This window comes from Symphalangus syndactylus, chromosome 3 (genome assembly GCF_028878055.3).
Source record: "Symphalangus syndactylus isolate Jambi chromosome 3, NHGRI_mSymSyn1-v2.1_pri, whole genome shotgun sequence".
Lineage (NCBI taxonomy): Eukaryota > Metazoa > Chordata > Mammalia > Primates > Hylobatidae > Symphalangus > Symphalangus syndactylus.
Genome location: NC_072425.2, coordinates 2,094,972 through 2,167,060, shown reverse-complemented (window position 1 = coordinate 2,167,060; position 72,089 = coordinate 2,094,972).

The following is a 72,089-nucleotide window of genomic DNA, read 5'->3' as shown; positions in this document are numbered from 1 at the left end:
ATTTCTGATCTGTAAATTCAGTTAACAGAGATAAAACATATTTTTGATTGAGCAGTTATGAAACACTCTTTTTGTAGAAAATGCAAGTGGAGATTCGGAGCGCTAAGAGGGTAATAGTGGAAAAAGGAATGTCTTCAAATATAAACTACACAGAATCATTCGGTGAAACTTCTTTCTGATCTGTGCATTCAGCTAACAGTGTTAAACCATACTTTTGATTGAGCAGATCTGAACACTCTTTCTGTTGAAAATGCAACTGGACATTTGGAGCGCTAAGAGCGTAGTAGTGTAAAAAGGAATATATTCAAATATAAACTACACAGAAGCATTCTGTGAAACTTCTTTCTGATCTGAGCATTCAGCTAACAGAGTTAAACCATACTTTTGATTGAGCAGTTTTGAAACACTCTGTCTGTAGAAAATGCAACTGGACATTCGTAGCGCTAAGTGGGTAACAGTGGAAAAAAGAATATGTTCAAATATAAACTACACAGAAGCATTGTATGAAACTTCTTTCTGTTCTGTGCATTCAACTAAGAGAGTTGAACCTTACTTTTGATTGAGCCTTTCTGAAACACTCTTTCTGTAGAAACAGCAATTGGACATTCTGAGCGCTAAGAGGCCTATATTGGGAAAAATAATATCTTCAAATAAAAACTACACAGAAGCATTGTGTGAAACTTATTTCTGATATGTTCATTAAGCTAACAGAGTTAAACCATACTTTTGATTGCGCAGTTCTGAACCCTCTTTCTGTAGAAAATGCAAGTGGACATTCGGAGCGCTAAGAGGGTAATAGTGGAAAAAGGAATATATTCAAATATAAACTACACAGTAGCATTCTGTGAAAATTCTTTCTGTTCTGTGCATTCAACTAACAGAGTTGAACCTTACTTTTGATTGAGCCGTTCTGAAACACTCTTTCTGTAGAAACTGCAATTGGACATGCTAAGCGCTAAGAGGCCTACATTGGGAAAAAGGATATCTTCAAATAAAAACTACACAGATGCATTCTGTGAAACTTATTTCTGATCTGTAAATTCAGTTAACAGAGATAAAACATATTTTTGATTGAGCAGTTATGAAACACTCTTTTTGTAGAAAATGCAAGTGGAGATTCGGAGCGCTAAGAGGGTAATAGTGGAAAAAGGAATGTCTTCAAATATAAACTACACAGAATCATTCGGTGAAACTTCTTTCTGATCTGTGCATTCAGCTAACAGAGTTAAACCATACTTTTGATTGAGCAGATCTGAACACTCTTTCTGTAGAAAATGCAACTGGACATTTGGAGCGCTAAGAGCATAGTAGTGGAAAAAGGAATATATTCAAATATAAACTACACAGAAGCATTCTGTGAAACTACTTTCTGATCTGAGCATTCAGCTAACAGAGTTAAACCATACTTTTGATTGAGCAGTTTTGAAACACTCTGTCTGTAGAAAATGCAACTGGACATTCGTAGCGCTAAGTGGGTAATAGTGGAAAAAAGAATATGTTCAAATATAAACTACACAGAAGCATTGTATGAAACTTCTTTCTGTTCTGTGCATTCAACTAACAGAGTTGAACCTTACTTTTGATTGAGCCGTTCTGAAACACTCTTTCTGTAGAAACTGCAATTGGACATTCTGAGCGCTAAGAAGCCTCTATTGGGAAAAATAATATCTTCAAATAAAAACTACACAGAAGCATTGTGTGAAACTTATTTCTGATATGTTCATTAAGCTAACAGAGTTAAACCGTACTTTTGATTGCGCAGTTCTGAACACTCTTTCTGTAGAAAATGCAAGTGGACATTCGGAGCGCTAAGAGGGTAATAGTGGAAAAAGGAATGTCTCCATATATAAACTACACAGAATCATTCGGTGAAACTTCTTTCTTATCTGTGCATTCAGCTAACAGAGTTAAACCATACTTTTGATTTAGCAGATCTGAACACTCTTTCTGTTGAATATGCAACTGGACATTTGGAGCGCTAAGAGCGTAGTAGTGGAAAAAGGAATATATTCAAATATAAACTACACAGAAGCATTCTGTGAAACTTCTTTCTGATCTGAGCATACAGCTAACAGAGTTAAACCATACTTTTGATTGAGCAGTTTTGAAACACTCTGTCTGTAGAAAATGCAACTGGACATTCGTAGCGCTAAGTGGGTAATAGTGGAAAAGAGAATATGTTCAAATATAAACTACACAGAAGAATTGTATGAAACTTCTTTCTGTTCTGTGCATTCAACTAACAGAGTTGAACCTTACTTTTGATTGAGCCGTTCTGAAACACTCTTTCTGTAGAAACTGCAATTGGACATTCTGAGCGCTAAGAGGCCTATATTGGGAAAAAGAATGTCTACAAATAAAAACTACACAGAAGAATTGTGTGAAACTTCTTTCTGTTCTGTTTGTTCAACTAAAAGAGTTGAACCTTAATTTTGATTGAGCCGTTCTGAAACAATCTTTCTGTAGAAACTGCAATTGGACATTCTGAGCGCTAAGAGGCCTATATTGGGAAAAATATTATCTTCAAATAAAAACTACACAGAAGCATTGTGTGAAACTTATTTCTGATATGTTCATTAAGCTAACAGAGTTAAACCATACTTTTGATTGCGCAGTTCTGAACACTCTTTCTGTAGAAAATGCAAGTGGACATTCGGAGCGCTAAGAGGGTAATAGTGGAAAAAGGAATATATTCAAATATAAACTACACAGTAGCATTCTGTGAAAATTCTTTCTGTTCTGTGCATTCAACTAACAGAGTTGAACCTTACTTTTGATTGAGCCGTTCTGAAACACTCTTTCTGTAGAAACTGCAATTGGACATTCTGAGCGCTAAGAGGCCTATATTGGGAAAAAGAATGTCTACAAATAAAAACTACACAGAAGAATTGTGTGAAACTTCTTTCTGTTCTGTTTGTTCATCTAAAAGAGTTGAACCTTAGTTTTGATTGAGCCGTTCTGAAACACACTTTCTGTAGAAAATGCAAGTGGAGATTCGGAGCGCTAAGAGGGTAATAGTGGAAGAAGGAATGTCTACAAATATAAACTACACAGAATCATTCTGTGAAACTTCTTTCTGATCTGTGCATTCAGCTAACAGAGTTAAACCATACTTTTGATTGAGCAGATCTGAACACTCTTTCTGTAGAAAATGCAACTGGACATTTGGAGCGCTAAGAGAGTAGTAGTGGAAAAAGGAATATATTCAAATATAAACTACACAGAAGCATTCTGTGAAACTTCTTTCTGATCTGAGCATTCAGCTAAAAGATTTAAACCATACTTTTGATTGAGCAGTTTTGAAACACTCTGTCTGTAGAAAATGCAACTGGACATTCGTAGCGCTAAGTGGGTAATAGTGGAAAAAAGAATATGTTCAAATATAAACTACACAGAAGCATTGTATGAAACTTCTTTCTGTTCTGTGCATTCAACTAACAGAGTTGAACCTTACTTTTGATTGAGCCTTTCTGAAACACTCTTTCTGTAGAAACTGCAATTGGACATTCTGAGCGCTAAGAGGCCTCTATTGGGAAAAATAATATCTTCAAATAAAAATTACACAGAAGCATTGTGTGAAACTTATTTCTGATATGTTCATTAATCTAACAGACTTAAACCATAGTTTTGATTGCGCAGTTCTGAACACTCTTTCTGTAGAAAATGCAAGTGGACATTCGGAGCGCTAAGAGGGTAATAGTGGAAAAAGGAATATATTCAAATATAAACTACACAGTAGCATTCTGTTAAAATTTTTTCTGTTCTGTGCATTCAACTAACAGAGTTGAACCTTACTTTTGATTGAGCCGTTCTGAAACACTCTTCCTGTAGTAACTGCAATTGGACATGCTAAGCGCTAAGAGGCCTACATTGGGAAAAAGAATATCTTCAAATAAAAACTACACAGATGCATTCTGTGAAACTTATTTCTGATCTGTAAATTCAGTTAACAGATATAAAACATATTTTTGATTGAGCAGTTATGAAACACTCTTTTTGTAGAAAATGCAAGTGGAGATTCGGAGCGCTAAGTGGGTAACAGTGGAAAAAGGAATGTCTTCAAATATAAACTACACAGAATCATTCGGTGAAACTTCTTTCTGATCTGTGCATTCAGCTAACAGAGTTAAACCATACTTTTGATTGAGCAGATCTGAACACTCTTTCTGTAGAAAATGCAACTGGACATTTGGAGTGCTAAGAGCGTAGTAGTGGAAAAAGGAATATATTCAAATATAAATTACACAGAAGCATTCTGTGAAACTTCTTTCTGATCTGAGCATTCAGCTAACAGAATTAAACCATACTTTTGATTGAGCAGTTTTGAAACACTCTGTCTGTAGAAAATGCAACTGGACATTCGTAGCGCTAAGTGGGTAATAGTGGAAAAAAGAATATGTTCAAATATAAACTACACAGAAGCATTGTATGAAACTTCTTTCTGTTCTGTGCATTCAACTAACAGAGTTGAACCTTACTTTTGATTGAGCCGTTCTGAAACACTCTTTCTGTAGAAACTGCAATTGGACATTCTGAGCGCTAAGAGGCCTATATTGGGAAAAAGAATGTCTACAAATAAAAACTACACAGAAGAATTGTGTGAAACTTCTTTCTGTTCTGTTTGTTCAACTAAAAGAGTTGAACCTTAGTTTTGATTGAGCCGTTCTGAAACACTCTTTCTGTAGAAAATGCAAGTGGAGATTCGGAGCGCTAAGAGGGTAATAGTGGAAAAAGGAATGTATCCAAATATAAACTACACAGAATCATTCTGTGAAACTTCTTTCTGATCTGTGCATTCAGCTAACAGAGTTAAACCATACTTTTGATTGAGCAGATCTGAACACTCTTTCTGTAGATAATGCAACTGGACATTTGGAGCGCTAAGAGAGTAGTAGTGGAAAAAGGAATATATTCAAATATAAACTACACAGAAGCATTCTGTGAAACTTCTTTCTGATCTGAGCATTCAGCTAACAGAGTTAAACCATACTTTTGATTGAGCAGTTTTGAAACACTCTGTCTGTAGAAAATGCAACTGGACATTCGTAGCGCTAAGTGGGTAATAGTGGAAAAAAGAATATGTTCAAATATAAACTACACAGAAGCATTGTATGAAACTTCTTTCTGTTCTGTGCATTCAACTAACAGAGTTGAACCTTACTTTTGATTGAGCCTTTCTGAAACACTCTTTCTGTAGAAACTGCAATTGGACATTCTGAGTGCTAAGAGGCCTCTATTGGGAAAAATAATATCTTCAAATAAAAACTACACAGAAGCATTGTGTGAAACTTATTTCTGATATGTTCATTAAGCTAACAGAGTTAAACCATACTTTTGATTGCACAATTCTGAACACTCTTTCTGTAGAAAATGCAAGTGGACATTCGGAGCGCTAAGAGGGTAATAGTGGAAAAAGGAATATATTCAAATATAAACTACACAGTAGCATTCTGTGAAAATTCTTTCTGTTCTGTGCATTCAACTAACAGAGTTGAACCTTACTTTTGATTGAGCCGTTCTGAAACACTCTTTCTGTAGAAACTGCAATTGGACATGCTAAGCGCTAAGAGGCCTACATTGGGAAAAAGAATATCTTCAAATAAAAACTACACAGATGCATTCTGTGAAACTTATTTCTGATCTGTAAATTCAGTTAACAGAGATAAAACATATTTTTGATTGAGCAGTTATGAAACACTCTTTTTGTAGAAAATGCAAGTGGAGATTCGGAGCGCTAAGAGGGTAATAGTGGAAAAAGGAATGTCTTCAAATATAAACTACACAGAATCATTCGGTGAAACTTCTTTCTGATCTGTGCATTCAGCTAACAGAGTTAAACCATACTTTTGATTGAGCAGATCTGAACACTCTTTCTGTAGAAAATGCAACTGGACATTTGGAGCGCTAAGAGCATAGTAGTGGAAAAAGGAATATATTCAAATATAAACTACACAGAAGCATTCTGTGAAACTTCTTTCTGATCTGAGCATTCAGCTAACACAGTTAAACCATACTTTTGATTGAGCAGTTTTGAAACACTCTGTCTGTAGAAAATGCAACTGGACATTCGTAGCGCTAAGTGGGTAATAGTGGAAAAAAGAATATGTTCAAATATAAACTACACAGAAGCATTGTATGAAACTTCTTTCTGTTCTGTGCATTCAACTAACAGAGTTGAACCTTACTTTTGATTGAGCCGTTCTGAAACACTCTTTCTGTAGAAACTGCAATTGGACATTCTGAGCGCTAAGAAGCCTCTATTGGGAAAAATAATATCTTCAAATAAAAACTACACAGAAGCATTTTGTGAAACTTATTTCTGATATGTTCATTAAGCTAACAGAGTTAAACCATACTTTTGATTGCGCAGTTCTGAACACTCTTTCTGTAGAAAATGCAAGTGGACATTCGGAGCGCTAAGAGGGTAATAGTGGAAAAAGGAATGTCTCCATATATAAACTACACAGAATAATTCGGTGAAACTTCTTTCTTATCTGTGCATTCAGCTAACAGAGTTTAACCATACTTTTGATTGAGCAGATCTGAACACTCTTTCTGTTGAAAATGCAACTGGACATTTGGAGCGCTAAGAGCGTAGTAGTGGAAAAAGGAATATATTCAAATATAAACTACACAGAAGCATTCTGTGAAACTTCTTTCTGATCTGAGCATACAGCTAACAGAGTTAAACCATACTTTTGATTGAGCAGTTTTGAAACACTCTGTCTGTAGAAAATGCAACTGGACATTCGTAGCGCTAAGTGGGTAATAGTGGAAAAGAGAATATGTTCAAATATAAACTACACAGAAGAATTGTATGAAACTTCTTTCTGTTCTGTGCATTCAACTAACAGAGTTGAACCTTACTTTTGATTGAGCCGTTCTGAAACACTCTTTCTGTAGAAACTGCAATTGGACATTCTGAGCGCTAAGAGGCCTATATTGGGAAAAAGAATGTCTACAAATAAAAACTACACAGAAGAATTGTGTGAAACTTCTTTCTGTTCTGTTTGTTCAACTAAAAGAATTGAACCTTAATTTTGATTGAGCCGTTCTGAAACACTCTTTCTGTAGAAAATGCAAGTGGAGATTCGGAGCGCTAAGAGGGTAATAGTGGAAAAAGGAATGTCTCCATATATAAACTACACAGAATCATTCTGTGAAACTTCTTTCTGATCTGTGGGTTCAGCTAACAGAGTTAAACCATACTTTTGATTGAGCAGATCTGAACACTCTTTCTGTAGAAAATGCAACTGGACATTTGGAGCGCTAAGAGAGTAGTAGTGGAAAAAGGAATATATTCAAATATAAACTACACAGAAGCATTCTGTGAAACTTCTTTCTGATCTGAGCATTCAGCTAACAGAGTTAAACCATACTTTTGATTGCGCAGTTCTGAACACTCTTTCTGTAGAAAATGCAAGTGGACATTCGGAGCGCTAAGAGGGTAATAGTGGAAAAAGGAATATATTCAAATATAAACTACACAGTAGCATTCTGTGAAAATTCTTTCTGTTCTGTGCATTCAACTAACAGAGTTGAACCTTACTTTTGATTGAGCCGTTCTGAAACACTCTTTCTGTAGAAACTGCAATTGGACAGGCTAAGCGCTAAGAGGCCTACATTGGGAAAAAGAATATCTTCAAATAAAAACTACACAGATGCATTCTGTGAAACTTATTTCTGATCTGTAAATTCAGTTAACAGAGATAAAACATATTTTTGATTGAGCAGTTATGAAACACTCTTTTTGTAGAAAATGCAAGTGGAGATTCGGAGCGCTAAGAGGGTAATAGTGGAAAAAGGAATGTCTTCAAATATAAACTACACAGAATCATTCGGTGAAACTTCTTTCTGATCTGTGCATTCAGCTAACAGTGTTAAACCATACTTTTGATTGAGCAGATCTGAACACTCTTTCTGTTGAAAATGCAACTGGACATTTGGAGCGCTAAGAGCGTAGTAGTGTAAAAAGGAATATATTCAAATATAAACTACACAGAAGCATTCTGTGAAACTCCTTTCTGATCTGAGCATTCAGCTAACAGAGTTAAACCATACTTTTGATTGAGCAGTTTTGAAACACTCTGTCTGTAGAAAATGCAACTGGACATTCGTAGCGCTAAGTGGGTAATAGTGGAAAAAAGAATATGTTCAAATATAAACTACACAGAAACATTGTATGAAACTTCTTTCTGTTCTGTGCATTCAACTAACAGAGTTGAACCTTACTTTTGATTGAGCCTTTCTGAAACACTCTTTCTGTAGAAACAGCAATTGGACATTCTGAGCGCTAAGAGGCCTATATTGGGAAAAATAATATCTTCAAATAAAAACTACACAGAAGCATTGTGTGAAACTTATTTCTGATATGTTCATTAAGCTAACAGAGTTAAACCATACTTCTGATTGCGCAGTTCTGAACCCTCTTTCTGTAGAAAATGCAAGTGGACATTCGGAGCGCTAAGAGGGTAATAGTGGAAAAAGGAATATATTCAAATATAAACTACACAGTAGCATTCTGTGAAAATTCTTTCTGTTCTGTGCATTCAACTAACAGAGTTGAACCTTACTTTTGATTGAGCCGTTCTGAAACACTCTTTCTGTAGAAACTGCAATTGGACATGCTAAGCGCTAAGAGGCCTACATTGGGAAAAAGAATATCTTCAAATAAAAACTACACAGATGCATTCTGTGAAACTTATTTCTGATCTGTAAATTCAGTTAACAGAGATAAAACATATTTTTGATTGAGCAGTTATGAAACACTCTTTTTGTAGAAAATGCAAGTGGAGATTCGGAGCGCTAAGAGGGTAATAGTGGAAAAAGGAATGTCTTCAAATATAAACTACACAGAATCATTCGGTGAAACTTCTTTCTGATCTGTGCATTCAGCTAACAGAGTTAAACCATACTTTTGATTGAGCAGATCTGAACACTCTTTCTGTAGAAAATGCAACTGGACATTTGGAGCGCTAAGAGCATAGTAGTGGAAAAAGGAATATATTCAAATATAAACTACACAGAAGCATTCTGTGAAACTACTTTCTGATCTGAGCATTCAGCTAACAGAGTTAAACCATACTTTTGATTGAGCAGTTTTGAAACACTCTGTCTGTAGAAAATGCAACTGGACATTCGTAGCGCTAAGTGGGTAATAGTGGAAAAAAGAATATGTTCAAATATAAACTACACAGAAGCATTGTATGAAACTTCTTTCTGTTCTGTGCATTCAACTAACAGAGTTGAACCTTACTTTTGATTGAGCCGTTCTGAAACACTCTTTCTGTAGAAACTGCAATTGGACATTCTGAGCGCTAAGAAGCCTCTATTGGGAAAAATAATATCTTCAAATAAAAACTACACAGAAGCATTGTGTGAAACTTATTTCTGATATGTTCATTAAGCTAACAGAGTTAAACGGTACTTTTGATTGCGCAGTTCTGAACACTCTTTCTGTAGAAAATGCAAGTGGACATTCGGAGCGCTAAGAGGGTAATAGTGGAAAAAGGAATGTCTCCATATATAAACTACACAGAATCATACGGTGAAACTTCTTTCTTATCTGTGCATTCAGCTAACAGAGTTAAACCATACTTTTGATTGAGCAGATCTGAACACTCTTTCTGTTGAATATGCAACTGGACATTTGGAGCGCTAAGAGCGTAGTAGTGGAAAAAGGAATATATTCAAATATAAACTACACAGAAGCATTCTGTGAAACTTCTTTCTGATCTGAGCATACAGCTAACAGAGTTAAACAATACTTTTGATTGAGCAGTTTTGAAACACTCTGTCTGTAGAAAATGCAACTGGACATTCGTAGCGCTAAGTGGGTAATAGTGGAAAAGAGAATATGTTCAAATATAAACTACACAGAAGAATTGTATGAAACTTCTTTCTGTTCTGTGCATTCAACTAACAGAGTTGAACCTTACTTTTGATTGAGCCGTTCTGAAACACTCTTTCTGTAGAAACTGCAAGTGGACATTCTGAGCGCTAAGAGGCCTATATTGGGAAAAAGAATGTCTACAAATAAAAACTACACAGAAAAATTGTGTGAAACTTCTTTCTGTTCTGTTTGTTCAACTAAAAGAGTTGAACCTTAATTTTGATTGAGCCGTTCTGAAACACTCTTTCTGTAGAAACTGCAATTGGACATTCTGAGCGCTAAGAGGCCTATATTGGGAAAAATATTATCTTCAAATAAAAACTACACAGAAGCATTGTGTGAAACTTATTTCTGATATGTTCATTAAGCTAACAGAGTTAAACCATACTTTTGATTGCGCAGTTCTGAACACTCTTTCTGTAGAAAATGCAAGTGGACATTCGGAGCGCTAAGAGGGTAATAGTGGAAAAAGGAATATATTCAAATATAAACTACACAGTAGCATTCTGTGAAAATTCTTTCTGTTCTGTGCATTCAACTAACAGAGTTGAACCTTACTTTTGATTGAGCCGTTCTGAAACACTCTTTCTGTAGAAACTGCAATTGGACATGCTAAGCGCTAAGAGGCCTACATTGGGAAAAAGAATATCTTCAAATAAAAACTACACAGATGCATTCTGTGAAACTTATTTCTGATCTGTAAATTCAGTTAAAAGAGATAAAACATATTTTTGATTGAGCAGTTATGAAACACTCTTTTTGTAGAAAATGCAAGTGGAGATTCGGATCGCTAAGAGGGTAATAGTGGAAAAAGGAATGTCTTCAAATATAAACTACACAGAATCATTCGGTGAAACTTCTTTCCGATCTGTGCATTCAGCTAACAGAGTTAAACCATACTTTTGATTGAGCAGATCTGAACACTCTTTCTGTTGAAAATGCAACTGGACATTTGGAGCGCTAAGAGCGTAGTAGTGGAAAAAGGAATATATTCAAATATAAACTACACAGAAGCATTCTGTGAAACTTCTTTCTGATCTGAGCATACAGCTAACAGAGTTAAACCATACTTTTGATTGAGCAGTTTTGAAACACTCTGTCTGTAGAAAATGCAACTGGACATTCGTAGCGCTAAGTGGGTAATAGTGGAAAAGAGAATATGTTCAAATATAAACTACACAGAAGCATTGTATGAAACTTCTTTCTGTTCTGTGCATTCAACTAACAGAGTTGAACCTTACTTTTGATTGAGCCGTTCTGAAACACTCTTTCTGTAGAAACTGCAATTGGACATTCTGAGCGCTAAGTGGCCTATATTGGGAAAAGAATGTCTACAAATAAAAACTACACAGAAGAATTGTGTGAAACTTCTTTCTGTTCTGTTTGTTCAACTAAAATAGTTGAACCTTAATGTTGATTGAGCCGTTCTGAAACACTCTTTCTGTAGAAAATGCAAGTGGAGATTCGGAGCGCTAAGAGGGTAATAGTGGAAAAAGGAATGTCTCCATATATAAACTACACTGAATCATTCTGTGAAACTTCTTTCTGATCTGTGCATTCAGCTAACAGAGTTAAACCATACTTTTGATTGAGCAGATCTGAACACTCTTTCTGTAGAAAATGCAACTGGACATTTGGAGCGCTAAGAGAGTAGTAGTGGAAAAAGGAGTATATTCAAATATAAACTACACAGAAGCATTCTGTGAAACTTCTTTCTGATCTGAGCATTCAGCTAACAGAGTTAAACCATACTTTTGATTGAGCAGATTTGAAACACTCTGTCTGTAGAAAATGCAACTGGACATTCGTAGCGCTAAGTGGGTAATAGTGGAAAAAAGAATATATTCAAATATAAACTACACAGAAGCATTGTATGAAACTTCTTGCTGTTCTGTGCATTCAACTAACAGAGTTGAACCTTACATTTGATTGAGCCTTTCTGAAACACTCTTTCTGTAGAAACTGCAATTGGACATTCTGAGCGCTAAGAGGCCTATATTGGGAAAAATAATATCTTCAAATAAAAACTACACAGAAGCATTGTGTGAAACTTATTTCTGATATGTTCATTAAGCTAACAGAGTTAAACCATACTTTTGATTGCGCAGTTCTCAACACTCTTTCTGTAGAAAATGCAAGTGGACATTCGGAGCGCTAAGAGGGTAATAGTGGAAAAAGGAATATATTCAAATATAAACTACACAGTAGCATTCTGTGAAAATTCTTTCTGTTCTGTGCATTCAACTAACAGAGTTGAACCTTACTTTTGATTGAGCCATTCTGAAACACTCTTTCTGTAGAAACTGCAATTGGACATGCTAAGCGCTAAGAGGCCTACATTGGGAAAAAGAATATCTTCAAATAAAAACTACACAGATGCATTCTGTGAAACTTATTTCTGATCTGTAAATTCAGTTAACAGAGATAAAACATATTTTTGATTGAGCAGTTATGAAACACTCTTTTTGTAGAAAATGCAAGTGGAGATTCGGAGCGCTAAGAGGGTAATAGTGGAAAAAGGAATGTCTTCAAATATAAACTACACAGAATCATTCGGTGAAACTTCTTTCTGATCTGTGCATTCAGCTAACAGAGTTAAACCATACTTTTGATTGAGCAGATCTGAACACTCTTTCTGTAGAAAATGCAACTGGACATTTGGAGCGCTAAGAGCGTAGTAGTGGAAAAAGGAATATATTCAAATATAAACTACACAGAAGCATTCTGTGAAACTTCTTTCTGATCTGAGCATTCAGCTAACAGAGTTAAACCATACTTTTGATTGAGCAGTTTTGAAACACTCTGTCTGTAGAAAATGCAACTGGACATTCGTAGCGCTAAGTGGGTAATAGTGGAAAAAAGAATATGTTCAAATATAAACTACACAGAAGCATTGTATGAAACTTCTTTCTGTTCTGTGCATTCAACTAACAGAGTTGAACCTTACTTTTGATTGAGCCGTTCTGAAACACTCTTTCTGTAGAAACTGCAATTGGACATTCTGAGCGCTAAGAGGCCTATACTGGGAAAAAGAATGTCTACAAATAAAAACTACACAGAAGAATTGTGTGAAACTTCTTTCTGTTCTGTTTGTTCAACTAAAAGAGTTGAACCTTAGTTTTGATTGAGCCGTTCTGAAACACTCTTTCTGTAGAAAATGCAAGTGGAGATTCGGAGCGCTAAGAGGGTAATAGTGGAAAAAGGAATGTCTCCAAATATAAACTACACAGAATCATTCTGTGAAACTTCTTTCTGATCTGTGCATTCAGCTAACAGAGTTAAACCATACTTTTGATTGAGCAGATCTGAACACTCTTTCTGTAGAAAATGCAACTGGACATTTGGAGCGCTAAGAGAGTAGTAGTGGAAAAAGTAATATATTCAAATATAAACTACACAGAAGCATTCTGTGAAACTTCTTTCTGATCTGAGCATTCAGCTAACAGAGTTAAACCATACTTTTGATTGAGCAGTTTTGAAACACTCTGTCTGTAGAAAATGCAACTGGACATTCGTAGCGCTAAGTGGGTAATAGTGGAAAAAAGAATATGTTCAAATATAAACTACACAGAAGCATTGTATGAAACTTCTTTCTGTTCTGTGCATTCAACTAACAGAGTTGAACCTTACATTTGATTGAGCCTTTCTGAAACACTCTTTCTGTAGAATCTGCAATTGGACATTCTGAGCGCTAAGAGGCCAATATTGGGAAAAATAATATCTTCAAATAAAAACTACACAGAAGCATTGTGTGAAACTTATTTCTGATATGTTCATTAAGCTAACAGAGTTAAACCATACTTTTGATTGCGCAGTTCTGAACACTCTTTCTGTAGAAAATGCAAGTGGACATTCGGAGCGCTAAGAGGGTAATAGTGGAAAAAGGAATATATTCAAATATAAACTACACAGTAGCATTCTGTGAAAATACTTTCTGTTCTGTGCATTCAACTAACAGAGTTGAACCTTACTTTTGATTGAGCCGTTCTGAAACACTCTTTCTGTAGAAACTGCAATTGGACATGCTAAGCGCTAAGAGGCCTACATTGGGTAAAAGAATATCTTCAAATAAAAACTACACAGATGCATTCTGTGAAACTTATTTCTGATCTGTAAATTCAGTTAACAGAGATAAAACATATTTTTGATTGAGCAGTTATGAAACACTCTTTTTGTAGAAAATGCAAGTGGAGATTCGGAGCGCTAAGAGGGTAATAGTGGAAAAAGGAATGTCTTCAAATATAAACTACACAGAATCATTCGGTGAAACTTCTTTCTGATCTGTGCATTCAGCTAACAGAGTTAAACCATACTTTTGATTGAGCAGATCTGAACACTCTTTCTGTTGAAAATGCAACTGGACATTTGGAGCGCTAAGAGCATAGTAGTGGAAAAAGGAATATATTCAAATATAAACTACACAGAAGCATTCTGTGAAACTTCTTTCTGATCTGAGCATTCAGCTAACAGAGTTAAACCATACTTTTGATTGAGCAGTTTTGAAACACTCTGTCTGTAGAAAATGCAACTGGACATTCGTAGCGCTAAGTGGGTAATAGTGGAAAAAAGAATATGTTCAAATATAAACTACACAGAAGCATTGTATGAAACTTCTTTCTGTTCTGTGCATTCAACTAACAGAGTTGAACCTTACTTTTGATTGAGCCGTTCTGAAACACTCTTTCTGTAGAAACTGCAATTAGACATTCTGAGCGCTAAGAGGCCTATATTGGGAAAAAGAATGTCTACAAATAAAAACTACACAGAAGAATTGTGTGAAACTACTTTCTGTTCTGATTGTTCAACTAAAAGAGTTGAACCTTAGTTTTGATTGAGCCGTTCTGAAACACTCTTTCTGTAGAAAATGCAAGTGGGGATTCGGAGCGCTAAGAAGGTAATAGTGGAAAAAGGAATGTCTCCAAATATAAACTACACAGAATCATTCTGTGAAACTTCTTTCTGATCTGTGCATTCAGCTAACAGAGTTTAACCATACTTTTGATTGAGCAGATCTGAACACTCTTTCTGTAGAAAATGCAACTGGACATTTGGAGCGCTAAGAGAGTAGCAGTGGAAAAAGGAATATATTCAAATATTAACTACACAGAAGCATTCTGTGAAACTTCTTTCTGATCTGAGCATTCAGCTAACAGAGTTAAACCATACATTTGATTGAGCAGTTTTGAAACACTCTGTCTGTAGAAAATGCAACTGGACATTCTTAGCGCTTAGTGGGTAATAGGGGAAAAAAGAATATGTTCAAATATAAACTACACAGAAGCATTGTATGAAACTTCTTTCTGTTCTGCGCATTCAACTAACAGAGTTGAACCTTACTTTTGACTGAGCCTTTCTGAAACACTCTTTCTGTAGAAACTGCAATTGGACATTCTGAGCGCTAAGAGGCCTATATTGGGAAAAATGATATCTTCAAATAAAAACTACACAGAAGCATTGCGTGAAACTTATTTCTGATATGTTCATTAAGCTAACAGAGTTAAACCATACTTTTGATTGCGCAGTTCTGAACACTCTTTCTGTAGAAAATGCAAGTGGACATTCGGAGCGCTAAGAGGGTAATAGTGGAAAAAGGAATATATTAAAATATAAACTACACAGTAGCATTCTGTGAAACTTCTTTCTGTTCTGTGCATTCAACTAACAGAGTTGAACCTTACTTTTGATTGAGCCGTTCTGAAACACTCTTTCTGTAGAAACTGCAATTGGACATGCTAAGCGCTAAGAGGCCTACATTGGGAAAAAGAATATCTTCAAATAAAAACTACACAGATGCATTCTGTGAAACTTATTTCTGATCTGTAAATTCAGTTAACAGAGATAAAACATATTTTTGATTGAGCAGTTATGAAACACTCTTTTTGTAGAAAATGCAAGTGGAGATTCGGAGCGCTAAGAGGGTAATAGTGGAAAAAAGAATATGTTCAAATAAAAACTACACAGAAGCATTGTATGAAACTTATTTCTGTTCTGTGCATTCAACTAACAGAATTGAACCTTACTTTTGATTGAGCCGTTCTGAAACACTCTTTCTGTAGAAACTGCAATTGGACATTCTGAGCGCTAAGAGGCCTATATTGGGAAAAAGAATGTCTACAAATAAAAACTACACAGAAGAATTGTGTGAAGCTACTTTCTGTTCTGATTGTTCAACTAAAAGAGTTGAACCTTAGTTTTGATTGAGCCGTTCTGAAACACACTTTCTGTAGAAATTGCAAGTGGAGATTCGGAGCGCTAAGAAGGTAATAGTGGAAAAAGGAATGTCTCCAAATATAAACTACACAGAATCATTCTGTGAAACTTCTTTCTGATCTGTGCATTCAGCTAACAGTGTTAAACCATACTTTTGATTGAGCAGATCTGAACACTCTTTCTGTAGAAAATGCAACTGGACATTTGGAGCGCTAAGAGAGTAGTAGTGGAAAAAGGAATATATTCAAATATAAACTACACAGAAGCATTCTGTGAAACTTCTTTCTGATGTGAGCATTCAGGTAACAGAGTTAAACCATACTTTTGATTGAGCAGTTTTCAAACACTCTGTCTGTAGAAAATGCAACTGGACATTCGTAGCGCTAAGTGGGTAATAGGGGAAAAAAGAATATGTTCAAATATAAACTACACAGAAGCATTGTATGAAACTTCTTTCTGTTCTGTGCATTCAACTAACAGAGTTGAACCTTACTTTTGACTGAGCCTTTCTGAAACAATCTTTCTGTAGAAACTGCAATTGGACATTCTGAGCGCTAAGAGGCCTATATTGGGAAAAATGATATCTTCAAATAAAAACTACACAGAAGCATTGTGTGAAACTTATTTCTGATATGTTCATTAAGCTAACAGAGTTAAACCATACTTTTGATTGCGCAGTTCTGAACACTCTTTCTGTAGAAAATGCAAGTGGACATTCGGAGCGCTAAGAGGGTAATAGTGGAAAAAGGAATATATTAAAATATAAACTACACAGTAGCATTCTGTGAAAATTCTTTCTGTTCTGTGCATTCAACTAACAGAGTTGAACCTTACTTTTGATTGAGCCGTTCTGAAACACTCTTTCTGTAGAAACTGCAATTGGACATCCTAAGCGCTAAGAGGCCTACATTGGGAAAAAGAATATCTTCAAATAAAAACTACACAGATGCATTCTGTGAAACATATTTCTGATCTCTAAATTCAGTTAACAGATATAAAACATATTTTTGATTGAGCAGTTATGAAACACTCTTTTTGTAGAAAATGCAAGTGGAGATTCGGAGCGCTAAGAGGGTAACAGTGGAAAAAGGAATGTCTTCAAATATAAACTACACAGAATCATTCGGTGAAACTTCTTTCTGATCTGTGCATTCAGCTAACAGAGTTAAACCATACTTTTGATTAAGCAGATCTGAACACTCTTTCTGTAGACAATGCAACTGGACATTTGGAGCGCTAAGAGCGTAGTAGTGGAAAAAGGAATATATTCAAATATAAACTACACAGAAGCATTCTGTGAAACTTCTTTCTGATCTGAGCATTCAGCTAACAGAGTTAAACCATACTTTTGATTGAGCAGTTTTGAAACACTCTGTCTGTAGAAAATGCAACTGGACATTCGTAGCGCTAAGTGGGTAATAGTGGAAAAAAGAATATGTTCAAATATAAACTACACAGAAGCATTGTATGAAACTTCTTTCTGTTCTGTGCATTCAACTAACAGAATTGAACCTTACTTTTGATTGAGCCGTTCTGAAACACTCTTTCTGTAGAAACTGCAATTGGACATTCTGAGCGCTAAGAGGCCTATATTGGGAAAAAGAATGTCTACAAATAAAAACTACACAGAAGAATTGTGTGAAACTACTTTCTGTTCTGATTGTTCAACTAAAAGAGTTGAACCTTAGTTTTGATTGAGCCGTTCTGAAACACACTTTCTGTAGAAATTGCAAGTGGAGATTCGGAGCGCTAAGAAGGTAATAGTGGAAAAAGGAATGTCTCCAAATATAAACTACACAGAATCATTCTGTGAAACTTCTTTCTGATCTGTGCATTCAGCTAACCGAGTTAAACCATACTTTTGATTGAGCAGATCTGAACACTCTTTCTGTAGAAAATGCAACTGGACATTTGGAGCGCTAAGAGTGTAGTAGTGGAAAAAGGAATATATTCAAATATAAACTACACAGAAGCATTCTGTGAAACTTCTTTCTGATGTGAGCATTCAGGTAACAGAGTTAAACCATACTTTTGATTGAGCAGTTTTCAAACACTCTGTCTGTAGAAAATGCAACTGGACATTCGTAGCGCTAAGTGGGTAATAGGGGAAAAAAGAATATGTTCAAATATAAACTACACAGAAGCATTGTATGAAACTTCTTTCTCTTCTGTGCATTCAACTAACAGAGTTGAACCTTACTTTTGACTGAGCCTTTATGAAACACTCTTTCTGTAGAAACTGCAATTGGACATTCTGAGCGCTAAGAGGCCTATATTGGGAAAAATAATATCTTCAAATAAAAACTACACAGAAGCATTGTGTGAAACTTATTTCTGATATGTTCATTAAGCTAACAGAGTTAAACCATACTTTTGATTGCGCAGTTCTGAACACTCTTTCTGTAGAAAATGCAAGTGGACATTCGGAGCGCTAAGAGGGTAATAGTGGAAAAAGGAATATATTCAAATATAAACTACACAGTAGCATTCTGTGAAAATTCTTTCTGTTCTGTGCATTCAACTAACAGAGTTGAACCTTACTTTTGATTGAGCCGTTCTGAAACACTCTTTCTGTAGAAACTGCAATTGGACATGCTAAGCGCTAAGAGGCCTACATTGGGAAAAAGAATATCTTCAAATAAAAACTACACAGATGCATTCTGTGAAACTTATTTCTGATCTGTAAATTCAGTTAACAGAGATAAAACATATTTTTGATTGAGCAGTTATGAAACACTCTTTTTGTAGAAAATGCAAGTGGAGATTCGGAGCGCTAAGAGGGTAATAGTGGAAAAAGGAATGTCTTCAAATATAAACTACACAGAATCATTCGGTGAAACTTCTTTCTGATCTGTGCATTCAGCTAACAGAGTTAAAGCATACTTTTGATTGAGCAGATCTGAACACTCTTTCTGTTGAAAATGCAACTGGACATTTGGAGCGCTAAGAGCGTAGTAGTGGAAAAAGGAATATATTCAAATATAAACTACACAGAAGCATTCTGTGAAACTTCTTTCTGATCTGAGCATTCAGCTAACAGAGTTAAACCATACTTTTGATTGAGCAGTTTTGAAACACTCTGTCTGTAGAAAATGCAACTGGACATTCGTAGCGCTAAGTGGGTAATAGTGGAAAAAAGAATATGTTCAAATATAAACTACACAGAAGCATTGTATGAAACTTCTTTCTGTTCTGTGCATTCAACTAACAGAATTGAACCTTACTTTTGATTGAGCCGTTCTGAAACACTCTTTCTGTAGAAACTGCAATTGGACATTCTGAGCGCTAAGAGGCCTATATTGGGAAAAAGAATGTCTACAAATAAAAACTACACAGAAGAATTGTGTGAAACTACTTTCTGTTCTGATTGTTCAACTAAAAGAGTTGAACCTTAGTTTTGATTGAGCCGTTCTGAAACACACTTTCTGTAGAAATTGCAAGTGGAGATTCGGAGCGCTAAGAAGGTAATAGTGGAAAAAGGAATGTCTCCAAATATAAACTACACAGAATCATTCTGTGAAACTTCTTTCTGATCTGTGCATTCAGCTAACAGTGTTAAACCATACTTTTGATTGAGCAGATCTGAACAATCTTTCTGTAGAAAATGCAACTGGACATTTGGAGCGCTAAGAGAGTAGTAGTGGAAAAAGGAATATATTCAAATATAAACTACACAGAAGCATTCTGTGAAACTTCTTTCTGATGTGAGCATTCAGGTAACAGAGTTAAACCATACTTTTGATTGAGCAGTTTTCAAACACTCTGTCTGTAGAAAATGCAACTGGACATTCGTAGCGCTAAGTGGGTAATAGGGGAAAAAAGAATATGTTCAAATATAAACTACACAGAAGCATTGTATGAAAATTCTTTCTGTTCTGTGCATTCAACTAACAGAGTTGAACCTTACTTTTGACTGAGCCTTTCTGAAACACTCTTTCTGTAGAAACTGCAATTGGACATTCTGAGCGCTAAGAGGCCTATATTGGGAAAAATGATATCTTCAAATAAAAACTACACAGAAGCATTGTGTGAAACTTATTTCTGATATTTTCATTAAGCTAACAGAGTTAAACCATACTTTTGATTGCGCAGTTCTGAACACTCTTTCTGTAGAAAATGCAAGTGGACATTCGGAGCGCTAAGAGGGTAATAGTGGAAAAAGGAATATATTCAAATATAAACTACACAGTAGCATTCTGTGAAAATTCTTTCTGTTCTGTGCATTCAACTAACAGAGTTGAACCTTACTTTTGATTGAGCCGTTCTGAAACACTCTTTCTGTAGAAACTGCAATTGGACATGCTAAGCGCTAAGAGGCCTACATTGGGAAAAAGAATATCTTCAAATAAAAACTACACAGATGCATTCTGTGAAACATATTTCTGATCTGTAAATTCAGTTAACAGATATAAAACATATTTTTGATTGAGCAGTTATGAAACACTCTTTTTGTAGAAAATGCAAGTGGAGATTCGGAGCGCTAAGAGGGTAACAGTGGAAAAAGGAATGTCTTCAAATATAAACTACACAGAATCATTCGGTGAAACTTCTTTCTGATCTGTGCATTCAGCTAACAGATTTAAACCATACTTTTGATTGAGCAGATCTGAACACTCTTTCTGTTGAAAATGCAACTGGACATTTGGAGCGTTAAGAGTGTAGTAGTGGAAAAAGGAATATATTCAAATATAAACTACACAGAAGCATTCTGTGAAACTTCTTTCTGATCTGAGCATTCAGCTAACAGAGTTAAACCACACTTTTGATTGAGCAGTTTTGAAACACTCTGTCTGTAGAAAATGCAACTGGACATTCGTAGCGCTAAGTGGGTAATAGTGGAAAAAAAATATGTTCAAATATAAACTACACAGAAGCATTGTATGAAACTTCTTTCTGTTCTGTGCATTCAACTAACAGAGTTGAACCTTACTTTTGACTGAGCCTTTCTGAAACACTCTTTCTGTAGAAACTGCAATTGGACATTCTGAGCGCTAAGAGGCCTATATTGGGAAAAATGATATCTTCAAATAAAAACTACACAGAAGCATTGTGTGAAACTTATTTCTGATATTTTCATTAAGCTAACAGAGTTAAACCATACTTTTGATTGCGCAGTTCTGAACACTCTTTCTGTAGAAAATGCAAGTGGACATTCGGAGCGCTAAGAGGGTAATAGTGGAAAAAGGAATATATTCAAATATAAACTACACAGTAGCATTCTGTGAAAATTCTTTCTGTTCTGTGCATTCAACTAACAGAGTTGAACCTTACTTTTGATTGAGCCGTTCTGAAACACTCTTTCTGTAGAAACTGCAATTGGACATGCTAAGCGCTAAGAGGCCTACATTGGGAAAAAGAATATCTTCAAATAAAAACTACACAGATGCATTCTGTGAAACATATTTCTGATCTGTAAATTCAGTTAACAGATATAAAACATATTTTTGATTGAGCAGTTATGAAACACTCTTTTTGTAGAAAATGCAAGTGGAGATTCGGAGCGCTAAGAGGGTAACAGTGGAAAAAGGAATGTCTTCAAATATAAACTACACAGAATCATTCGGTGAAACTTCTTTCTGATCTGTGCATTCAGCTAACAGATTTAAACCATACTTTTGATTGAGCAGATCTGAACACTCTTTCTGTTGAAAATGCAACTGGACATTTGGAGCACTAAGAGTGTAGTAGTTGAAAAAGGAATATATTCAAATATAAACTACACAGAAGCATTCTGTGAAACTTCTTTCTGATCTGAGCATTCAGCTAACAGAGTTAAACCACACTTTTGATTGAGCAGTTTTGAAACACTCTGTCTGTAGAAAATGCAACTGGACATTCGTAGCGCTAAGTGGGTAATAGTGGAAAAAAAATATGTTCAAATATAAACTACACAGAAGCATTGTATGAAACTTCTTGCTGTTCTGTGCATTCAAATAACAGAGTTGAACCTTACATTTGATTGAGCCTTTCTGAAACACTCTTTCTGTAGAAACTGCAATTGGACATTCTGAGCGCTAAGAGGCCTATATTGGGAAAAATAATATCTTCAAATAAAAACTACACAGAAGCATTGTGTGAAACTTATTTCTGATATGTTCATTAAGCTAACAGAGTTAAACCATACTTTTGATTGAGCAGATCTGAACATTCTTTCTGTTGAAAATGCAACTGGACATTTGGAGCGCTAAGAGCGTAGTAGTGGAAAAAGGAATATATTCAAATATAAACTACACAGAAGCATTCTGTGAAACTTCTTTCTGATCTGAGCATACAGCTAACACAGTTAAACCATACTTTTGATTGAGCAGTTTTGAAACACTCTGTCTGTAGAAAATGCAACTGGACATTCGTAGCGCTAAGTGGGTAATAGTGGAAAAGAGAATATGTTCAAATATAAACTACACAGAAGCATTGTATGAAACTTCTTTCTCTTCTGTGCATTCAACTAACAGAGTTGAACCTTACTTTTGATTGAGCCGTTCTGAAACACTCTTTCTGTAGAAACTGCAATTGGACATTCTGAGCGCTAAGAGGCCTATATTGGGAAAAAGAATGTCTACAAATAAAAACTACACAGAAGAATTGTGTGAAACTTCTTTCTGTTCTGTTTGTTCAACTAAAAGAATTGAACCTTAATTTTGATTGAGCCGTTCTGAAACACTCTTTCTGTAGAAAATGCAAGTGGAGATTCGGAGCGCTAAGAGAATATTAGTGGAAAAAGGAATGTCTCCAAATATAAACTACACAGAATCATTCTGTGAAACTTCTTTCTGATCTGTGCATTCAGCTAACAGAGTTAAACCATACTTTTGATTGAGCAGTTCTGAACACTATTTCTGTAGAAAATGCAACTGGACATTTGGAGCGCTAAGACCGTAGTAGTGGAAAAAGGAATATATTCAAATATAAACTACACAGAAGCATTCTGTGAAACTTCTTTCTGATCTGAGCATTCAGCTAACAGAGTTAAACCATACTTTTGATTGAGCAGTTTTGAAACACTCTGTCTGTAGAAAATGCAACTGGACATTCGTAGCGCTAAGTGGGTAATAGTGGAAAAAAGAATATGTTCAAATATAAACTACACAGAAGCATTGTATGAAACTTCTTTCTGTTCTGTGCATTCAACTAACAGAGTTGAACCTTACTTTTGATTGAGCCGTTCTGAAACACTCTTTCTGTAGAAACTGCAATTGGACATTCTGAGCGCTAAGAGGCCTATACTGGGAAAAAGAATGTCTACAAATAAAAACTACACAGAAGAATTGTGTGAAACTTCTTTCTGTTCTGTTTGCTCAACTAAAAGAGTTGAACCTTAGTTTTGATTGAGCCGTTCTGAAACACTCTTTCTGTAGAAAATGCAAGTGGAGATTCGGAGCGCTAAGAGGGTAATAGTGGAAAAAGGAATGTCTCCAAATATAAACTACACAGAATCATTCTGTGAAACTTCTTTCTGATCTGTGCATTCAGCTAACAGAGTTAAACCATACTTTTGATTGAGCAGATCTGAACACTCTTTCTGTAGAAAATGCAACTGGAAATTTGGAGCGCTAAGAGAGTAGTAGTGGAAAAAGTAATATATTCAAATATAAACTACACAGAAGCATTCTGTGAAACTTCTTTCTGATCTGAGCATTCAGCTAACAGAGTTAAACCATACTTTTGATTGAGCAGTTTTGAAACACTCTGTCTGTAGAAAATGCAACTGGACATTCGTAGCGCTAAGTGGGTAATAGTGGAAAAAAGAATATGTTCAAATATAAACTACACAGAAGCATTGTATGAAACTACTTTCTGTTCTGTGCATTCAACTAACAGAGTTGAACCTTACTTTTGATTGAGCCTTTCTGAAACACTCTTTCTGTAGAATCTGCAATTGGACATTCTGAGCGCTAAGAGGCCTATATTGGGAAAAATAATATCTTCAAATAAAAACTACACAGAAGCATTGTGTGAAACTTATTTCTGATATGTTCATTAAGCTAACAGATTTAAACCATACTTTTGATTGCGCAGTTCTGAACACTCTTTCTGTAGAAAATGCAAGTGGACATTCGGAGCGCTAAGAGTGTAATAGTGGAAAAAGGAATATATTCAAATATAAACTACACAGTAGCATTCTGTGAAAATTCTTTCTGTTCTGTGCATTCAACTAACAGAGTTGAACCTTACTTTTGATTGAGCCGTTCTGAAACACTCTTTCTGTAGAAACTGCAATTGGACATGCTAAGCGCTAAGAGGCCTACATTGGGTAAAAGAATATCTTCAAATAAAAACTACACAGATGCATTCTGTGAAACATATTTCTGATCTGTAAATTCAGTTAACAGAGATAAAACATATTTTTGATTGAGCAGTTATGAAACACTCTTTTTGTAGAAAATGCAAGTGGAGATTCGGAGCGCTAAGAGGGTAATAGTGGAAAAAGGAATGTCTTCAAATATAAACTACACAGAATCATTCGGTGAAACTTCTTTCTGATCTGTGCATTCAGCTAACAGAGTTAAACCATACTTTTGATTGAGCAGATCTGAACACTCTTTCTGTTGAAAATGCAACTGGACATTTGGAGCGCTAAGAGCATAGTAGTGGAAAAAGGAATATATTCAAATATAAACTACACAGAAGCATTCTGTGAAACTTCTTTCTGATCTGAGCATTCAGCTAACAGAGTTAAACCATACTTTTGATTGAGCAGTTTTGAAACACTCTGTCTGTAGAAAATGCAACTGGACATTCGTAGCGCTAAGTGGGTAATAGTGGAAAAAAGAATATGTTCAAATATAAACTACACAGAAGCATTGTATGAAACTTCTTTCTGTTCTGTGCATTCAACTAACAGAGTTGAACCTTACTTTTGATTGAGCCGTTCTGAAACACTCTTTCTGTAGAAACTGCAATTAGACATTCTGAGCGCTAAGAGGCCTATATTGGGAAAAAGAATGTCTACAAATAAAAACTACACAGAAGAATTGTGTGAAACTACTTTCTGTTCTGATTGTTCAACTAAAAGAGTTGAACCTTAGTTTTGATTGAGCCGTTCTGAAACACTCTTTCTGTAGAAAATGCAAGTGGAGATTCGGAGCGCTAAGAAGGTAATAGTGGAAAAAGGAATGTCTCCAAATATAAACTACACAGAATCATTCTGTGAAACTTCTTTCTGATCTGTGCATTCAGCTAACAGAGTTTAACCATACTTTTGATTGAGCAGATCTGAACACTCTTTCTGTAGAAAATGCAACTGGACATTTGGAGCGCTAAGAGAGTAGCAGTGGAAAAAGGAATATATTCAAATATTAACTACACAGAAGCATTCTGTGAAACTTCTTTCTGATCTGAGCATTCAGCTAACAGAGTTAAACCATACATTTGATTGAGCAGTTTTGAAACACTCTGTCTGTAGAAAATGCAACTGGACATTCTTAGCGCTTAGTGGGTAATAGGGGAAAAAAGAATATGTTCAAATATAAACTACACAGAAGCATTGTATGAAACTTCTTTCTGTTCTGCGCATTCAACTAACAGAGTTGAACCTTACTTTTGACTGAGCCTTTCTGAAACACTCTTTCTGTAGAAACTGCAATTGGACATTCTGAGCGCTAAGAGGCCTATATTGGGAAAAATGATATCTTCAAATAAAAACTACACAGAAGCATTGCGTGAAACTTATTTCTGATATGTTCATTAAGCTAACAGAGTTAAACCATACTTTTGATTGCGCAGTTCTGAACACTCTTTCTGTAGAAAATGCAAGTGGACATTCGGAGCGCTAAGAGGGTAATAGTGGAAAAAGGAATATATTCAAATATAAACTACACAGTAGCATTCTGTGAAACTTCTTTCTGTTCTGTGCATTCAACTAACAGAGTTGAACCTTACTTTTGATTGAGCCGTTCTGAAACACTCTTTCTGTAGAAACTGCAATTGGACATGCTAAGCGCTAAGAGGCCTACATTGGGAAAAAGAATATCTTCAAATAAAAACTACACAGATGCATTCTGTGAAACTTATTTCTGATCTGTAAATTCAGTTAACAGAGATAAAACATATTTTTGATTGAGCAGTTATGAAACACTCTTTTTGTAGAAAATGCAAGTGGAGATTCGGAGCGCTAAGAGGGTAATAGTGGAAAAAAGAATATGTTCAAATAAAAACTACACAGAAGCATTGTATGAAACTTATTTCTGTTCTGTGCATTCAACTAACAGAATTGAACCTTACTTTTGATTGAGCCGTTCTGAAACACTCTTTCTGTAGAAACTGCATTTGGACATTCTGAGCGCTAAGAGGCCTATATTGGGAAAAAGAATGTCTACAAATAAAAACTACACAGAAGAATTGTGTGAAGCTACTTTCTGTTCTGATTGTTCAACTAAAAGAGTTGAACCTTAGTTTTGATTGAGCCGTTCTGAAACACACTTTCTGTAGAAATTGCAAGTGGAGATTCGGAGCGCTAAGAAGGTAATAGTGGAAAAAGGAATGTCTCCAAATATAAACTACACAGAATCATTCTGTGAAACTTCTTTCTGATCTGTGCATTCAGCTAACAGTGTTAAACCATACTTTTGATTGAGCAGATCTGAACACTCTTTCTGTAGAAAATGCAACTGGACATTTGGAGCGCTAAGAGAGTAGTAGTGGAAAAAGGAATATATTCAAATATAAACTACACAGAAGCATTCTGTGAAACTTCTTTCTGATGTGAGCATTCAGGTAACAGAGTTAAACCATACTTTTGATTGAGCAGTTTTCAAACACTCTGTCTGTAGAAAATGCAACTGGACATTCGTAGCGCTAAGTGGGTAATAGGGGAAAAAAGAATATGTTCAAATATAAACTACACAGAAGCATTGTATGAAACTTCTTTCTGTTCTGTGCATTCAACTAACAGAGTTGAACCTTACTTTTGACTGAGCCTTTCTGAAACACTCTTTCTGTAGAAACTGCAATTGGACATTCTGAGCGCTAAGAGGCCTATATTGGGAAAAATGATATCTTCAAATAAAAACTACACAGAAGCATTGTGTGAAACTTATTTCTGATATTTTCATTAAGCTAACAGAGTTAAACCATACTTTTGATTGCGCAGTTCTGAACACTCTTTCTGTAGAAAATGCAAGTGGACATTCGGAGCGCTAAGAGGGTAATAGTGGAAAAAGGAATATATTCAAATATAAACTACACAGTAGCATTCTGTGAAAATTCTTTCTGTTCTGTGCATTCAACTAACAGAGTTGAACCTTACTTTTGATTGAGCCGTTCTGAAACACTCTTTCTGAAGAAACTGCAATTGGACATCCTAAGCGCTAAGAGGCCTACATTGGGAAAAAGAATATCTTCAAATAAAAACTACACAGATGCATTCTGTGAAACTTATTTCTGATCTGTAAATTCAGTTAACAGATATAAAACATATTTTTGATTGAGCAGTTATGAAACACTCTTTTTGTAGCAAATGCAAGTGGAGATTCGGAGCGCTAAGAGGGTAACAGTGGAAAAAGGAATGTCTTCAAATATAAACTACACAGAATCATTCGGTGAAACTTCTTTCTGATCTGTGCATTCAGCTAACAGAGTTAAACCATACTTTTGATTGAGCAGATCTGAACACTCTTTCTGTAGAAAATGCAACTGGACATTTGGAGCGCTAAGAGCGTAGTAGTGGAAAAAGGAATATATTCAAATATAAACTACACAGAAGCATTCTGTGAAACTTCTTTCTGATCTGAGCATTCAGCTAACAGAGTTAAACCATACTTTTGATTGAGCAGTTTTGAAACACTCTGTCTGTAGAAAATCCAACTGGACATTCGTAGCGCTAAGTGGGTAATAGTGGAAAAAAGAATATGTTCAAATATAAACTACACAGAAGCATTGTATGAAACTTCTTTCTGTTCTGTGCATTCAACTAACAGAATTGAACCTTACTTTTGATTGAGCCGTTCTGAAACACTCTTTCTGTAGAAACTGCAATTGGACATTCTGAGCGCTAAGAGGCCTATATTGGGAAAAAGAATGTCTACAAATAAAAACTACACAGAAGAATTGTGTGAAACTACTTTCTGTTCTGATTGTTCAACTAAAAGAGTTGAACCTTAGTTTTGATTGAGCCGTTCTGAAACACACTTTCTGTAGAAAATGCAAGTGGAGATTCGGAGCGCTAAGAAGGTAATAGTGGAAAAAGGAATGTCTCCAAATATAAACTACACAGAATCATTCTGTGAAACTTCTTTCTGATCTGTGCATTCAGCTAACAGAGTTAAACCATACTTTTGATTGAGCAGATCTGAACACTCTTTCTGTAGAAAATGCAACTGGACATTTGGAGCGCTAAGAGAGTAGTAGTGGAAAAAGTAATATATTCAAATATAAACTACACAGAAGCATTCTGTGAAACTTCTTTCTGATGTGAGCATTCAGGTAACAGAGTTAAACCATACTTTTGATTGAGCAGTTTTCAAACACTCTGTCTGTAGAAAATGCAACTGGACATTCGTAGCGCTAAGTGGGTAATAGGGGAAAAAAGAATATGTTCAAATATAAACTACACAGAAGCATTGTATGAAACTTCTTTCTCTTCTGTGCATTCAACTAACAGAGTTGAACCTTACTTTTGACTGAGCCTTTATGAAACACTCTTTCTGTAGAAACTGCAATTGGACATTCTGAGCGCTAAGAGGCCTATATTGGGAAAAATAATATCTTCAAATAAAAACTACACAGAAGCATTGTGTGAAACTTATTTCTGATATGTTCATTAAGCTAACAGAGTTAAACCATACTTTTGATTGCGCAGTTCTGAACACTCTTTCTGTAGAAAATGCAAGTGGACATTCGGAGCGCTAAGAGGGTAATAGTGGAAAAAGGAATATATTCAAATATAAACTACACAGTAGCATTCTGTGAAAATTCTTTCTGTTCTTTGCATTCAACTAACAGAGTTGAACCTTACTTTTGATTGAGCCGTTCTGAAACACTCTTTCTGTAGAAACTGCAATTGGACATGCTAAGCGCTAAGAGGCCTACATTGGGAAAAAGAATATCTTCAAATAAAAACTACACAGATGCATTCTGTGAAACTTATTTCTGATCTGTAAATTCAGTTAACAGAGATAAAACATATTTTTGATTGAGCAGTTATGAAACACTCTTTTTGTAGAAAATGCAAGTGGAGATTCGGAGCGCTAAGAGGGTAATAGTGGAAAAAGGAATGTCTTCAAATATAAACTACACAGAATCATTCGGTGAAACTTCTTTCTGATCTGTGCATTCAGCTAACAGAGTTAAAGCATACTTTTGATTGAGCAGATCTGAACACTCTTTCTGTTGAAAATGCAACTGGACATTTGGAGCGCTAAGAGCGTAGTAGTGGAAAAAGTAATATATTCAAATATAAACTACACAGAAGCATTCTGTGAAACTTCTTTCTGATCTGAGCATTCAGCTAACAGAGTTAAACCATACTTTTGATTGAGCAGTTTTGAAACACTCTGTCTGTAGAAAATGCAACTGGACATTCGTAGCGCTAAGTGGGTAATAGTGGAAAAAAGAATATGTTCAAATATAAACTACACAGAAGCATTGTATGAAACTTCTTTCTGTTCTGTGCATTCAACTAACAGAATTGAACCTTACTTTTGATTGAGCCGTTCTGAAACACTCTTTCTGTAGAAATTGCAATTGGACATTCTGAGCGCTAAGAGGCCTATATTGGGAAAAAGAATGTCTACAAATAAAAACTACACAGAAGAATTGTGTGAAACTACTTTCTGTTCTGATTGTTCAACTAAAAGAGTTGAACCTTAGTTTTGATTGAGCCGTTCTGAAACACTCTTTCTGTAGAAAATGCAAGTGGAGATTCGGAGCGCTAAGAAGGTAATAGTGGAAAAAGGAATGTCTCCAAATATAAACTACACAGAATCATTCTGTGAAACTTCTTTCTGATCTGTGCATTCAGCTAACAGAGTTTAACCATACTTTTGATTGAGCAGATCTGAACACTCTTTCTGTAGAAAATGCAACTGGACATTTGGAGCGCTAAGAGAGTAGCAGTGGAAAAAGGAATATATTCAAATATTAACTACACAGAAGCATTCTGTGAAACTTCTTTCTGATCTGAGCATTCAGCTAACAGAGTTAAACCATACATTTGATTGAGCAGTTTTGAAACACTCTGTCTGTAGAAAATGCAACTGGACATTCTTAGCGCTTAGTGGGTAATAGGGGAAAAAAGAATATGTTCAAATATAAACTACACAGAAGCATTGTATGAAACTTCTTTCTGTTCTGTGCATTCAACTAACAGAATTGAACCTTACTTTTGATTGAGCCGTTCTGAAACACTCTTTCTGTAGAAACTGCAATTGGACATTCTGAGCGCTAAGAGGCCTATATTGGGAAAAAGAATGTCTACAAATAAAAACTACACAGAAGAATTGTGTGAAGCTACTTTCTGTTCTGATTGTTCAACTAAAAGAGTTGAACCTTAGTTTTGATTGAGCCGTTCTGAAACACACTTTCTGTAGAAATTGCAAGTGGAGATTCGGAGCGCTAAGAAGGTAATAGTGGAAAAAGGAATGTCTCCAAATATAAACTACACAGAATCATTCTGTGAAACTTCTTTCTGATCTGTGCATTCAGCTAACAGTGTTAAACCATACTTTTGATTGAGCAGATCTGAACACTCTTTCTGTAGAAAATGCAACTGGACATTTGGAGCGCTAAGAGAGTAGTAGTGGAAAAAGGAATATATTCAAATATAAACTACACAGAAGCATTCTGTGAAACTTCTTTCTGATGTGAGCATTCAGGTAACAGAGTTAAACCATACTTTTGATTGAGCAGTTTTCAAACACTCTGTCTGTAGAAAATGCAACTGGACATTCGTAGCGCTAAGTGGGTAATAGGGGAAAAAAGAATATGTTCAAATATAAACTACACAGAAGCATTGTATGAAACTTCTTTCTGTTCTGTGCATTCAACTAACAGAGTTGAACCTTACTTTTGACTGAGCCTTTCTGAAACAATCTTTCTGTAGAAACTGCAATTGGACATTCTGAGCGCTAAGAGGCCTATATTGGGAAAAATGATATCTTCAAATAAAAACTACACAGAAGCATTGTGTGAAACTTATTTCTGATATGTTCATTAAGCTAACAGAGTTAAACCATACTTTTGATTGCGCAGTTCTGAACACTCTTTCTGTAGAAAATGCAAGTGGACATTCGGAGCGCTAAGAGGGTAATAGTGGAAAAAGGAATATATTAAAATATAAACTACACAGTAGCATTCTGTGAAAATTCTTTCTGTTCTGTGCATTCAACTAACAGAGTTGAACCTTACTTTTGATTGAGCCGTTCTGAAACACTCTTTCTGTAGAAACTGCAATTGGACATCCTAAGCGCTAAGAGGCCTACATTGGGAAAAAGAATATCTTCAAATAAAAACTACACAGATGCATTCTGTGAAACATATTTCTGATCTCTAAATTCAGTTAACAGATATAAAACATATTTTTGATTGAGCAGTTATGAAACACTCTTTTTGTAGAAAATGCAAGTGGAGATTCGGAGCGCTAAGAGGGTAACAGTTTAAAAAGGAATGTCTTCAAATATAAACTACACAGAATCATTCGGTGAAACTTCTTTCTGATCTGTGCATTCAGCTAACAGAGTTAAACCATACTTTTGATTGAGCAGATCTGAACACTCTTTCTGTAGACAATGCAACTGGACATTTGGAGCGCTAAGAGCGTAGTAGTGGAAAAAGGAATATATTCAAATATAAACTACACAGAAGCATTCTGTGAAACTTCTTTCTGATCTGAGCATTCAGCTAACAGAGTTAAACCATACTTTTGATTGAGCAGTTTTGAAACACTCTGTCTGTAGAAAATGCAACTGGACATTCGTAGCGCTAAGTGGGTAATAGTGGAAAAAAGAATATGTTCAAATATAAACTACACAGAAGCATTGTATGAAACTTCTTTCTGTTCTGTGCATTCAACTAACAGAATTGAACCTTACTTTTGATTGAGCCGTTCTGAAACACTCTTTCTGTAGAAACTGCAATTGGACATTCTGAGCGCTAAGAGGCCTATATTGGGAAAACGAATGTCTACAAATAAAAACTACACAGAAGAATTGTGTGAAACTACTTTCTGTTCTGATTGTTCAACTAAAAGAGTTGAACCTTAGTTTTGATTGAGCCGTTCTGAAACACACTTTCTGTAGAAATTGCAAGTGGAGATTCGGAGCGCTAAGAAGGTAATAGTGGAAAAAGGAATGTCTCCAAATATAAACTACACAGAATCATTCTGTGAAACTTCTTTCTGATCTGTGCATTCAGCTAACCGAGTTAAACCATACTTTTGATTGAGCAGATCTGAACACTCTTTCTGTAGAAAATGCAACTGGACATTTGGAGCGCTAAGAGAGTAGTAGTGGAAAAAGGAATATATTCAAATATAAACTACACAGAAGCATTCTGTGAAACTTCTTTCTGATGTGAGCATTCAGGTAACAGAGTTAAACCATACTTTTGATTGAGCAGTTTTCAAACACTCTGTCTGTAGAAAATGCAACTGGACATTCGTAGCGCTAAGTGGGTAATAGGGGAAAAAAGAATATGTTCAAATATAAACTACACAGAAGCATTGTATGAAACTTCTTTCTCTTCTGTGCATTCAACTAACAGAGTTGAACCTTACTTTTGACTGAGCCTTTATGAAACACTCTTTCTGTAGAAACTGCAATTGGACATTCTGAGCGCTAAGAGGCCTATATTGGGAAAAATAATATCTTCAAATAAAAACTACACAGAAGCATTGTGTGAAACTTATTTCTGATATGTTCATTAAGCTAACAGAGTTAAACCATACTTTTGATTGCGCAGTTCTGAACACTCTTTCTGTAGAAAATGCAAGTGGACATTCGGAGCGCTAAGAGGGTAATAGTGGAAAAAGGAATATATTCAAATATAATCTACACAGTAGCATTCAGTGAAAATTCTTTCTGTTCTGTGCATTCAACTAACAGAGTTGAACCTTACTTTTGATTGAGCCGTTCTGAAACACTCTTTCTGTAGAAACTGCAATTGGACATGCTAAGCGCTAAGAGGCCTACATTGGGAAAAAGAATATCTTCAAATAAAAACTACACAGATGCATTCTGTGAAACTTATTTCTGATCTGTAAATTCAGTTAACAGAGATAAAACATATTTTTGATTGAGCAGTTATGAAACACTCTTTTTGTAGAAAATGCAAGTGGAGATTCGGAGCGCTAAGAGGGTAATAGTGGAAAAAGGAATGTCTTCAAATATAAACTACACAGAATCATTCGGTGAAACTTCTTTCTGATCTGTGCATTCAGCTAACAGAGTTAAAGCATACTTTTGATTGAGCAGATCTGAACACACTTTCTGTTGAAAATGCAACTGGACATTTGGAGCGCTAAGAGCGTAGTAGTGGAAAAAGGAATATATTCAAATATAAACTACACAGAAGCATTCTGTGAAACTTCTTTCTGATCTGAGCATTCAGCTAACAGAGTTAAACCATACTTTTGATTGAGCAGTTTTGAAACACTCTGTCTGTAGAAAATGCAACTGGACATTCGTAGCGCTAAGTGGGTAATAGTGGAAAAAAGAATATGTTCAAATATAAACTACACAGAAGCATTGTATGAAACTTCTTTCTGTTCTGTGCATTCAACTAACAGAATTGAACCTTACTTTTGATTGAGCCGTTCTGAAACACTCTTTCTGTAGAAACTGCAATTGGACATTCTGAGCGCTAAGAGGCCTATATTGGGAAAAAGAATGTCTACAAATAAAAACTACACAGAAGAATTGTGTGAAACTACTTTCTGTTCTGATTGTTCAACTAAAAGAGTTGAACCTTAGTTTTGATTGAACCGTTCTGAAACACACTTTCTGTAGAAATTGCAAGTGGAGATTCGGAGCGCTAAGAAGGTAATAGTGGAAAAAGGAATGTCTCCAAATATAAACTACACAGAATCATTCTGTGAAACTTCTTTCTGATCTGTGCATTCAGCTAACAGTGTTAAACCATACTTTTGATTGAGCAGATCTGAACAATCTTTCTGTAGAAAATGCAACTGGACATTTGGAGCGCTAAGAGAGTAGTAGTGGAAAAAGGAATATATTCAAATATAAACTACACAGAAGCATTCTGTGAAACTTCTTTCTGATGTGAGCATTCAGGTAACAGAGTTAAACCATACTTTTGATTGAGCAGTTTTCAAACACTCTGTCTGTAGAAAATGCAACTGGACATTCGTAGCGCTAAGTGGGTAATAGGGGAAAAAAGAATATGTTCAAATATAAACTACACAGAAGCATTGTATGAAACTTCTTTCTGTTCTGTGCATTCAACTAACAGAGTTGAACCTTACTTTTGACTGAGCCTTTCTGAAACACTCTTTCTGTAGAAACTGCAATTGGACATTCTGAGCGCTAAGAAGCCTATATTGGGAAAAATGATATCTTCAAATAAAAACTACACAGAAGCATTGTGTGAAACTTATTTCTGATATTTTCATTAAGCTAACAGAGTTAAACCATACTTTTGATTGCGCAGTTCTGAACACTCTTTCTGTAGAAAATGCAAGTGGACATTCGGAGCGCTAAGAGGGTAATAGTGGAAAAAGGAATATATTCAAATATAAACTACACAGTAGCATTCTGTGAAAATTCTTTCTGTTCTGTGCATTCAACTAACAGAGTTGAACCTTACTTTTGATTGAGCCGTTCTGAAACACTCTTTCTGTAGAAACTGCAATTGGACATGCTAAGCGCTAAGAGGCCTACATTGGGAAAAAGAATATCTTCAAATAAAAACTACACAGATGCATTCTGTGAAACATATTTCTGATCTGTAAATTCAGTTAACAGATATAAAACATATTTTTGATTGAGCAGTTATGAAACACTCTTTTTGTAGAAAATGCAAGTGGAGATTCGGAGCGCTAAGAGGGTAACAGTGGAAAAAGAAATGTCTTCAAATATAAACTACACAGAATCATTCGGTGAAACTTCTTTCTGATCTGTGCATTCAGCTAACAGATTTAAACCATACTTTTGATTGAGCAGATCTGAACACTCTTTCTGTTGAAAATGCAACTGGACATTTGGAGCGTTAAGAGTGTAGTAGTGGAAAAAGGAATATATTCAAATATAAACTACACAGAAGCATTCTGTGAAACTTCTTTCTGATCTGAGCATTCAGCTAACAGAGTTAAACCACACTTTTGATTGAGCAGTTTTGAAACACTCTGTCTGTAGAAAATGCAACTGGACATTCGTAGCGCTAAGTGGGTAATAGTGGAAAAAAAATATGTTCAAATATAAACTACACAGAAGCATTGTATGAAACTTCTTTCTGTTCTGTGCATTCAACTAACAGAGTTGAACCTTACTTTTGACTGAGCCTTTCTGAAACACTCTTTCTGTAGAAACTGCAATTGGACATTCTGAGCGCTAAGAGGCCTATATTGGGAAAAATGATATCTTCAAATAAAAACTACACAGAAGCATTGTGTGAAACTTATTTCTGATATTTTCATTAAGCTAACAGAGTTAAACCATACTTTTGATTGCGCAGTTTTGAACACTCTTTCTGTAGAAAATGCAAGTGGACATTCGGAGCGCTAAGAGGGTAATAGTGGAAAAAGGAATATATTCAAATATAAACTACACAGTAGCATTCTGTGAAAATTCTTTCTGTTCTGTGCATTCAACTAACAGAGTTGAACCTTACTTTTGATTGAGCCGTTCTGAAACACTCTTTCTGTAGAAACTGCAATTGGACATGCTAAGCGCTAAGAGGCCTACATTGGGAAAAAGAATATCTTCAAATAAAAACTACACAGATGCATTCTGTGAAACATATTTCTGATCTGTAAATTCAGTTAACAGATATAAAACATATTTTTGATTGAGCAGTTATGAAACACTCTATTTGTAGAAAATGCAAGTGGAGATTCGGAGCGCTAAGAGGGTAACAGTGGAAAAAGGAATGTCTTCAAATATAAACTACACAGAATCATTCGGTGAAACTTCTTTCTGATCTGTGCATTCAGCTAACAGATTTAAACCATACTTTTGATTGAGCAGATCTGAACACTCTTTCTGTTGAAAATGCAACTGGACATTTGGAGCGCTAAGAGTGTAGTAGTTGAAAAAGGAATATATTCAAATATAAACTACACAGAAGCATTCTGTGAAACTTCTTTCTGATCTGAGCATTCAGCTAACAGAGTTAAACCACACTTTTGATTGAGCAGTTTTGAAACACTCTGTCTGTAGAAAATGCAACTGGACATTCGTAGCGCTAAGTGGGTAATAGTGGAAAAAAAATATGTTCAAATATAAACTACACAGAAGCATTGTATGAAACTTCTTGCTGTTCTGTGCATTCAACTAACAGAGTTGAACCTTACATTTGATTGAGCCTTTCTGAAACACTCTTTCTGTAGAAACTGCAATTGGACATTCTGAGCGCTAAGAGGCCTATATTGGGAAAAATAATATCTTCAAATAAAAACTACACAGAAGCATTGTGTGAAACTTATTTCTGATATGTTCATTAAGCTAACAGAGTTAAACCATACTTTTGATTGAGCAGATCTGAACATTCTTTCTGTTGAAAATGCAACTGGACATTTGGAGCGCTAAGAGCGTAGTAGTGTAAAAAGGAATATATTCAAATATAAACTACACAGAAGCATTCTGTGAAACTTCTTTCTGATCTGAGCATACAGCTAACACAGTTAAACCATACTTTTGATTGAGCAGTTTTGAAACACTCTGTCTGTAGAAAATGCAACTGGACATTCGTAGCGCTAAGTGGGTAATAGTGGAAAAGAGAATATGTTCAAATATAAACTACACAGAAGCATTGTATGAAACTTCTTTCTCTTCTGTGCATTCAACTAACAGAGTTGAACCTTACTTTTGATTGAGCCGTTCTGAAACACTCTTTCTGTAGAAACTGCAATTGGACATTCTGAGCGCTAAGAGGCCTATATTGGGAAAAAGAATGTCTACAAATAAAAACTACACAGAAGAATTGTGTGAAACTTCTTTCTGTTCTGTTTGTTCAACTAAAAGAGTTGAACCTTAATTTTGATTGAGCCGTTCTGAAACACTCTTTCTGTAGAAAATGCAAGTGGAGATTCGGAGCGCTAAGAGAATATTAGTGGAAAAAGGAATGTCTCCAAATATAAACTACACAGAATCATTCTGTGAAACTTCTTTCTGATCTGTGCATTCAGCTAACAGAGTTAAACCATACTTTTGATTGAGCAGTTCTGAACACTCTTTCTGTAGAAAATGCAACTGGACATTTGGAGCGCTAAGAGAGTAGTAGTGGAAAAAGGAATATATTCAAATATAAACTACACAGAAGCATTCTGTGAAACTTCTTTCTGATCTGAGCATTCAGCTAACAGAGTTAAACCATACTTTTGATTGAGCAGTTTTGAAACACTCTGTCTGTAGAAAATGCAACTGGACATTCGTAGCGCTAAGTGGGTAATAGTGGAAAAAAGAATATGTTCAAATATAAACTACACAGAAGCATTGTATGAAACTTCTTTCTGTTCTGTGCATTCAACTAACAGAGTTGAACCTTACTTTTGATTGAGCCGTTCTGAAACACTCTTTCTGTAGAAACTGCAATTGGACATTCTGAGCGCTAAGAGGCCTATACTGGGAAAAAGAATGTCTACAAATAAAAACTACACAGAAGAATTGTGTGAAACTTCTTTCTGTTCTGTTTGTTCAACTAAAAGAGTTGAACCTTAGTTTTGATTGAGCCGTTCTGAAACACTCTTTCTGTAGAAAATGCAAGTGGAGATTCGGAGCGCTAAGAGGGTAATAGTGGAAAAAGGAATGTCTCCAAATATAAACTACACAGAATCATTCTGTGAAACTTCTTTCTGATCTGTGCATTCAGCTAACAGAGTTAAACCATACTTTTGATTGAGCAGATCTGAACACTCTTTCTGTAGAAAATGCAACTGGAAATTTGGAGCGCTAAGAGAGTAGTAGTGGAAAAAGTAATATATTCAAATATAAACTACACAGAAGCATTCTGTGAAACTTCTTTCTGATCTGAGCATTCAGCTAACAGAGTTAAACCATACTTTTGATTGAGCAGTTTTGAAACACTCTGTCTGTAGAAAATGCAACTGGACATTCGTAGCGCTAAGTGGGTAATAGTGGAAAAAAGAATATGTTCAAATATAAACTACACAGAAGCATTGTATGAAACTTCTTTCTGTTCTGTGCATTCAACTAACAGAGTTGAACCTTACTTTTGATTGAGCCTTTCTGAAACACTCTTTCTGTAGAATCTGCAATTGGACATTCTGAGCGCTAAGAGGCCTATATTGGGAAAAATAATATCTTCAAATAAAAACTACACAGAAGCATTGTGTGAAACTTATTTCTGATATGTTCATTAAGCTAACAGAGTTAAACCATACTTTTGATTGCGCAGTTCTGAACACTCTTTCTGTAGAAAATGCAAGTGGACATTCGGAGCGCTAAGAGTGTAATAGTGGAAAAAGGAATATATTCAAATATAAACTACACAGTAGCATTCTGTGAAAATTCTTTCTGTTCTGTGCATTCAACTAACAGAGTTGAACCTTACTTTTGATTGAGCCGTTCTGAAACACTCTTTCTGTAGAAACTGCAATTGGACATGCTAAGCGCTAAGAGGCCTACATTGGGTAAAAGAATATCTTCAAATAAAAACTACACAGATGCATTCTGTGAAACTTATTTCTGATCTGTAAATTCAGTTAACAGAGATAAAACATATTTTTGATTGAGCAGTTATGAAACACTCTTTTTGTAGAAAATGCAAGTGGAGATTCGGAGCGCTAAGAGGGTAATAGTGGAAAAAGGAATGTCTTCAAATATAAACTACACAGAATCATTCGGTGAAACTTCTTTCTGATCTGTGCATTCAGCTAACAGAGTTAAACCATACTTTTGATTGAGCAGATCTGAACACTCTTTCTGTTGAAAATGCAACTGGACATTTGGAGCGCTAAGAGCATAGTAGTGGAAAAAGGAATATATTCAAATATAAACTACACAGAAGCATTCTGTGAAACTTCTTTCTGATCTGAGCATTCAGCTAACAGAGTTAAACCATACTTTTGATTGAGCAGTTTTGAAACACTCTGTCTGTAGAAAATGCAACTGGACATTCGTAGCGCTAAGTGGGTAATAGTGGAAAAAAGAATATGTTCAAATATAAACTACACAGAAGCATTGTATGAAACTTCTTTCTGTTCTGTGCATTCAACTAACAGAGTTGAACCTTACTTTTGATTGAGCCGTTCTGAAACACTCTTTCTGTAGAAACTGCAATTAGACATTCTGAGCGCTAAGAGGCCTATATTGGGAAAAAGAATGTCTACAAATAAAAACTACACAGAAGAATTTTGTGAAACTACTTTCTGTTCTGATTGTTCAACTAAAAGAGTTGAACCTTAGTTTTGATTGAGCCGTTCTGAAACACTCTTTCTGTAGAAAATGCAAGTGGAGATTCGGAGCGCTAAGAAGGTAATAGTGGAAAAAGGAATGTCTCCAAATATAAACTACACAGAATCATTCTGTGAAACTTCTTTCTGATCTGTGCATTCAGCTAACAGAGTTTAACCATACTTTTGATTGAGCAGATCTGAACCCTCTTTCTGTAGAAAATGCAACTGGACATTTGGAGCGCTAAGAGAGTAGCAGTGGAAAAAGGAATATATTCAAATATTAACTACACAGAAGCATTCTGTGAAACTTCTTTCTGATCTGAGCATTCAGCTAACAGAGTTAAACCATACATTTGATTGAGCAGTTTTGAAACACTCTGTCTGTAGAAAATGCAACTGGACATTCTTAGCGCTTAGTGGGTAATAGGGGAAAAAAGAATATGTTCAAATATAAACTACACAGAAGCATTGTATGAAACTTCTTTCTGTTCTGCGCATTCAACTAACAGAGTTGAACCTTACTTTTGACTGAGCCTTTCTGAAACACTCTTTCTGTAGAAACTGCAATTGGACATTCTGAGCGCTAAGAGGCCTATATTGGGAAAAATGATATCTTCAAATAAAAACTACACAGAAGCATTGCGTGAAACTTATTTCTGATATGTTCATTAAGCTAACAGAGTTAAACCATACTTTTGATTGCGCAGTTCTGAACACTCTTTCTGTAGAAAATGCAAGTGGACATTCGGAGCGCTAAGAGGGTAATAGTGGAAAAAGGAATATATTCAAATATAAACTACACAGTAGCATTCTGTGAAACTTCTTTCTGTTCTGTGCATTCAACTAACAGAGTTGAACCTTACTTTTGATTGAGCCGTTCTGAAACACTCTTTCTGTAGAAACTGCAATTGGACATGCTAAGCGCTAAGAGGCCTACATTGGGAAAAAGAATATCTTCAAATAAAAACTACACAGATGCAATCTGTGAAACTTATTTTTGATCTGTAAATTCAGTTAAGAGAGATAAAACATATTTTTGATTGAGCAGTTATGAAACACTCTTTTTGTAGAAAATGCAAGTGGAGATTCGGAGCGCTAAGAGGGTAATAGTGGAAAAAGGAATGTCTTCAAATATAAACTACACAGAATCATTCGGTGAAACTTCTTTCTGATCTGAGCATTCAGCTAACAGAGTTAAACCATAATTATGATTGAGCAGTTTTGAAACACTCTGTCTGTAGGAAATGCAACTGGACATTCGTAGCGCTAAGTGGGTAATAGTGGAAAAATAATATGTTCAAATATAAACTACACAGAAGCATTGTATGAAACTTCTTGCTGTTCTGTGCATTCAACTAACAGAGTTGAACCTTACATTTGATTGAGCCTTTCTGAAACACTCTTTCTGTAGAAACAGCAATTGGACATTCTGAGCGCTAAGAGGCCTATATTGGGAAAAATAATATCTTCAAATAAAAACTACACAGAAGCATTGTGTGAAACTTATTTCTGATATGTTCATTAAGCTAACAGAGTTAAACCATACTTTTGATTGAGCAGATCTGAACACTCTTTCTGTTGAAAATGCAACTGGACATTTGGAGCGCTAAGAGCGTAGTAGTGGAAAAAGCAATATATTCAAATATAAACTACACAGAAGCATTCTGTGAAACTTTTTCTGATCTGAGCATACAGCTAACACAGTTAAACCATACTTTTGATTGAGCAGTTTTGAAACACTCTGTCTGTAGAAAATGCAACTGGACATTCGTAGCGCTAAGTGGGTAATAGTGGAAAAGAGAATATGTTCAAATATAAACTACACAGAAGCATTGTATGAAACTTCTTTCTCTTCTGTGCATTCAACTAACAGAGTTGAACCTTACTTTTGATTGAGCCGTTCTGAAACACTCTTTCTGTAGAAACTGCAATTGGACATTCTGAGCGCTAAGAGGCCTATATTGGGAAAAAGAATGTCTACAAATAAAAACTACACAGAAGAATTGTGTGAAACTTCTTTCTGTTCTGTTTGTTCAACTAAAAGAGTTGAACCTTAATTTTGATTGAGCCGTTCTGAAACACTCTTTCTGTAGAAAATGCAAGTGGAGATTCGGAGCGCTAAGAGAGTATTAGTGGAAAAAGGAATGTCTACAAATATAAACTACACAGAATCATTCTGTGAAACTTCTTTCTGATCTGTGCATTCAGCTAACAGAGTTAAACCATACTTTTGATTGAGCAGATCTGAACACTCTTTCTGTAGAAAATGCAACTGGACATTGGGAGCGCTAAGAGAGTAGTAGTGGAAAAAGGAATATATTCAATTATAAACTACACAGAAGCATTCTGTGAAACTTCTTTCTGATCTGAGCATTCAGCTAACAGAGTTAAACCATACTTATGATTGAGCAGTTTTGAAACACTCTGTCTGTAGAAAATGCAACTGGACATTCGTAGCGCTAAGTGGGTAATAGTGGAAAAATAATATGTTCAAATATAAACTACACAGAAGCATTGTATGAAACTTCTTGCTGTTCTGTGCATTCAACTAACAGAGTTGAACCTTACATTTGATTGAGCCTTTCTGAAACACTCTTTCTGTAGAAACTGCAATTGGACATTCTGAGCGCTAAGAGGCCTATATTGGGAAAAATAATATCTTCAAATAAAAACTACACAGAAGCATTGTGTGAAACTTATTTCTGATATGTTCATTAAGCTAACAGAGTTAAACCATACTTTTGATTGCGCAGTTCTGAACACTCTTTCCGTAGAAAATGCAAGTGGACATTCGGAGCGCTAAGAGGGTAATAGTGGAAAAAGGAATATATTCAAATATAAACTACACAGTAGCATTCTGTGAAAATTCTTTCTGTTCTGTGCATTCAACTAACAGAGTTGAACCTTACTTTTGATTGAGCCGTTCTGAAACACTCTTTCTGTAGAAACTGCAATTGGACATGCTAAGCGCTAAGAGGCCTACATTGGGAAAAAGAATATCTTCAAATAAAAACTACACAGATGCAATCTGTGAAACTTATTTTTGATCTGTAAATTCAGTTAAGAGAGATAAAACATATTTTTGATTGAGCAGTTATGAAACACTCTTTTTGTAGAAAATGCAAGTGGAGATTCGGAGCGCTAAGAGGGTAATAGTGGAAAAAGGAATGTCTTCAAATATAAACTACACAGAATCATTCGGTGAAACTTCTTTCTGATCTGTGCATTCAGCTAACAGAGTTAAACCATACTTTTGATTGAGCAGATCTGAACACTCTTTCTGTTGAAAATTCAACAGGACATTTGGAGCGCTAAGAGCGTAGTAGTGGAAAAAGGAATATATTCAAATATAAACTACACAGAAGCATTCTGGGAAACTTCTTTCTGATCTGAGCATTCAGCTAACAGAGTTAAACCATACTTTTGATTGAGCAGTTTTGAAACACTCTGTCTGTAGAAAATGCAACTGGACATTCGTAGCGCTAAGTGGGTAATAGGGGAAAAAAGAATATGTTCAAATATAAACTACACAGAAGCATTGTATGTAACTTCTTTCTGTTCTGTGCATTCAACTAACAGAGTTGAACCTTACTTTTGACTGAGCCTTTCTGAAACACTCTTTCTGTAGAAACTGCAATTGGACATTCTGAGCGCTAAGAGGCCTATATTGGGAAAAATAATATCTTCAAATAAAAACTACACAGAAGCATTGTGTGAAACTTATTTCTGATATGTTCATTAAGCTAACAGAGTTAAACCATACTTTTGATTGCGCAGTTCTGAACACTCTTTCTGTAGAAAATGCAAGTGGACATTCGGAGCGCAAAGAGGGTAATAGTGGAAAAAGGAATATATTCAAATAGAAACTACACAGTAGCATTCTGTGAAAACTGTTTCTGTTCTGTGCATTCAGCTAACAGAGTTGAACCTTACTTTTGATTGAGCCGTTCTGAAACACTCTTTCTGTAGAAACTGCAATTGGACATTCTGAGTGCTAAGAGGCCTATATTGGGAAAAAGAATGTCTACAAATAAAAACTACACAGAAGAATTGTGTGAAACCACTTTCTGTTCTGTTTGTTCAACTAAAAGAGTTGAACCTTAGTTTTGATTGAGCCGTTCTGAAACACTCTTTCTGTAGAAAATGCAAGTGGACATTCGGAGCGCTAAGAGGGTAATAGTGGAAAAAGGAATATATTCAAATATAAACTACACAGTAGCATTCTGTGAAAATTCTTTATGTTCTGTGCATTCAACTAACAGAGTCGAACCTTACTTTTGATTGAGCCGTTCTGAAGCAATCTTTGTGTAGAAACTGCAATTGGACATGCTAAGCGCTAAGAGGCCTACATTGGGAAAAAGAATATCTTCAAATAAAAACTACACAGATGCATTCTGTGAAACTTATTTCTGATCTGTAAATTCAGTTAACAGAGATAAAACATATTTTTGATTGAGCAGTTATGAAACACACTTTTTGTAGAAAATGCAAGTGGAGATTCGGAGCGCTAAGAGGGTAATAGTGGAAAAAGGAATGTCTTCAAATATAAACTACACAGAATCATTCGGTGAAACTTCTTTCTGATCTGTGCATTCAGCTAACAGAGTTAAACCATAATTTTGATTGAGCAGATCTGAACACTCTTTCTGTTGAAAATGCAACTGGACATTTGGAGCGCTAAGAGCGTAGTAGTGGAAAAAGGAATATATTCAAATATAAACTACACAGAAGCATTCTGTGAAACGGCTTTCTGATCTGAGCATTCAGCTAACAGAGTTAAACCATACTTTTGATTGAGCAGTTTTGAAACACTCTGTCTGTAGAAAACGCAACTGGACATTCGTAGCGCTAAGTGGGTAATAGTGGAAAAAAGAATATGTTCAAATATAAACTACAAAGAAGCATTGTATGAAACTTCTTTCTGTTCTGTGCATGCAACTAACAGAGTTGAACCTTACTTTTGATTTAGCCGTTCTGAAATACTCTTTCTGTAGAAACTGCAATTCGACATTCTGAGCGCTAAGAGGCCTATATTGGGAAAAAGAATGTCTACAAATGAAAACTACACAGAAGAATTGTGTGAAACTTCTTTCTGTTCTGTTTGTTCAACTAAAAGAGTTGAACCTTAGTTTTGATTGAGCCGTTCTGAAACACTCTTTCTGTAGAAAATGCAATGGAGATTCGGAGCGCTAAGAGGGTAATAGTGGAAAAAGGAATATATTCAAATATATACTACACAGTAGCATTCTGTGAAAATTCTTTCTGTTCTGTGCATTCAGCTAACAGAGTTGAACCTTACTTTTGATTGAGCCGTTCTGAAACACTCTTTCTGTAGAAACTGCAATTGGACATGCTAAGCGCTAAGAGGCCTACATTGGGAAAAAGAATATCTTCAAATAAAAACTACACAGATGCATTCTGTGAAACTTATTTCTGATCTGTAAATTCAGTTAACAGAGATAAAACATATTTTTGATTGAGCAGTTATGAAACACGCTTTTTGTAGAAAATGCAAGTGGAGATTCGGAGCGCTAAGAGGGTAATAGTGGAAAAAAGAATGTCTTCAAATATAAACTACACAGAATCATTCGGTGAAACTTCTTTCTGATCTGTGCATTCAGCTAACAGAGTTAAACCATACTTTTGATTGAGCAGATCTGAACACTCTTTCTGTAGAAAATTCAACTGGACATTTGGAGCGCTAAGAGCGTAGTAGTGGAAAAAGGAATATATTCAAATATAAACTACACAGAAGCATTCTGTGAAACTTCTTTCTGATCTGAGCATTCAGCTAACAGAGTTAAACCATACTTTTGATTGAGCAGTTTTGAAACACTCTGTCTGTAGGAAATGCAACTGGACATTCGTAGCGCTAAGTGGGTAATAGTGGAAAAAAGAATATGTTCAAATATAAACTACACAGAAGCATTGTATGAAACTTCTTTCTGTTCTGTGCATTCAACTAACAGAGTTGAACCTTACTTTTGATTGAGCCTTTCTGAAACACTCTTTCTGTAGAAACTGCAATTGGACATTCTGAGCGCTAAGAGGCCTATAATGGGAAAAATAATATCTTCAAAGAAAAACTACACAGAAGCATTGTGTGAAACTTATTTCTGATATGTTCATTAAGCTAACAGAGTTAAACCATACTTTTGATTGCGCAGTTCTGAACACTCTTTCTGTAGAAAATGCAAGTGGACATTCGGAGCGCTAAGAGGGTAATAGTGGAAAAAGGAATATATTCAAATATAAACTACACAGTAGCATTCTGTTAAAATTCTTTCTGTTCTGTGCATTCAACTAACAGAGTTGAACCTTACTTTTGATTGAGCCGTTCTGAAACACTCTTTCTGTAGAAACTGCAATTGGACATGCTAAGCGCTAAGAGGCCTACATTGGGAAAAAGAATATCTTCAAATAAAAACTACACAGATGCATTCTGTGAAACTTATTTCTGATCTGTAAATTCAGTTAACAGAGATAAAACATATTTTTGATTGAGCAGTTATGAAACACTCTTTTTGTAGAAAATGCAAGTGGAGATTCGGAGCGCTAAGAGGGTAATAGTGGAAAAAGGAATGTCTTCAAATATAAACTACACAGAATCATTCGGTGAAACTTCTTTCTGATCTGTGCATTCAGCTAACAGTGTTAAACCATACTTTTGATTGAGCAGATCTGAACACTCTTTCTGTAGAAAATGCAACTGGACATTTGGAGCGCTAAGAGCGTAGTAGTGGAAAAAGGAATATATTCAAATATAAACTACACAGAAGCATTCTGTGAAACTTCTTTCTGATCTGAGCATTCAGCTAACAGAGTTAAACCACACTTTTGATTGAGCAGTTTTGAAACACTCTGTCTGTAGAAAATGCAACTGGACATTCGTAGCGCTAAGTGGGTAATAGTGGAAAAATGAATATGTTCAAATATAAACTACACAGAAGCATTGTATGAAACTTCTTTCTGTTCTGTGCATTGAACTAACAGAGTTGAACCTTACTTTTGATTGAGCCTTTCTGAAACACTCTTTCTGTAGAAACTGCAATTGGACATTCTGAGCGCTAAGAGGCCTATAATGGGAAAAATAATATCTTCAAAGTAAAACTACACAGAAGCATTGTGTGAAACTTATTTCTGATATGTTCATTAAGCTAACAGAGTTAAACCATACTTTTGATTGCGCAGTTCTGAACACTCTTTCTGTAGAAAATGCAAGTGGACATTCGGAGCGCTAAGAGGGTAATAGTGGAAAAAGGAATATATTCAAATATAAACTACACAGTAGCATTCTGTGAAAATTCTTTCTGTTCTGTGCATTCAACTAACAGAGTTGAACCTTACTTTTGATTGAGCCGTTCTGAAACACTCTTTCTGTAGAAACTGCAATTGGACATGCTAAGCGCTAAGAGGCCTACATTGGGAAAAAGAATATCTTCAAACAAAAACTACACAGATGCATTCTGTGAAACTTATTTCTGATCTGTAAATTCAGTTAACAGAGATAAAACATATTTTTGATTGAGCAGTTATGAAACACGCTTTTTGTAGAAAATGCAAGTGGAGATTCGGAGCGCTAAGAGGGTAATAGTGGAAAAAGGAATGTCTTCAAATATAAACCACACAGAATCATTCGGTGAAACTTCTTTCTGATCTGTGCATTCAGCTAACAGAGTTAAACCATACTTTTGATTGAGCAGATCTGAACACTCTTTCTGTAGATAATGCAACTGGACATTTGGAGCGCTAAGAGCGTAGTAGTGGAAAAAGGAATATATTCAAATATAAACTACACAGAAGCATTCTGTGAAACTTCTTTCTGATCTGAGCATTCAGCTAACAGAGTTAAACCATACTTTTGATTGATCAGTTTTGAAACACTCTGTCTGTAGAAAATGCAACTGGACATTCGTAGCGCTAAGTGGGTAATAGTGGAAAAAAGAATATGTTCAAATAGAAACTACACAGAAGCATTGTATGAAACTTCTTTCTGTTCTGTGCATTCAACTAACAGAGTTGAACCTTACTTTTGATTGAGCCTTTCTGAAACACTCTTTCTGTAGAAACTGCAATTGGACATTCTGAGCGCTAAGAGGCCTATAATGGGAAAAATAATATCTTCAAATAAAAACTACACAGAAGCATTGTGTGAAACTTATTTCTGCTATGTTCATTAAGCTAACAGAGTTAAACCATACTTTTGATTGCGCAGTTCTGAACACTCTTTCTGTAGAAAATGCAAGTGGACATTCGGAGCGCTAAGAGCGTAATAGTGGAAAAAGGAATATATTCAAATATAAACTACACAGTAGCATTCTGTGAAAATTCTTTCTGTTCTGTGCATTCAACTAACAGAGTTGAACCTTACTTTTGATTGAGCCGTTTTGAAACACTCTTTCTGTAGAAACTGCAATTGGACATGCTACGCGCTAAGAGGCCTACATTGGGAAAAAGAATATCTTCAAATAAAAACTACACAGATGCATTCTGTGAAACTTATTTCTGATCTGTAAATTCAGTTAACAGAGATAAAACATATTTTTGATTGAGCAGTTAGGAAACACTCTTTTTGTAGAAAATGCAAGTGGAGATTCGGAGCGCTAAGAGGGTAATAGTGGAAAAAGGAATGTCTTCAAATATAAACTACACAGAATCATTCGGTGAAACTTCTTTCTGATCTGTGCATTCAGCTAACAGAGTTAAACCATACTTTTGATTGAGCAGATCTGAACACTCTTTCTGTAGAAAATGCAACTGGACATTTGGAGCGCTAAGAGCGTAGTAGTGGAAAAAGGAATATATTCAAATATAAACTACACAGAAGCATTCTGTGAAACTTCTTTCTGATCTGAGCATTCAGCTAACAGAGTTAAACCATACTTTTGATTGAGCAGTTTTGAAACACACTGTCTGTAGAAAATGCAACTGGACATTCGTAGGGCTATGTGGGTAATAGTGGAAAAAAGAATATGTTCAAATATAAACTACACAGAAGCATTGTATGAAACTTCTTTCTATTCTGTGCATTCAACTAACAGAGTTGAAACTTACTTTTGATTGAGCCGTTCTGAAACACTCTTTCTGTAGAAACTGCAATTGGACATTCTGAGCGCTACGAGGCCTATATTGGGAAAAAGAATGTCTACAAATAAAAACTACACAGAAGAATTGTGTGAAACTTCTTTCTGTTCTGCTTGTTCAACTAAAAGAGTTGAACCTTAGTTTTGATTGAGCCGTTCTGAAACACTCTTTCTGTAGAAAATGCAATGGAGATTCGGAGCGCTAAGAGGGTAATAGTGGAAAAAGGAATATATTCAAATATAAACTACACAGTAGCATTCTGTGAAAATTCTTTCTGTTCTGTGCATTCAACTAACAGATTTGAACCTTAGTTTTGATTGAGTCGTTCTGAAACACTCTTTCTGTAGAAACTGCAATTGGACATGCTAAGCGCTAAGAGGCCTACATTGGGAAAAAGAATATCTTCAAATAAAAACTACACAGATGCATTCTGTGAAACTTATTTCTGATCTGTAAATTCAGTTAACAGAGATAAAACATATTTTTGATTGAGCAGTTATGAAACACTCTTTTTGTATAAAATGCAAGTGGAGATTCGGAGCGCTAAGAGGGTAATAGTGGAAAAAGTAATGTCTTCAAATATAAACTACACAGAATCATTCGGTGAAACTTCTTTCTGTTCTGTGCATTCAGCTAACAGAGTTAAACCATACTTTTGATTGAGCAGATCTGAACACTCTTTCTGTAGAAAATGCAACTGGACATTTGGAGCGCTAAGAGCGTAGTAGTGGAAAAAGGAATATATTCAAATATAAACTACACAGAAGCATTCTGTGAAACTTCTTTCTGATCTGAGAATTCAGCTAACAGAGTTAAACCATACTTTTGATTGAGCAGTTTTGAAACATTCTGTCTGTAGAAAATGCAACTGGACATTCGTAGCGCTAAGTGGGTAATAGTGGAAAAAAGAATATGTTCAAATATAAACTACACAGAAGCATTGTATGAAACTTCTTTCTGTTCTGTGCATTCAACTAACAGAGTTGAACCTTACTTTTGATTGAGCCATTCTGAAACACTCTTTCTGTAGAAACTGCAATTGGACATTCTGAGCGCTAAGAGGCCTATATTGGGAAAAAGAATGTCTACAAATAAAAACTACACAGAAGAATTGTGTGAAACTTCTTTCTGTTCTGTTTGTTCAACTAAAAGAGTTGAACCTTAGTTTTGATTGAGCCGTTCTGAAACACACTTTCTGTAGAAAATGCAAGTGGAGATTCGGAGCGCTAAGAGGGTAATAGTGGAAAAAGGAATGTCTCCAAATATAAACTACACAAAAGTGTCAATCTACTAATTTATCTTCTAATAACTTTCCACCCAGGAGCATTCGTCCCTCTCATTAGACAGTTGTTCTATGCTTCTTTTTTTCACATTCTAATTGCCTCACCTGAACCAAAAAATGAATGTGGATCTAGGATAAATACCTTTTGAAAAGTCATTTATTTCATTGTATTATTTTTTCATATATCTGCATTATTGCATAGAATACCTGATTGGTCTTATGCTAAGTTTTTTATGTGACATTACCTCTGCAAGATGTTAATAAGTATCCTTCCAAAAATGTTTGAAAAATCTTGGGTAAAACATATTACGTAAGTTCCTGTTTTATAGTTTTCCAAGAGTTTTACTATCCTTGGCCAATGACAAAATTCAAAGCAGAGATACAGTACAAAACTTTTGTAAAACTTACCTATTTTTCTTATAAGACTGTGGCTTTGTTTTGTTTTGTTTGAACTTCTTTTCTGTGATGTGACATGAGACTGTGTGTTGAGTTAGGGGTGGGGACATACATTAACAGAGGTTTAGGAACTGCTTTGCTAAAGCAAGTTTGAGGAGAAAATGGGGAGACTAATACAAGATTTTCCTTTAAGCAGTGGGAGTTGAAGGGGTAGGTGGTTTTTGGAGAAAGAAGAGACCCATTCATGGCACAGGCTTCTTTATGTTTCTGCTCTGTGTGATACTTAATGAGGATACAGACATTCACTTCCTCTATTTCCCACCCCTGGCCGGGGGTAACCCAAAGGTACCTGATAAAGACACAGCCTTATAGCTGTATCAAGTATCCCTGAGTGTGTTAGGACTGGAGAGGCCTAAGGAATAAAAAACATACATGCATTAAATGGAACAAATACAGAGAAGAAGAAAACTCAGACATGGTACATTAATTATGTACCTTTCCTTACAACCCAGCACATCACAGGGTACATGACCTGCTTCCTTTTGACCTGCTTCCTTTATGTTCACTGCATGAACAGGGAAGGGGGTTGGGGTACACGTGGGAGATAATTGTGTTTACTATGTACCTGGTATTAATACATCTATAGAGACAATTGGAATGACTATACTGGAGAAACAGCAAGAGAAGAACTGAAAAGGCTAAAACAAATACTTGGTTCTCTAAAAAATACTCCAAAGGATTTCTCATGTCTGACAAATTACATTTTAGTCTAATAGTAATAAGTGACCAAAACTAAGGTGATTTGATAAATATCATAAGGTATTTTACTGTGAAATTGATATCTATACGTATTGCTTATAAAGCTCAGTAATCTGTTCTTGAATTGAGAAATTACTGAGACAACATCAAAAGCTGTCATTTTTGTTTCTATGTTGTCGTTGTTATTGTTTGTGAGGTCAGAGCTTCCAAACTTTATGACTGTTTGAAAGGGGCCTATATAGACCTTGCCTGAATATTAAGTCATGTGAAATGATAAAAAGCTTTCTGATTTATTGGGTTAGACAAAGAAAAAATTGAGAAATTGAGCATCATTAAAATTAAAGACTTTTGTTATTAAAACTGTGCTTAGAATGAAAACAAAAGCCACAGGTTGGGAGAAAATTTTTTCAAAACATATTCAAAACATTTTCAAAACATATCAGATAAATTACTGGTATTTAAAGTATACAGAGAACTCGAAAATAAGAAAGAAAACAACTCATTTAAAAAATAGTCCAAAGGTCTAAATACAGCTGTCAAATGGGGATTTTGAAGTTACTGGTCATGTATCATTAGGGAACTGCAAGTCACAGCAATCGTGAGATATTATTACATGACTATTAAAATGACCAATATCCAAAAGTCTGATGATACCAAAAGCTGGCAAATGTGAGGAGAAACAGGAACTTTTATTCATTGCTTGTGAGAATGCAGAATAGTACAGCTACTTTGGCAGTCAGTTTGGCAGTTTCTTATAAAACTAAACATACTCCTACCACACAACCCAGCAATTACATTCCCGGTATTTACTTAAAGGATTTGAAAACTTACATGCACACAAAAGCCTTCTTCCCATGAATGTTACAGGAGCCTTATTCATGATCACTAAAATCGAAATGTCCTTCAGGAAGTGAATGGAAAAATAAACTGTGGTATATCCAGGCAATGGAATAGTATTCTGTCAAGCTACAGAAGACACACAGGAACCTTTAAATGCATATTGCCAAGTGAAAGAAGCCAGTCTGAAAAGTCTACATACCGTATGATTCAACTACATGACCTTCTGGAGAAAGCAAAACTATGGAGACAGTAAAGAGATCAGTGGCTATTAGGGATTTGGAGGAGATTTGTGCAGTCTAAACATGTCATGTGCCAACAATGACGTAAAGATATGTGAGATAAAGTATGACGAATTCTATTGACAAACACACGCAATGGCTTCCATTTAACTGAGAAGAAACCATATACCTAGCACAAGTCTTTTTCTGTGCATTAACTTTTTGTAATACAACTATATGAAGTTATAGCCTATTTTATATATGAATAAAAGCATTTCCAAAGGTTAAGAAAGGGCACAGTGAGAGTGAGAAGCACAGTCTGGGTAGGCAGGTCAATCTAGTTTTCTATCTGTGCTTTAAACTGCTATAACCATCAACTCAATCTACTAATTTATCTTCTACATAAATTAGTAGAGGAAACGATGAACGGATGGAGCAAGGAAGAATTTTAGGAGAGTGAATCCATTATTCTGTATGACACTGTAATGAGGATTATTTGTCATTACACATTTGACAAAACCTATAGAATTCATAAGACAAGGAGTAAACTCTAATACAAACTACATACTTTAGTCAATAGTAATGTACCAATATTGACTCATCAACTATAACAAATGTACCACACTATTGCAAGATGTTAAAAATCGGGGAAATTGGGGTAGAGGCTGAGGATGACGTGTGAATGCTTATTCACTTCTTTCTACAAACCTAAAATTGCTTTTAAAGAGTCAATAAAAATTAAAACAAGGCAGGGTTTTCATGCAATGGAAAAAAACACACAACTTTAGTAAGTGACTCATAATTATGCTTATGCCACTTTGCTAGATTACACTTCATTAATAAATATAGTTTCATTCTTTATGTTATAAAGCAGAATAAAGTCAGATATCTAGAGAAATTGATTTTAATGATTAGAGTAAAAGCATTTTCACCTCCAACGTCAGAATGAGTTCTTCAGAATCAGTCCATTTTATAGTTAAATCAATCATTGATTTTAAAAAAATATTGAGAAAAACTTTAACTTCACTTTTTCCATCAAACTCAATGTCATGACAGCATTGTCATTTCAATCTAGGATTAAAACCTATTTCTGGACCCAGTGGACTTACTGTGATAGATTCTGAAAATGTCAGACGTTAAAGTCCAGTCTTTGATCTGCTGTCCTCTGCAGTTATCAAAAGGTCAGTTTATCCTGCTTCTTTTCTCTCTTTTTCATATATCTTGCACTTCAGCTTAATATTAGTATTAAGCTAAATTTCTTATTTTATTTTGATTGATAAAGGAAAACAGATTGTTTCAATACAGTTACTGAGAATAAGCAGCAAAACGTACTTATAAAGTACACAAGAGAGCTATAAGATAAAAATTTGTTCAAAAAAAGATTTGGAAATTTTTATTGCATGAATGTTCAAATGGAAAGGAAAACTTTCTGGATTCTTTTTCCACCACACAGGAGTAGCAGCACTAAAGTAGTGAATAATGTCCGTTCAATTGGTAGTTTTCATGTATTTCTGATATCAGAAATGGACTGTTAGTAACTAGTTTTAAAAGCAGAGCATTTTTGTGCATGGCATTCCCCTGAATTCCAAAGCCCAAACTTAACTTAGGCTAATTTCTCTCTGCTGGGAGCCCCATTAATTTCTCATAGATAACATTTCATATATATGCGGCATTCTGATGATGTAAAGGAATTCACACCTTATGGGCCTACAAGCCAAATTTAATCAATGGCTTGCTTCATATGGCTGAGAGCTAAAAATTGTTTTGGCATTTTGGAAGTGTTTAAAGAAGGAGAAGGAAGGGGAGAAGAAGAATGAGTAGATGAAGGAGAGACAGAGACTACATATGGCCAGCAAAGCCTATAATATTTACTGTCTAGTTCTTTACACAAAGAACTTTTCCAATCTTGAACAAAACACACACATTTTCGTTATGCCAAAAAAGGACTACAATAAGTCTTCACTTAACATCATTGACAGGTGCTTGAAAACTGGTCATAGGTATATATATTTATGGTCACGTGATGTTTTGATACACGCATACGGAGGGATAAATTGGGGATGGTTAATTGGTACAAAAATACAGTCAGCGAAACCCATTTTACCATAGGTTGACATCAAAAGAGTTCAGCTTCTATGGCTTTTGGTAACTAAAACGTCAACAAACTTGTAAATAAAGATCAAAACACTTCTAATATTAAATGCTGAAATAAATTTCAGCTATTCATACGTTTAAGATTAATAAAAGCTAGTAAAATCATTATTTACCTACTTATTTCAGTTTAGGGTTGCAGTTGACCGCAGCCTATCCTGTCAGCTCAGGACGCAATGTGGGAACCAGCCCTGGACAGGGCGCCGTCGCATTGCAGGTGCACTCACACATACCCACAGTTACTCAGACTGGGACCACATAGACACGTCAATCAACCTCACATGCACAGCCTTGGGAAGTGAGAGGAAACTGGAGCATCCAGAGAATATCAATGCAGACATGGGGAGAATACATAAGCTCTACACAGACAGTGAACCCCAATTGGAATCAATTTGTTTTTTCTCATCAACATCATAATGAAATGACATTGAATGAAACGTCGTTATTCAAAGACCTGTTGTACTCAGTTCTAAACATTTCAGAATTAAGAGATCTACACACATCCTCTTCTATATAATGGAGTGGGTCTCTTAAAATTTCCTGGCAACATACTCTTAGCCTGCCTAGGAAACACTTTAGAATACAACTGCATTATAATAAATTTTCATATTCTATTCATATCTTCATATTTCTCCCTCTACTTATTAAGGTATAGTCTTGTATATGTAATCCTTCAGTTCCTGAACAAGGTGAACATATGATCTCATGATGTGTGTTTTAATTTCTTAACTTTGTTGAGATTTGGGAATGTGAGGATGATGGAAAGGAAAGAAAGGAATTCAGCAGCTATAAAAGAAATCTGACCTTTAATTTTTTTATTGAATTTGTTTCTTGTTTTATTTTTCCTTCCTTTGCACAAATGAGAACTTCTAGTTTTACAAAGGGTACCATCAACTTTAGGACAAAAATTTGTATTTGTGGCATAACACAAGTTGGAGACACAATGATTTAGAGATTGCATATCAATTTTATCAAATAAATGTGATAAAGTAGGTGATATGCACACACACACACATTTGTAGTGACAAAACCATTGACACAGATACCCAGATGGCACTTAATGTACTTTCAGCCTTAAATTCTTTCTCAAGGACAAGCCATTTGTTTGCAAATGATTTAGCATTCAAAAATGATTAAACACGGGAAAAAATGCATTGCACATAAAGTTCAGATTACAAGTGAATTAAAGTCACACTAATATAACTATAATTTATAATGAATTCAAATGGCTTTCAGAAGGGTCATCTGTGGAAGGTGAAGAGCAATCTGAATTTATTTTTCTGGTAACTGGTCACAGCAATGTTTTCTAGACTAGTGAGTGAGTGCTCATACAGCACCATGTGTGTTCAACAACACATAAAGTTGGATGACAAAATCTACTTTAGTGAGAAGGTAGCTATTTCCAGGGGCACCAATAGTAATGTCAGTTTTGAGTCTTGGGTTTGCTTTTGTTTGTTTACAAGGCGATGAAATGTTTAAGGAAAAAATAAATTCTACCAATCCATGTTGAGTGAACATTTCAATCCTTGTAAAGACCAAAGTCAGCTGCCACCATGCCATGCAAACCTTATAGTACATGACATGTTAAATCGGTAACCTCGAAAGGGACTTCTGAGAAGCTATGAGTAAAAGGCACATACAAAATGCCTCTGAGATGAATTCACAAATGAAATGGAAAAGGATAACTGTGTACATCCAAGAAGAATAGTAATTAACAGAAAACAAGAACACTTCTAAATTGAAAGAATCCCTAAAGTAAAAGAAGACCAAAGAAAAAGAAATAAAGATGAGAAGTGAAATGAGGCGGAAATGGTGAGCGACAAGGAGATACACTGAGAAAAAAAGTAGCTAAAGTTAGTGTGTTATTATTTCAGCAAAATTAAGTATATCAATACTGAGAAATATGACTTGAAATAGATTCAGTACCTCAAGCAGAAACATAAACAAATAACATCTGGGTTTTTCTTTTGATAACCAGTATTTTAAATACAAAAATCTAAAAATTTTGTCTTTGTGTAAGAGTTACACATTTATCATACCAATCAATAACAAAAAGGCGCTATAAATACTGTATGGAAATAAATGTCCTAACAGATGTTAACCAGACATCAGTCTTCACCGGTAAGGATTAGATTTGAAGGTGTTTGCAGATAATTAAAACTTGTTTTTATAACATAACTTAGCAGCTAAGTAGTATAATGAAAATGGGATATTCAAATTATAAGATATAAAATATTAAAGATAGAAGAACATGTTTATTTTTTCAATATAAATATTGTTACAGCTCAGAGAAACAGTATGAAATCTCAGGGCTCATGAAAGGCCACATTCTAGAGATAGTGATTGACAGGTATGGTAATTCCCCTACAGCGTGGTGCCTGTTGTCATGGAGTAGCATGTCTCCTACAGGGTACTACCAGCAGGTTCATGTAGGAAGAGCCAATAGTCCATGTGAGAAACCCCGGAAGGCTAAAGATAGAAGGAAATATTTGTGCCACGTTGAAGAGCAAGTTCACCAGGTGAATTGGCATGTGGCTAGGGTACAACTTCCCATACATATATAAATAATGAAACACACAAAAAATTATCAGAAAAGTATTTTATTATTATTAGAGTCACGATTAGCACTCTCCTCATCAGGAGAGTTTTAGGTTTTTTTCTAGCCCTACTCTATACTTTTTAAACACAGTCTCCAAGTTTCAAAATAAAAGTTTCTTATTTTTAATTCAAATCTCAATTACAATAAAACAAAAACCGAAAATGTAGAAGTTCCTTATTTTGACCATCTATATATCATACACAACAAAAAGACTGATAAAATTCCACTAAACACAACAGCTAGATCCGTATTCCCGTTACTGCTTAAGCCCATTCCAATAAGGATTTTATACCAAATCTGCCCTTGCCAAGGCTACCTGGGGCCTTCATTTTATTATTTGCAATGGACAATTTTAACTTCACATCCATGTTGGCTTCCTTACATCCTAGATGCACATACAGCCAGATTTTTTTCCATCAGATGTGATTTGATCCTCCAAATTCGGAATGCCTTGATGACCTCCTCTTTATCTAAAGATCACTTTAAAAAGCCTGAAGTATTTGGCTCTTCCCTAAATCTTTGGCCAGATGTAATGTCATCCTCCCATTGGCTTTCTTTGTCCAAACTACATTAGCCTTATCTCAGATCTTCAAACAAGTTATATTTCCTGCCTAAGATCTTTCTATGAGTGAGTGAAAGGTGTGACGAAGATAGTTCCTCTTTGCCCCCAAAGGTTTCATTGATCACGCTGATAATGAATTTACTGTTATTTTAATCTCTTACTGTTATACTCAGGCTTAAATTCTCTACCCTACACACTTCAGTTGACATAATTTTAATTTCCACTGTGATGCTTCTCTCTCTTCTGTCAACACTCTCTCCTCACAGGGTTTCATCCAGATCAGGAGTCAGTAACATTTTTGACAAAGAGCCAGATAGTAAATATTGCAGGCTTTGTGTTGCCAAGAGGCAAATTTATGGAACTATCCCTGCTGAAAAATTTCCCTGTATTTTACATTTTAGACTTATAAATGCCACACGTACTTATAACTCATGAGCCATACAAAAATAGGTGGCAGACCAGATCTGGCTCATGGGCTATAATAGTTTTCCAACCCCTCACCTAGATTCATGACTTTAGGCATGCTCTATAGGCTACGATGATCTAACTCACATCTCTAGCCAAGTCAACTTGTCAGTGCCTACTTGATGTCTCCACTTGGATTCTAACTAGCGTCTTAATTTAAGATTAAAAAATGTAAAATCAATCACACATACGCACCTACCCACACCTCTGTCACTTGCAAACTGCCTCATGTCATCAAGACTTTGCCATATCACTAAAAGTGACCATAATCCCCCATGTCCCTACATCCAAATACCTTGATATAATTCTTGCTCAGTAAATTCAATCATCTTCAAATCAACTTCCAATCTCAACTGATTTTCTCCAACTTTATTGCTACACTCATAATCCCAACTACCATCATCCTTCAACTGGACAGGTGCAATAGTCAGCTAAATGAACCCCCTTCCTTCACTAGTGTACCCTTCCACAATAGTACACCCTCCTAAGAGCTAACCTCATCGTATCACACATCCATCATACACTTTTCAATGTAGTTAATTTATATTCACATTTTGATATAAGATCTAGATTTGGTCCCTGAGAACACTCATGTAATCTCTCTCCATGCTCTTCCTTCATGGACATTCCAGCCAAACCGGCCTTCTTTTCTTTGTAAGAAACTATCAAGCTCTCTTTTTAAATTACAGAATCTTTATATCTGCCCTTCTTTCTGCTCAGAGCACCCCAGATCTTCAAAGTACCTTCCTCTTTGTCTTCACTCAACTCTCAAATGAAATATTACCTCCTCAGAGAGAAAAATGCTCTGAAATACCTACAGCCAGATCAGTGCCTTCCTCCTTGACAGTTTTACTCAGCCATGTTATCACATGTAATCTTCTTCGTAGTAGTGTACTTTATAGCCCTTCACACCATTGCTTTTTTTAGGTATTTGTATGTCTTCCTCCTCTTTCCCTCCTCACTACAGTATAGCCAATTGTGTCTTTGCCTTCTTCACTGCTATATCCCCTAGTGCCTGGTAGGCTTTCTATAAACAGCCATTTATTGACTTATTGACTACATGTATATGCTAATCCTTTTTACTAATTGTTGTTACACTATAAATTTCTCTTCTCCCTCTCTTCGCTTCCCTCTTCTCATGTCCCTTGATGCTTCCTACTCAATATTAACATGGACATCATTTTGTGTCTTCAGCATTTCTCTTTTCATTATATTATGATAGGTTAATTTTCCTAAGAAAACACTATTTTGACAAAAGCAAAGCATTAAAGTAAAGCAGCATAGGATCAATTTTTTCCTATTGAAAAGGAAACACCATCTTTCCGAGAAGACAATTCCACCAGGAAACAAAAAAAACACACACATTTCCGGTAAGTCCTAGTTCCCAAGACTTGAAGCCAGTATGTTTTTCCACTTTCAAGTATCCTTGACTGTAGAGATAAAAGGTATCCACTTAGAGATATTAACTCATTACCACTGCCTAAATTTGGTTTCCAGAAACACAACTTAATATGACATCAATGGATGTGATAATCATTTGAAAGTAGCTTTATCAAAATCATCCAACAGAACAAGTTACTTTCCTAATTAGCATCCTCGGTTAAATACCTAAATCTGATGAATAATAAGTTATGCATTATGCTAAATTGCATTGGCTCACTATCTTAGAATGCTTTCAAACTAATTAAAAATGAGATATTCAGTGATGAGAAACATAAAAAGATAAAAACCTATTTCAATCAGTTTAAATTAGAATTTAACATTTCTTCAATACGCTCTTTTGTAGTCAATTGCAAGAGTAATAAAGCAAAATTATTGAGTCTATAATAGTGACCGTTCAAAATTCATAGTGAATTATTAAAAAGAAAACTAAGGTCCCTGCCAACTTTCCACCTCACTTCAAAGCATAGCCAAGGTCATTACAACAGCAAGTAAAAGACTCCACACAATTCCCACTTCTTCGCCTCTATACTGTTACTTCTGGAATCTTCTACTGCTCCAAATTGTGTGTTTGCTCCAGACTCAGCAGTTCTCACCACCTTGTTCTTCCAATTGCCATCTTCTCTGTGCGGCCTTTCTTGACTACCCAGTTAAAAATTATCCTATCAAAATTATCTGATCCCCATCCAGGATTACTTTTCACCATCTAACTTACGATACTTTGCATATTTATGTGGCTCATTGTCTGTTATCTGTCTCCCTAAGTTAGAATGCGAGCTTCATGATGGCAGAGTTTTGGTCAATTTCCTTCACTCAATAATTCCTGACCCAAAGTAAACACTTCATAAGTATTTTTTGAATATACTAATATATAGTCCGAATTATCAAGGAACTTATAAATAAATAAAGACACAACCCAGCATATAGTGCAGCTTGAGAAATGTTGATAGTGTGGTACAGGAGGAGGTATGTAAACTATGAGAAGCAACAGTTAAATAAGAAGCAATCCAGAAAGACACACAGTGTGGGTGACATCTGAGTTAAAGGACAGAAGGTAAGAAGATAACCAGATGGAGAAAAGAGAGGAAGATCTTACAAACAAGCATCAGAAGTTACCATAAGAAAAGCAAGTACAAAATCATCAGAAGAAAAACAATTGCATCCCAGTTATTACCACAAACATAATTAACTATGAAAACCCAGAACAGTTCATGCTTTGATAATGCTAAAGTTGATACGTAGATTAAGATGTGATATAACAATCTGCAAATCTTAGTTTTCAGAAAACCTTTTTAGGCAAGATATGATGATTTAAGGAAGAAAAGTTGCTGATGGATGAGGCATGTTGTCCCTTAAAGACAAACACTATGAAGACTGCGTACAGCCTTTATAATGGAAAGGTGCCACGTTTTTTCTTTTTTAAGTCCTTGGAATCTCAGTTGGCAACTTTGAAATTCATGTGTAATTCATGAGTTTTTTAAAAGAAATGTAATAAGTAACACAAGTGATTCTAGAGCTTGTCTTTAGGCTGAGGTAGATATTGGCATTATAAATTGAAGTGCTAGAAAGGAACAATAAGAATTAAGAATAAGCAGTAATTTCTGCCAAGATCTGTGGCACCCAGTCTCACACATAAGGCTTTTTGGAATCTCTTGGTTTCCAAGGTTCAGGCTCTCATACTTTAGTTTGTACATAAAGGACTTAAGTTATTCTTAAAGCACAGTTTTAGCACTTCACACCAGGAGATGGTTATGAGACTGATCACAGGATAAAGTGAAATAGGATGTGTGCCTACTTGTAGAAGGAACCTCGTTCCTTTTGCCATTCTATTCCTACTTTTCTGGCAGGAAAGTCCTAGAAAAAATTTCATATACAGATTAATTTTAAACAATTTACATTATATTTTACTATTAATAGCTTCTAGAATATCTTAGCTTAGGCTGGCCCTGGTGGCTCACACTTGAAATCCCAGAATTTTGGGAGGCTGAAGTGGGCGGATCAACTGAAGTCAGGAGTTTGAGACTAGCCTAGCCAACATGGTCAAACCTAGTCTCTACTAAAAATCCAAAAATTAGCCGGGTGTGGTGATGCGTACCTGTAATCCCAGCTACACAGGAGGCTGAGGCAGGAGAACCATTGAGCCTGGGAGGTGGAGGCCGCAGTGAGCCAAGATTGTGTCACTGCACTCCAGCCTGGGCAACAGAGCAAGACTCTGTCTCACAAAAACAAAAAACAAACAAACAAAAAAAGAGTATCTTAGCTGATATATTTCTCACATCTGATCCTACCACTTTACTTCTTTTTTCCTGTTTATACCAATTATTTCTATTCCTCTTTACATATAGGCAGAAAGATAAGACTAAAATGTGTCATAGACAATGACATCTAGTAAATTGACGTATTCTTCATGTTTAATTCCACAACAGATTTCAAATACAACCAAAATCTCCAAATAAAATCTTAATTCTAAATTGAGTGCTTGTACAGTCTTCAAATATGTTCAAATAGAACATCAAAGCTCAATAAAAATAGTTATATCACTTGGGATGGTGTTTAAAATATTTTTTCCTAAATAAATTCAGCTTCAGAGGATGAGAAAACCTTCGTTAGGAGATGTTTTAAAGAACAAATTAAGTTAAATGTGAAGGAAATCATACTTTATTTTGTTGAATAGTAAGATTTTTTTGTTGCTATTGTGAATTAATGCCATCCAAATATTGAGTGATGTAATTCAATTTAGTAAAAGAAAAAAGTCTAAATTATCAACTTCTTTCCTTATAAAAATGAAATATGCTATAACTTGCATTTTTTCCATGGCAATGACCCTGATGATCAGAGAGGTTAAAACCTAAAAACATTTAAAATCATCTAATCTAAATTATAAAAAAGAAATCCCTTTCTTCAGAAAAAATAATTTTTTAAGGAAGCACTCATAAACAAATCTCTACTAGTAGATATACAGCATACACATCTCTTACTATCTCCCATGCAGACTGCATAAAAAGGCGTGCTGGCTACTTTTAAGAAAACAACATTCAGATGTCTGGAAAGTATCTGAAATGCATGATTAATCTACACAGATAATTTTCTCAAGAAACCAAATTTTGAAGACAAGTAATTCAAAAGTCTATTGTCTATAAAGTAAATCCGCTGGTATACTTAAACTGCTGTAATCCTTTCTCTGTTTACCTTATAGTGTGCACCTCTCAAGCTATGGGAATGCATGTCTTCTCTAAGAAGAGCTGACTTCTTTTGTAGGAAAAAGCTGTTGGAAATGACTGTTAGGATTTCAAATGTTTGGGAGTGTGTATTCATGTGGGTTTTACGTGTTGAATATTTGCATTTGTAATTTTAAGATGCTTAAATCAAAAACTAAAATGACCTATGCAACATAATTCTGCCATAGGATAAATTAAATTCAATTAAATGTTCCCATACAAATTATTATCTACCACAATGTAAAAATATTTATATATCACAAAGATGTAAGAAACACTGACTTCTATTATACAGCAGAGTTCAATTTCACTACTACTTAGCTTGATGATATTTTAAGGTCATGTCTCTTGGAATACACATTCAATATTCATTGCCAAACGTCTGAGCTCACCTCTCTTGAAGCAATATTCAATTATCAAAGGAAAATAATTTACCAAGCAACCTCACAAAACACAAACTCTAGGTAGCATCAAGGTTTTTCAAAGTGATTATTCCTTACTGGTCGAGATCCTAAGATATTAAAACTCATAGATCACATGATCTGAGATTTTCTAATTGAAAAGCTGTAGCTGTAAACCTTTCATTCAAAGTCGGATACTACTTTCAGCTGTCAAAAGAATTATGCAATCACTTAAACTTCTGGAATGAAAGAGAAAATGAAGGGAACAATAAAAGTAACTGAAATGCACTGAGAAATGAACATAAGGAACCAAATGGAGGCAAAGACAGAGAGAGAGAGAGAGAGGGCTGTTTATCTAACCTTCCCTTCTTGAGTGGGTTTTCTCTGATATCTCTAGAGAACAATTGGATGTGTAACAATGAAATACAAAACACAAGATACTGTCTTCGTATAATTACTTGTAATGATTCCAAGATGGCATAATTTGAGAACTTGCTAAATAGGACAACAAAGTGATCTGCTTTTCCAAAATTTTGCCCCTTAGCTTATATATTATTTCATGGTGAAGATCAATAAAACTGAAAATTGGAATTGCCAGATATTATCAGATTTTATTTTTTGAATGCTTAACAGCTGACCCAAAATCTGGTCATAAAAATGGAAGTTAAATTAAATTGTCCTCAAAATTTAAGTTTGCTACATTTGTAAGAACCACTTGCTTCTTCAAAATCTCAAACTTTCTCATATCTAGCAGCAAATTGAAATTAGGAATTTAAGCTTGTAAATTCATCATGGAAACCAAATTGATTAAAATTTTCTGTGTATTCATGATAATGTTTAAAATTTTTGCTACATTTAAACCCTAAGTTAGTTACAAAAACCCTAAAATTATGCTTGTTTAAAAACTTGGGCTAACTTGCTTTTGAAAACATACTGACATATTCGTTCCATTCTTCTTATAATTATTTTTTTGTCACTCCCAAACAGCACACCATTGTATATATCCCCAAAACGGCACTTCTTTGTTAAAGCCATTAGGACAGAAATATTTTTGAGCCAGATGCAATGGCTCATGCCTGTAATGTCAGTACTTTGGGAGGCCTAGGTTAGAGGACTGCTTGAGGATAGGAGTTTGTGACCTGCCTGGGCAACATAGCAAGACCCAGTCTTTACAAATGAAATGAAAATAAAATATAAAATAAACTGGCTGGACAAAGTAGTGCACACCTGTGGTCATAGCTACCAGGAGGCTGAGATGAGAGGACCATATGAACCCAGGAGTTTGGGGCTGAGAATGAGCTATGACTGCACCACTGCACTTCAGCCAGAACTATGGGTTGGTGAGTTAGAAATAAGTTCTCAGTTCTGAATATAATAACTGCTCCTGGCACTCCCCAGAATGAGCTGGGTTTTCTTTTGCCTCTCTATAGTCCCTCTTCCTCAGGAAATACCCCCATGGTTCTGCCCGCTGTGCTATTAATTACACCAATGCTTATTATATGTCAGTTCAGTTTTATCTAGATTCTCCCAAAGTCAGTGCTGAACTTAGTTGTTTGAAAATGTATATATTGTAATAGTTACCAAAAAGACCAAATACAGCTAGATATTTATGCTATTTGTTTTATTTCCATCGTAGGTATATTTCCTTTTAAAATTCATATATATCTTTCTCTAAGGATTGTCTCCGTTTTCAGATGTTAAGCACTTTCTCATGCACACACCACCTAAGCAGCAAAGACAGAGTCCACGTCAGGGAATGTCACATCCAGGATAAGTACCTATTATTCTGTAACTCAGAAGTAGGAAAATGGATGTCCTCAAGCAGATGCTTTTCTTGACAGATACAAAAATTTGACAAGGATCACTGACTGACTTCCAACCCACCATTCATCACTTTTATCTTATTTTGACCCTAAGGGTCCCAGAGGGATAATGGCACTACATTCCTATTTAGAATTCAGATTTCAGATTGCATTTCTTATATCATTGTTTATAAGTAGTGGTTGCACACAGTCGCGATAATACTATGACATTAATCTACATTCCTCGTTAAATCGATTTTTGTCTTCCGTTTTTGAGCTTAGCTACAATTTCTCACACGGTTTCTCTAGGAAGATTCCTCAATGACTGAAACATTTAGAACATGGTCGATTCATAAATACGACACTGGGATTCCCCAATGACTGAAACATTTTGAACATGGTCCATTCATAAATACGACACTGGGATTCCCCAATGACTGAAACATTTAGAACATGGTCCACTCATAAATACGACACTGGGATTCCCCAATGACTGAAACATTTAGAACATGGTCCATTCATAAATACGACACTGGGATTCCCCAATGACTGAAACTTTTAGAACATGGTCCATTCATAAATATGACATTGGGATTCCCCAATGACTGAAACATTTAGAACATGGTCCATTCATAAATATGACATTGGGATTCCCCAATGATTGAAAAATTTAGAACATGGTCTATTCATAAATATGAAGAGCTTGTGTAGAAAGTATAATTTACTTATCCTATTATGCTTAAGAAATTATGTGAAATAATGTGAAAATAATCTTAAAACATTTGCATGCATATTTGCTGCAAGAGTCATCTTTCATTGATACTTAATCATAATCATGGACATGGTGGGTCCCAATAACCAATATTTAATGCAAGACTGTAAATTTAATAGAGAGAAAACCTTATTTATAAATTTTCATGTGTTCTTTTCTTGACAATAAGGAGCTGTGAGATTTGTATTTTAAAAGATACTTAGTAATAAAAACTTTAATTTTTAAAACTTTTATTTTTAAATTCTGCTTAATTGCATAAAAGTTAAAAGGTAATATTTAATATTTAATGAGGCTTATTGAGCTAAATGATGATATGCAGCTTGGGTTATACTTGCAATTATAAGATTTGCTCATTATACCTAAGCAATCTCCTTCACTCAATCTAGCTACCACTAAGGAAGCAAAATTCCCTGAATCATAGTATCAAAGCATTCCATTATGTTTTCTATTAAGTTGTTTTGTTCTTTGAATCATTGTCTATTTTAATTTATCCTTTTAGAAAGAAAACAAATTACTTAACTTGCATTTCCCACTAGAAGCTTCACTACAGCTAGACTTGGAATTGATTTCAGGCCATTTTTTAATAAATGATGGTCCCTAGTGAAAGATAGAATACTTGAGCCATCAATATTGAGTAAATAAAAGGGTTTGGGTAAATAAGAGAGAAGATACCTATTTTTCTCAAATATTTTAAATATCTAATAACCTATTCCTCATCTAAAACAAGCCACAATTACTGGAAATGATGGTCAGAGGAAGGTATTAGCAACCCTGTGTAATACTACATGTCATGTTGGATCACTATTACAGAGAAACAGTTGTCATGCTGCATTTTAGTAATTCTACACATCACCAGAGACATAGACAACTCTTATAGCCAAAGAAATCCAACGTAGCTACTGTCTACATATTCTTGTTTTAGACCTTTGGTGAAAAAAACTACTATGTGTATTGAATATATTTTACATTAGTTTTATCACAAAAGAAAAATGAGAATTCTATTAGATGCAAATACAAATTCTGAATGACAGGAAAGAAAAATTAAAATCAAAGCTGATCTTAATTAACAAAATGTATTATCTGCTTACATGTATATACAACTGTTCATATACAAAGGCACAGATGCATTTGTGGTTTTGAAAAAATATCTATTTCATTTCAAATCTTCATTGAACAATATTACATATGGCAAGAAAGCTGATCTTTTTGAAGGATCTTTTAAAAAGTGTTAAACTTTATTAGATACTCCAAACTAGCAAAGCTCAACTTCATCACAATTATATAATAACACTGCACACTTTCAATTTTATCTGGAGAAATATATCTATCCCTTGAAATAACTCTGTAAACTTCCTGCTCACAGATTTCATTTCAAGCCTTGAAAATGCAGAAAATCAATGCTGAATATACTTGCCCCGAAAGGAAAAGAAAATTTCAGGGGTGTCAGGATGTTTTATCACATAAAGTACAGAATTGCAATTTGTATCTGAGCAGGCAACACACCTCCAAAAATAATACAATACTTATCACAAAATACATTCACAGATACTAGATTTGGCACAAACCACTCCATACAGCTATTGATGAAATCAGTATTGAAAGCCTTATTCCAAAATCTATGGCCCTTTTCTACCCTCCAACTGACATTTCAGGATGCCACAACCTTGCAGCTCCACTCTCTCATTAATTTCCCCTAAATACCCTTGGCAGAAGAACGAGAAACGTCACATTTTTCATTTAATTTCTAAAGAACATCACATCCTTTAAGAATAGGTTCTTGAAATTTTAAAATGTTAAACATAAAAACCCTAAAGAGACAAACATCCAAAAACATAAAAACCCTAAACAGACAAACGTCCAAAAACTTTTCTTCAAAATCACAACAACTTTATATGCTACGTGTTCCTGTAAAATACCACATACACAAACTCACAGGCACACCCACCCACCCAAAACCCACACACTCGAATTTATATGGCCTCGTAATACCTCACATATATATACATGTCACCAAATGCAACAGAGACACACGCATATATATGGCCTCATAATACCTCACATATATATACATATCATCAATTACAACAGAGAAAAGCCAATTTCAGAAACATGGCTTCAATTTTGATGCATTTACTCACACTTAATTCTATTTCAATTTAACTGCAGAGATATTACAATACCCTGTAACAAAAACCTGACGGAAGATTGTAACAAATTGCTTAAACATCAAACCAAACACTAAACATAATTTCATCACAAAGTGAAATTCGCATCCAACTCGCAAAGAATTAGAAAATCCTTGCACTTACCTTGGCTTTGTCCATTCCCCAGATGACCCCAAAACACCACCGTCATCATCAACAGCCCCGGAGCCCACGTCCACATCCTTCTAGTGACACGCTCGTGTCTTCTGGCCATTGCATCTTAAACTCTGCATATTCAGTGGGGTGGATGTGAAAGTACAATAAATTACATTCTTAGAGAAATACACTACGACTCAAATCCCATATCTAATATGCACTGTGCATTTCTGAATTATCCTGCCTACAAGGAGGTACATTTGAAAATCATGCTTCCCTTTAGGGTTGTCATATTGATGATTAATACGAAAGCTCATTCATTTTTAATCTTTAAGCATTCATCTGAATTCCATTTTTAATATCATTTTCCAAAACAGGCCACTTAACCTATGAATGTTAAAAAGTACTCCCGATATACATATTGGAGTTCAGTCAAGCAAAAGCATGGTGTATGGACACTACTTAAGTATAACTTGATATTTAGGCAAATTGATGAATTTAACATACCATGTAATCTCTACATATATACAAAAGGACTTTTCAACACATTTATGTAAGTTTTGCATAAATACCCTTGAAAATATTCTCAAGTTTTAAGTGGTATTCTAATTATGTCAGTAATTTTAACTGAATAAAGAGATGCATCATGTGCAAAAACTAATCTTGTTTACTTAAAATTGAGAGTAAAATTAATTATAGAAGGTACAAAACACTTGTAATTTTGATTTCAGATATATGACCCACAGGAACCTTCATATATACAAATATTATACACATATATGACAATGTATATTTGAATGTTCATTTTGAAACTGCTTTTCATACTGATACATGAAAATACTTAAATGTCCACCAAAGCAAGGTTATTTATTCATACATTTGAATGATATACATTAGCTCAAAAGAATAAACTTGAGTTGCATGTACTAATATGGATAAGTGTCCAAAATGAATAGTGAAGCAAAACTAGCAAATTTAATAATGATAAGTTCAAAATTACACCTTTCATATGTAAACATGTGCAATAGTTAAAACTATAAATTTTATGTTGCATAAATATATAATACAGTATAATAATGCATAAGAATGAGAAACACCTTCAAGACTAAAGTTAGGAAATTACAAGACTACAATTTAAATGGTTAGTAGGTGGAATTTTAAATCAGAGGTTACTCCTAAATCCCAATTTTTCCACAGTTGACAAAATAACGGAGTTAAGAAAAATAAACTTAATGATTTCCAGAATGAATGCTTTATTCAAAATGCTACGTAATTACAATTCTAATAAACTTGCAAGGGAATCCAGTCACCCAGAAATTTTTTATGCCTTTCTCCTACATCACGAAAGGGGAAGATTTAATTACCAACTTTGCATTACTTAACGTCAGACTCATAGTATCAGAGCTAAAGAGAAATTTAAGAAACACCTAACTCAACCTCTCCATTTTAAATGACCAAATGAGTTGAGAAGGTTACAATGACATTTCTAAGTTCATATGTAAAAACAGAATTTTGATGACAATGACAGTTTAAGTACTAATAAACACTCCTGGAAAAGTTACTGTAATCCAGGTTATTTTACTGTGCTAAATGCCTTACATTCTTTACCCAATTCAGTTTTCACAGAAATCCTATGAACAAAGCACTTCCAAAATTTACCACTTCACAGCTAAGAAAACAAGGCTTAGAGAAATGCTACACGATCCCCTAGTCATGAGGTTAGTAGGTAGCACTGTGGAGACTGAGGCAAAACAGGACGATTTCAAAGCCTATGCTCTGAACAAGTAAACACTAAGCAGGAATTTAGTTCTAGATCTCCCAGTTGTAGTCCAATAATCAGCCAAAAAATGGTGCTGAGAAGAGGGGAAAGAAAGATGTCTTGTATGTGGAGCCTCATGTATTTGATCCCAAATACATCTTCATATTGAAAATCATTAGAGCACAAGGCAAAAGAATTATTAGTTTGTTTCTAAAATCATCAACCTTTCCCAAGTTGAACATACAAATATATTTTATCATATATATACTATATGTGTGTATAGCGTGTGTTTATCTAAGTATTCCTGTGGTTTATATATCTGGATGTGGAATTACAAGTGTTTTGTGGTTTATTATTTATTTATTATTATACTTTGAATTTTGGGGTACATGTGCACAATGTGCAGGTTTGTTACATATGTATCCATGTGCCATGTTGATGTGCTGCACCCATTAACTCGTCATATAGCATTAGGTGTATCTCCTAATGCTGTCCCTGCCCCCTCCCCCCACCCCACCACAGTCCCCAGAGTGTGATGTTCCCCTTCCTGTGTCCACGTGTTCTCATTGTCTCCCTCTGTTGCTCTGGCTGGAGTCAGTGGTGTGATCATAGCTCACTTCAGACTCCAAGTCCTAGGCTCAAGCGATACTTTTGCCTCGGCCTCTCAAGTAGCTCGGACTACAGGCACGCACCACCATCCCCGGCTAATTTTTTTACAGAGATGGGTCCCACCGTGTTGCTTGACTGGTCTCAGCCTCCTTAAGTCAAGGGATCCTCCCACCTGGACTTCCGAAAGCACTGAGATTACAGGTGTCAGCCACCGTGCGTTTTTTGATTTCTTCAATTAATTTTACTTATACACTTGATTACACAAGATTAATTTTGTGTACATAATGAATCTCTTTTGAGGTTTAAGTTACTGATTAATTAGAGTACCACTTAACAAGCGTGTCATCCCAGCACTTTGGGAGGCTGAAGTGGGCGGCTCACCTGAGGTCAGGCATGAGCCACCGTGCCCGGCTTACACACATTCTTTTCACTCCTGCTTGCAGATCTCTGTTCCCTTCTAATTCCAGTGGAACCACTTTCACTTAGTATCAAAATATCCAGATCCACTCATCAAAGTGTAAATAATCCTCCAGCAAATTACCTTTGCAAATCTATTTTTATGTAATATTTCCTTAACTTCTTCTTACCTACATCCAGTAGTCATTTTACAAGGCAGAATTTTTTCTATTTTATATAGAACTGAGGCAGTATTTGAAAAAAATCTCAAAACACTCTTCAGGAAGGACTGGCATCTAAAACACCAGTTCCAATATATATTTCAGTAACATTTTAAAGGACAGATGCTTTTCAAAATGTTATTATAATTTAAAAAAATGTAACCTTCCTCTCTGAGTTCATGTTTATGGAAAACTAATATTTCATAAATGCCAAGTTACTATGATGTATTATCTAAATGCTGCCCCTGCCATTCTATAAATACAAAAATCATAACCTTCTAACTAACTTTGGTATTAGTCAACAACTGTGCTGATGAAAAGTAAAATCAATTCATTTAAAATAATTTTCCATGAACAAAATCAAGTAACTTGTAAGTAGTATGGTAGATGAACCAAAAAATAAAGTAACATTAACCAGAAAGACATGCCATGGACTTCTCTAATCTTTTTTTGGAACACCCTTTTCATGCATATGAAAATAAAAATTAAATATAAAATACCTACTTTATGTATGTACTTTTACTTGTGTCTATTGTCCTTTAAAGATTAAAATAACTCCTAAAGCCTGGATAGCTGAGCCCATTGTGCTCTTCTGCCCATAAAATAGATCGGATGTGCAGTGAAAGAGGTAAAACTTAGGCTTTCAGGTTAGTTATGACGATGGAAACACAATTCTATTCAATAGTGTTCATCTTGGTCTTTCAAATGTTTAAGGTCACAAGGCAAAAGAGAACAGACTTTAAGAATGTTCGTGTATTACTTCTCGTCTTACCCAATAGCTACATTAGTTCAATTAGGCCAGTGTTTTGGAGTAAACAGCACTGTGAAATGTGTCGTGGAGTCCGGAGGCTCCACCACCTACCTCCATGTAGTTGTTCTGTCCGATGGAGCCTAGAGTAATACCTTAGGAGATGCATTACATCTACAGGTACCAACCAGGAAGGGTAGTCTTGAATTAAATGGCTTTAGAACACGTTATAAGAGCAAATCGAAGCTTCTAGGTATTAGAACCACTTCAATCACAGAGCGTCTCTGAGTTCTATCTGTGGCCAGCATCAAGTATCTGTCTGCCCTCCCCGAATGCTTTCTCTCATCATGTGGATCTTCTAGATGGTCTTATTCTTCCCCAGCCAGCCAACTTGATCAACAAGCCTAGGTATATTAGATATGTATAAAGTTGGTTCTTAAA